This window comes from Chelonia mydas, chromosome 14 (assembly GCF_015237465.2).
Source record: "Chelonia mydas isolate rCheMyd1 chromosome 14, rCheMyd1.pri.v2, whole genome shotgun sequence".
NCBI lineage: Eukaryota > Metazoa > Chordata > Testudines > Cheloniidae > Chelonia > Chelonia mydas.
Window position 1 is genome coordinate 10,621,984 of NC_051254.2, and position 67,356 is coordinate 10,689,339.

Here is a 67,356-nt window from a genome sequence, read left to right on the forward strand (position 1 = left end):
TAGGTAGTAAAGATGGGTTTGCATCTCCTTTCATCCCCTTTATGGGAAAAAAACATTGTACACATTCTATGCTCGAGTCAATTTCTGGCAAAGTGAACTCCTGTTTTTATTTCACTTCTTTATAGGTTTCAGAGTAGAGAATATTGTAAAACATAAGACATAGACAGTAAAGTGTGCAGGGGATTTTGAAAACCTACATATACAGACTCCAGAATGATAGAAGAGAGAGTGATAGAAGAAATGACAATCTCTCCACAAGAAGGTCAGAAAAGGGTTCCAACGGAAGATGGATCAAGTCTTGCCTATTAAAACCTACATAAGCACATCCTACAAAAGCAGAACTTCAAAACAGGGGTCACAGTTTAGAACCTCCAGTTTAGAACCTTCTTCTTCTTCCTTCATTTTAATAGCTGCATGGACTGGGAGGATGGGTTCTGTGACTGTGGTTTTTCTGTGCCCCATTTGCTGGAAAGTGTACAGGGTAATCCTAGTGAGAAAAATAACAAACAAAGGTTGTAAAGGCCGGCCCAATTCCACTTTCACAGGTACTGAACAGTTTGTGCTGAGCAAAGGACAATGTCTACGGAAGGGAAGATTAGATGAAAGAATGAAACAATATCACCTAGGGCTAGATTGTGCCCTTTACTTATTTGGCCAACCAGAAGAGGAACGCCTTTCTCTATCTCCATGTGCATCCAGCTCAGACCCACCTGAACAAGAGCTGGTTGGCAAATGTCAAATTGTTAATTTTTCTGTGAAAACAGGGATACGTGTTTTGTGAATTTTTATGGAAAGTATGTCCTTTCCCCCCGTCCCTCCCAAGCAAGTGTAATGTGAACCTTGCATCTGGCTCTGGTATGGAGCACAGCCCTTGCTCTGCAGATACTTCCTTCTGCGAGCAAGTGGGTGGGGACAAAGCTGAGCCCTAGTTCCTCCTCAGCTACTCTCTGGCCAGATAGAAGAGGATAAGCAAGCCGCACCTTCTCCAGGCCTCACTTACTCCCTCAGCAGGGCAAAAGGGGAGCAGGGAGGGAATTATATCTCAGGTGGGGTACCTCTTAGTCATAGTGCCTCCCCAGGTGCCTTCTAATATCATGCAATGCCTAACACCACCTTCCAGCCCCTTAAAGATTTTTGCTGCTCTCACTCAGTTTGGGTGCTTACCTGTCAGGTTAGCTATGCTATTACAGGCTACAGGATCTTCCACCTGCATGCTGGGATGGTCAGGAGGGCCCTATTTCCTAAACCCACACGCTTCGTTTCTCTAGCGCTGAAGTTCTGTGCTGCATCTGTGCCATGCTTACAGCCCCTTTCAGAATCCACTACGTCACCAGGAGAGTTAGTTGGCCGGTGGCATAATTTCTGAATTGCAGAATACACTCCCTCCTCAGCTGAGGGCCGGGAATGAACCCCCTACCCAGCATCTTGAACGTCTGCCAAGCTGGGGAGCAAGAAACAGGCTGGGCATTTTTAAAGTAGGTTTCTGTTGTCACAGCAGCTTTCCTGGTTTAGAAGTTCCTAAGCCCTGGCTAGCATCTCTGTATTCTTGGCATTAGGGATAACAACTCTTGCAGAGTACTACATCAATGAATTCTTCTCTTCAGAGATCAATGACTAAATCAACATGAAAACTTCAGGAGGCTCCCCGCTGTAGCTCTGTGCCTGCAGAATAACTTTCTATGCTCTGTTAAAGTTCTTTCAGGAAACAGTACTACATGCATTTAGGCAGTAGCATTTCAGAGTTATAGGAGTGCTTTAAAAAATCCAGACCGAGAAAACTACACGCATGTATTTGGGACAAGTCTAGACCAAAATCTGGGTTATGAATGACCCTGGATCTGTTATAAAATCAGAAGATAAATGCAAGGTATTTGGATAATTGACACTCTGAATCCAAATTTGTGACTTAGCCATACTACAGAAATTTGTATGTTGAAATCTAATATGCAAACCTAAAAAGTGAAGCCTGGAGTCAGAGCACACTATTGATGATGGATCCAGAACCATGTACTCTAACAGTGTCAATAACATATGAATTCAAGCTAGCATCAATCAGTATTCTTTTGTCTGGTGTCTTATGTGTCCACTGTATTCAGATGTTGCTGTGGATGCAGCAGAAAGGAAATTAAGTGCTCCGAGAGAGGGTATGGGCTCTGGCTGGCCCTGTGAATCTGCTGTGAATTCAATGCCAAATGGAATAACTCATGTGGTGTTTATTGAGTGATACAGATGGAAAGAAGAATGAACGGGGCGGGGGGGGGGGGACCTCACGTATGAACTCTACTAACTCATCCCCTTAGAATGACAAAACAACCGAATACCATCTCAACTGCCTCTCAACCTTCCAAATAGAATTCTGTATTCAAAGAAAGAGCCAGGCAAGCTTATTACACAGAAAAGGCTCATAACAGCTGGCCATCAAGCAAACATCATAATAATAAAAAGACTGGCAAGAAGCAAGCCATCTCCTCCCACAACTCCCCTGCACCTATTATAAAACCAGAAGATACATGCAAGGAATTAGAAATTTACTACATGCAGTCATCAGAAGCAGATAAACAAGAAGACTATATCTGCCACTCCCTTGATGACCTACATTATTGTTTTTCTTTCCATTTCAGTGATGTGGAAATCTGGGTGGTGCACAGTGTCTGTCGGGGCTCAGCTACAGCCCTTTGGGTTCACCACACGGCATGTTCTTTACGATCAGCAGTAATTAGGAATTGGCTATTGTTTCAAAAAGAATTTGGGACAAACGCTAACAGGTCCTGCCAGCTGTGTAAAACAAGTCAGTGCTAGTACCAAAAAATTCAGCGGGGAATAATTATATTTAAAATAAGGGAAAGGAACTTTTCAAAATATATCATTTAATAAAAATGATGTTATGTGCATATATATTAATTGTTATTAAATTACAAGAACACAGAGGCAAAATTAACCCAGGTCAGTGTGGTGAGAGACAAATTCAGAAGTCATACAGGATCTGGTGTTATTAGACCCTGCTCACACTAACTTAGGCCTCCTTTCCCTAACACACAGACTCTTTTGTATCTGCTTCTCCAGTTGAAGTCAATAGGACCTGTTCTCATTGTTTTGACATCTTCCATCAACCTAGCACTGTCTACAGTGGGACTTAGGTTGGTTTAACTTTGTTTCTCAATGGTGTGAATTTTTCACACACCTGAGCAACGTAACTAGGTCAATCTAAATTTTAGGTGTAGACCAGACCTAAGATGGTTTATCCCAAATGAGGCCCGATCCAATGCATGTTGAAATCAGTGGAAATTTGCTCAGGACCCAACAGAAATAAGAAGATGAACCTTCAGTAACCCTCACCTTACTTGAACTTGTAATTTGTTCTGATTCTTTGGAGTGTAAGTTTAAACCAACTCAGGGCTGGTCTACACTGGGAACTTTATATCAGCATAGCTACATTGCTCAGGAGTGTGAAAAATCCACACCCCTGAGCAACGTAGTTAAGCTGACCAAACCCCTGGTGTAGATAGAGCTATATTAATGGAAGAATTCTTCTGTAGACTGACCTACCACCTCTCAGGGAGGTGGATTACCTATACCCACTGGAGAACCCTTCCTATTGGAGTAGGTAATGTTTACACAGAAGTTCTATAGCAATGCTGCTGTAGCATTTCAAGTGTAGACAAGCCCCCACTTAAAGACATATGTGTAGAGCAGATGTAAGGAGGTTAAGGAGAGTCTGCATGAGTATGCACGATTCTAAGTTACACCACCTTATACCTCACTTAGGTTTGCAGTCCAGAATGGCCAATTCCTTCAAAACAGATGAATGGCTATCTTTGAAGGAGTATTCACTAGTTACTGTGATAGGGTCAGGCCAGATGGCTACAGGAGAGTGATAGAAGGAAGATATATTAGCCCCAGGTTAAGTAGGTCCCCCTTTCCCTGGGTAAGGTAACAGGGAAGGTTTCAGAACAATCAGGAACTTTCTGGAAACAAATAAGGCAGACAGGTTGATTAGAACACCTGCAGCCAATCAAGAAGCTGCCAGAATCAATGAAGACAGGCTAATTAGGGCTAATACATCAGAATTTGTTATTGGTTTGGACTTTATGTAAATAATGGCCTTCTGTAGCAGTATCTGTGTACTTTATCTTGCATATATATTGATTCAAATGCAAAACACAAAGCTTGGGAAAGAGCTGGGTTTGCAAAAGGCTGTCATTGCAAACTTTTGCCTTCTTGTGTTCATGTTAGGTGGGTGATAATGAAAACTGATGTGTTACTGTGAATCTCTAGGAAAGGCCGTTTATTCTGTTTTAGAAGTGACAAGTATGTGCACAAGACATACATTCCATACGTCTATTACCAGAGTTTATCTGCACAAATAGATGAAGTTAAAAAAAAGAGGGAGTCGCTCTGAATATGGAATAAAAACAGAGCTTCAAGAGAGAACCTTTTCTTCACTGCTTCTCTAATTCATTTACCCATTGCTGACAATGGAGGTTACTGAACCCAATTTAGCTGCAAATGGAGCCAAAGAGAAACAATGTCCATCAGCATTTCAGAGACCACTGCTAAAACCTGCATAGAGCAGCTGTTAGAGGGTTCCCAGGGTGGAGAGATTTCTTTCCAGGCCTGCACTGTACTATGTCCCAGAACATGGGTGACACAGAAGCCACAACAGAGTCTCTGCCTCACTCATAGATTCCCCTACCCGGAGCAGAATTCTCCACTAGGTTTGTTAAACAGCTTTAGGGCCACTTGTTTACACTCCTCAGATCAGAAAATCTAGTCCATCACGTTTATCCTTTGCCTCCTGGCCTACATCCCCCCCCCACCCCCCCAAAAAGAGACTGTGATTTCCCCCTGTCCACGTTACAGAACCACGATAGACTTTGACATACCTGACAGTGGGTGCGGGAACGGGGGAGTTTCAGACAGCTTGGGGCTGAAGGTGAATTGGCAGAACCTTGTCACGGAAGCATGCATAGTGGCTGCCTGCATTCCCATGTGCTTGGCTCAAGTCTCGCTGTAAGTCCCCCATTGCCATGCCTGTTGACATTCACACACATGTACAGCAGCAGCAGATTCACTACACCGTTCGTATAGGCAGCACAGCGAGCCTAGAGCGGACATAGAGCCAACTCCTTCACCAGCTCCTGTTGCAGCAGCCTTGGCATAAGGATTGGCATTAAGGTGGGGGAAGCTTACTGGGGGCATGGCTGTACGGCACCAAACTCCCTTGGGCCCTGTTATCAGATGTATAGTTTAGAGCACTACCCAGGCTGCTCTAACCTATGCCAGAGCTAAGATTAGGGTAGGGTTGGGTAGAAAGAAAGATATATGTAACTATCTCCCTGCTGCTCTCCCAACTCCAGTCCCCGCACCCCAGCCCCATCTGCATCCTAAGCCCCAGTTGCATTGGTTGGATCTTGGCTGCAGTAGAGAATCTGTCCCATTTTTAAAAAAAATAGAGTAAAAAGCATATTTCAGCGGTACACCTGGGGCAGATCCTCAGCTGGTGTAAATTGTCACAGCTCCATTGAAGTCAGCAGTGTCCGTTTATACCAGCTGCCTCACTAAGTTAAGGTAAATGAGTTTTCTCTCTTTCCTGCTGGATTTGGTTCGATAGTGCAAGTACCTTTTAACGGGGCATATTTAATGGGAACCTACTCGCATGCAGCAAAGTTTAACAGGCACTAAACCTTTTTGGCAACCTTTCATTGTAGATTGGAGAGGAGGTTTTATGGGAACTGGATACATACACATTGTTGTATAAATATTTGCACTCTGCTCCTTAGCAGCAAAGGGATGAGTATGATCAAGAGCTCCATTTAAGGTTCCACTCACTAGTTACAAAAGCTCATCAATTCAAGCCAATTTTGCTTTCATTACAGACCTCCTGTTTTGCTTTCTGCAGGAACAAGGATTATGTAATACTTTAAAAGCAGTGACTCAGAAACCAATGCCAGTCACAGTTCTTTCGCTAGAGTTCTATAACAGTCATATCTGAACAATGGAAACTATACCCTTAGCTGTGCAAAGCACGAGCTTTTTCTTTCTTCTTATTCAAATATTTTCGCTAACCAGTTTTAGCAAGATCTTTCCTTCTATGTAAAGTGCAGTTGTTCTCCAGCCAGTGACTGTAAAGAATCATAGAAATATAGGGCACAAAGGGACCTTGAGAGGTTACCTAGTCTAGCCCCCTGCACTGAGGCAGGACCAAGTAAACCTAGACTGTCCCTGATAGGTTTTTGCCTAACCTGTTCTTGAAAACTTCCAATGAAGGGGATTCCACAAACTCCCTTGGAAGCCTGTTCCAGAGTTTAACTACCCCTAGAGTTAGATCATTTTTTCCTAATATCTAACCTAAATCTCCATTGCTGCAGATTAAGCTGATTACTACTTGTCCTATCTTTAGTGGACCTGGTGAACAACTGCTCACCATCCTCTTTAGAGCAGCCCTTAACCTATTTGAAGACTATCAGGTCCCCCCTCACTGGTCTTTTCTCCAGACTAAATGTGCCCAGTTGTTTTAACCTTTCCGCATAGGTCAGGTTTTCCAAATCTGAATGGCACCATTGAGGATTCATGGCCTCCAACCCTGCAGTCAAATCTGCATGGGTATATGCTGGAGCCTAAGAGCAGACCCCCGGGGACAAAGTCCATCTGCAGGATTTAGGGCCCTTGATTTGTTATTCCCCAGTGATTCTATATACGCTTCACTTTGCTTACAAGGCTTCACTGGGGCTCTGAGCACCAGCCTGCAGTAGAGTAGGTTTGAGTCTGACTAGCCACGCCTTTGAAAGAGAGCAGCATGTGCTCCTCCCCATAACAATCCACCTCTGCTGGTCAGTGCAGGTGGGAGAATGGGCTGTGACTTGATTAGGATTTTGTGCACAAGCACTGCATTGGAATGGGACCTTTAAGGCCTTCTAGTTGGTCACTTCAAAAATGGACATAGCATCAAAGGAGAGAGAATGTAGTCCAGTGCATTGGCTGCTGGATTGAGCATTGTGAGACCTGAATTCTGTTCCCAGCTCTGCTGCGTGACCTGGACCCTGTTTCTCTTCCTCTCACATTATCTTGTTTAAATGGTAAGCTCTTTGGAGCAGGGACTGTCTCTTAATACGTGGAAGGTATGTAGTGAATGAGCAGGGGACTGCAGGAATAGAAAGCATTAAGTGGTTAAGGCAGTTGAATGTCACCCTGGAAAACGGGATTCTATCACTCCCACAGAGCTCCTATGTGATGCTGAGCAAGTCACTTAAATCAAACTCTGTGTTCCTCATTTTCTGGATGCCCAACTTGATACCCTGGGGTCTGACTTGCAGAAGTGCTGTGCACTCTCACTGGCAACTGAAGTCCATGGGAGCTGTGCTTTGAACATATAAAGTGCTACATAACGCTAAATACTCTGAAAAATCAGGTCTGAGTGGTTTCCGATTGGACACCCAAAATTAGCGGAAACTTTTGACTTTAATCTCTGTGCTTCAGGTCCCCACCTGTAATATGTGGATAATGACACCCCCTCACCTCATATTTGCAAAGCACTCAGATGCTCTAGCAATGAGCATCATAGAAAAGCCCAGGCGGAAATGAATAACTCCATCTTTAGAGGTGAGTTTGAATAGTGTGTGGAAAATAAATCCGAGGGCCACCCATTGAACCATGACGAGAAAACACAGTACTGAGTAGTTGCTAATAAGCTCATGCTCAAATAAATTGGTTAGTCTCTAAGGTGCCACAAGTACTCCTTTTCTTTTTGCGAATACAGACTAACACAGCTGTTACTCTGAAACCTGCTAATTAAGTGAGCACCATCCATCCTGGGCACTGAATAAGGCAGGGGTTGTGTAGAAAAGATAGAATGTGGTTATGTATTAAAAACTGTATCATGATGTATATGCACAAGGAGGCTGAACTAAGGTTCCTTGGGCAACCATAATCCTGGCATTTCCTAACTTTTGAGTGCTGGACATTTTGCAACATTAACCATGTTCTTTTACTGTCATTTTTTGTGTGTGATTATATCTATTGTATGACCTGAGCAAAATGAGGCCCTGATCTTGGTTGGGGGCTTAATGAGCTACTGTAATACAAATAATAACAATATACTTGAGTGACGCCCTTGATGGTTATCTAGTCATGTGTGAGGTAAAAGCACACCCTGAGCTAGGATTTTAGCCTTATTTTCCATTTCTGGCTACATATCAGACCAGTATCTTTAATGTAGTTTAATATTAACTTTGAGTCTTAAGTACAAGAAGATTTCTGAGATCCCAAGTAAAGTTACCTAATTATTTTTAATAACTTCCTCATTACTGTCTATTTAGCTGGAGACAGAAGGTTCAAGAGGATATTTAATTGTGGAGGCATCTGCATTGTAGCATGAAATCTCAAACAGAGGCAAGTTATGCTTATAGCATGTATAATCTGGAGCTTTAAGAGGATCAGTCACCCTTAAATAGCAGTGATGATTCATGACAAAGAGCAGCACAAATTGTACATCAGTGCCCAGTGTTCCTGGGACTTTTTACTTTAGCTTTCTATTTTTCAAGAATGGGAATGAAGTTATGAGACCTGGTATACTATTGCCCTGCACTTTGGGTAGTGATTTGCACTAATGCAATGTGAATAGGAAATTTACACTAATGCAAAGTAATTAGGAGGTAGGAGTAAACTATCAAATCACTTTGCACTAGTGTAAATGATTACAAAAAGTGTGGTTCAGTAATGAAGCAGACCCCTAGAGTCTAATACTCCTCTGTCTGACACCAGGAAATGTCTTCTTGCTGTGTGGATGGAGAGATACCTGGAGATTTCCAAAACTCTGATCAATAGGACTGCTTGGAAATTTTCCATCAAAACTGTTTTTCAGTAGAAAATTGGAGTTCTGACTCAAAAGTTTTCACAAAAAATGTCTGCTTTCCACAGACAAGTTAGTTTTTTGTTAAAAAATCAAATATCTGAAAAGTTTTTAGTTTTGGGCCAAAACCAGAAAATGTTTGGTCAAAAACTTCAGTTTGGAAATGGCACCAAAGGAGTCAGTTCCCCAGGCTCCAATTCTCCTCTATAAGCCAGACTCTTCAGCTGGAATATCTCCCATGATGCACCACAGCCCTATGACTTCCATGGTGGCTCACCACGCGGAGAGCTCATGATGCATCATGGGAGATGTAGTCCAACCAGGGATCCCAGTCTATAGAGGAGGAGGGGAGCCTGAAGCACCTAAACTACAAGTCCCATTAGGCACCATGGTGGCATATCTGAACTGAAATTTTGGGGTTTTAGACAAAAAAAATGGTTTTTCAGCCAATATTTTGGACTAGCCATTCCGGTCCAAAAAGGGCAACACTACAATATATTTCCTACAATATGTTTTCTCCTGTTTGTCAGTTCGTGTCTTCAATATGTAAAATGATGGGGCTTTTTTATGACTTCCGTGTGAAGAACGGTCCATAGCCCCTTAACTGAAAGACAATTTCTAAGTATTCTTTCTTTAAGGGGAAAAATAGTGTGGGACAGTCACAAAGAACACTCCAGTGCAAGTCTAAACCCACTTTAAGGAAAGGGTCTCCTTTTATTCTCCTATTATTCTCCTATACTCTCCTATTATTCCTTGAGACTGCTCTGATACTGAATTGAAGACCTACTAAGTAGGGGTATAAATTTAAGTGCTGTGGTTAGTCTGGCTTCTCCTTAGTCAATTGACTCTGACAGATTATGAACAGCCTGATGGGTTTAATGTATCCATTTGTTCCAAGCCACATCAATAATTTCTTTGTCTTAGTTTCAATTTCAGGAGCTTCTACAAAGAGTTGTGTTAGACAAAGCTCAGTTCTAATTAGCTGCCTGTGTCCATCTGAGATCTTCTTTACCAGTAGGCTAGTTACTCGCTGGCTAGTGTAAAGGAGGATTCATAGGCCCTCAGCTGACGTAAATGGGGGAAGCTCCATTGATATCAATCAACTTAACAGATTTTAAGGCCAGAAGGGATCACCAGATCATTTTGTTTGACCTTCTGCACATCACAGACTACTATTTCCCTTTAATGAGACCAAAAGCCTGGATTAGACTAAAGTATTACAGTCATCTAAACTGTGCGTACCATGGGCTACTGAACCTCACCCAGCATCTAACCCATAACTTCTTTTTGAGCAATAGCATCTCTTTTAGAAAGATATTCAATATCATGTGAGTGAGGATCCACCATGTGACTAGGTAAATTCTTCCAATTTACAACAACTCAAGATTAGGCCCATAATATCTTCATACCTAAACCACTAAGGGTATGTCTACACTGCAATGTAAACCGAGGGTGCAAACTTGGGCTCATGCCTAACCCCCTTCCCATCTACACACACATTGCACTAACCCAGGGTTCACACACAGTGTCCCCAGACTCCACGCGGGTGCAGGGTCCGAACCAGAGTCACTGATTTGCAGGGTAGACGTAGACCCACTGGACTCGTGTTATAGGGGTATGTCTATACTGCAATAAAATACCTGTGGCTAGCCAGCCTGGGTCAGCTGACTTTGGCTTGTGGGGCTCATGCTGCATGGCTATAAAATAGCAGCATAGACATTTGGGATCAGGCTAGAGCCCAAGCTCTGGGAACCTCCCCATTCCTGGGCTCCCAGAACCTGGGCTCCAGCTGGAGCCTGAATGTCTACACTGCAGTTTTATAGTCCCCAGCCTGAGCCCTGCAAGCCGGGGTCAGCTCACACATTTTTATTGCAGTGTAGACATACTCTGCCAGTCTGCCACTAATATCCCACGATCCCACAGGCTGACTTTCTTTGTTCTCTGGACAGTCAAGTTTGGTGAACTGTCAAGTTTTCCCATCTGTACCACAAACAAAAGGCTACGGCAGCCACATTTTGGGAGGGTGCCCAGAAGTCTGGGATGTGGGTGCTTCGACTCAAGCCTGCATAATGCAGTGTAGACACTGGAGCCCCACATTGGGACCCAGGATTCAACTATTCCTAACCTGGGGTTACAAATAAATGTACATGCTCTAGCCCTAACAAATCCAGGAGCTGCTGATTTGACTTCTACTTACCCTGGGCTTACATTGCAGTGTAAACATACCCTGAGATTTCCAGAAATAAATTATTCACAGTAACAGTATCCCATCACGTTGGTGCTTTGGATTATCATGAAACTGATTTAGAGTACATTCAACAAACACAGTATTGCCAATCCAAAGAATTCAGAACTCGTGAAACAGAACCCAAAATCATGAGGCTGTCTTTAAAAATCATGAGATTTTAAAATAATTCATTTGGAGTCTTTTTTTATTTGCCATCTAGCTTTTGTACCACTAGGGTTCAAATTTTCGAGCATTTATCCAAAACCAAGACGGCTAGAATCTTAGTGTTGGGTTTTGTTTTGTAATGAAAACTGAGAGTTTAAGAAAAATACCAAATATCACAAGACTCACTCTAACATTGCAAGAGTTGGCAATACTGCAGAGACCAGCATTAAATGTAAGGGTGATTGAAATATTTATGCTATATACTGTAGATAAAATTATATTTTATTAGAGAGATCGTGCTAAAACAAACAGAAGAAAGAGAAAGGTGTGGCCTAAACCCCGGAGGTGTGGTTAAAATCAGAGGCAGGAATTCTTGAAGTCTGATCTAGCTCCAGTACTGATTATCTCTGGGCTGTGAGAAAGTCACTGAGAAGCACATTTTCAAAGAGTGGGCTCAGTTCTGAGGCTGCAAGTGCGCTCCTCAAAATGTAGCTGCATCTTTTGCATCCACAAGTCACCGAATGCAAGGAAACTAATTCCCAATTCACTGGGGACCAGGTAACTCCTTATCAGCTTCTCTATGCCCTTCCTCAGGCAACCAGAGGAAAGTGCTGTAGAAGTAAGAGAGAAAGTGTCAATGGCTTTGCTCAATCCACAATCAGGTATTATACAACTGGCCTGAACCTTCCTCTAGGGAATTTGTCTGTCAGTTTATTTTCTGTTTATGTTGAATGATTTTATCTTGTTGTAAGCACCTCTCCCTAACCTCAAGATTCAGTCCTGAGAAAGAGACTTTGCAGTGTAAAGCCCCAATCCTCCCAATAAGAACCGTGTGGATGGAACTGTTATTCCTGGAATTTATACCAATGCAGTCCAACTGAAGTCAACAGAACCACACTGATTTAAACCAGCTGAGGATCTGGCCCCTGGATCCAGTTGTGGGTACAAATCAGGCAGTCAGTGAGGCACAGGCATTCAGATTTCTGCTTTGGTTTATTCCCCAGGTGTGAGCTAAATCCACATAAAGGGAAGCCAGGCCTCAGTCTTTCTGAAAACTTACCCCTTACCCTCTTTTCCCCCCAGTTTCTTCATCTATAAAAGATGACGGTTAGGTAATACTGCCCTGGCAAGGCTGTTGTGAGACTTAACTAGATGGCAAAGATAAGAAGTGCTGGTAAGTGTCATTATTAATAGTAGTAGCATCTGTCTGGGAGTCACTCAGTGTTTGTCTACTAATTAGAACAGTGAGACAGGCAATTGGTCTCCTGATATCTCTTTGCCACTGACTGTGTGACCTTTGGCAAGTCACGTAACCTCTCAAATGATTCAGTTTGCTCTTCAGTAAATTGCATGTAACAATGCTTTGCTACCTTGCTGAGGGGATGTTGCGAGGATCAATTAATTCAGAGGACAAGCACTATAAAAGCATCAAGTATGATTATTATTTTGTCCCAGTGCCCAGGTTCCCGCTGAGTGCCACAAATTGTTCCTGTAGGCTGAGTGGAGAGAGCTACCTCATCAGTAATGACATTAGATGATTACATCATGACTGTTCTTTTGCCTGGCCATTCCCTTCCTCCCCACTTCCAATGTTGGTAATATTTTATTTTAAAGTTAAATGATACTTAGATTGTATGCAGGAACTTCCTGTTCGTTCTGAGTTTGTACAGTGCCCTGTACAATAGGATCCCGGTCCATGACTGAGACTCCACAGTGCTACCACAATACAGATAATTAATACAAATCTAGTGAAAACAGTTGAGAGGGACCAATTGGAAAAAGAAATGCCATGTTCCTAAAGCCATGAAACTGCCTTTTTCAAAATGAAACATATCTATGGAGCCAGTCCTGGAAGGCGATGTGCACCTTCAAATCTCTCTGACTTCATTCTATATATCAATAAGCAATTTGGGATAGGGACTGTCTCTTATTAAGTGTTTCTACAGAGCCTCGCACAGTGGGGCCCTGATCTCATTTGGGACCTCTAGGTGCTACTATAATACAAATAATAAGATGGCTCATCCATAGATTCACATGTTCTAAAATATTTCCCTATCAGGAGTTCTTGTTTCCAACACACATGATAAAAACAGTAACTGGTGAGTTCTCTCTACTTTGGATTTGTATTTATATATGATAGCTTCACTTCACTTCTCAGTGACTTTTGCCATTAACACAGGGCTGGAGGAGCCCTTGATTCTTAAGCTGTACTTTACTAAAATCTATTAGTCAAAAGTAAAAGAACTCAGATGTTTATTTCAAGTTTGAAAGTGTGCATCTCAGTCTATATTTGGGTTCTCCAATTCCAAATTTATTATTCAAACAACCTAACGAAAAGCATTTTAACAAATAACTAGCATAATGCTGTCAGAGTGGTCTGTGATTTTAAATGAATGACTCCTCAGCTCTAAGCAAATCCTGGGTCTGGTCCCAGTACTAAACAAGAGATAACTTGTCATGTAAACACACTTATACCATTTTGATTCCATAAACTCCAATGGAATTCCTCTTGATTTACATCACTAGACGTGAGAGAAGAATCTGGCCTGACATTTTTATTTATCTATTTTCTGTTTATTTCTCTTTATAAAGAAAGTATAACAAAAGGGCTTTAGATATCTTTGTATTTTTAAAATACAATCATATAAAAATTACAAATTCCTAAAACTGGACAATACCCACTTGGAATAAAACCTCTGCCATGCTTAATCATATATTGGGAAACTACAATTTTTTTCCTTCAGTTAGGAAACAATGTGTATTAAAATCTGTAAATATGAAGGGCCAGATTCTGTGACCTTTATTTACTGCAGGCCTGATCCACAGCCCATTGGATTCAATGGGGGTAGCCTTTCCATTCTCTTCTCTACAATAGATCATGGCTTTAGATCAGACCCATTTACCTTACTCCACTAAGTAGTCCCATTCATTGCAATGTCAAAGGAAGGTATTCCTTATTATGAATAAGGATGGCAGAATCTGGCTTATCATCGATGTGTTTTTCAAAGGGAAAAAATCTGAGATTTGGGAGGAAGTGAGAGAGAAGTCTTTACATGTAGGTGTCTGCTTTACCAATCCAGACTAGTTCTGTTTTGTTACTGAAGAGGGACTTGCAGGTGTATTAATTATATAATGGATGCTGGCACAAATGTGAAAATCCCATACTTGTTTTTTGACGATATAGAAGGTAAAATATTGCTCAAATATCAGTGCCAAGGAGAATGAGATGTTCTGAGTGAATGTCACATTGCCAAGAAAAGCTACAGAATCTTGTGAAAAGCCTACACTTAATGGGCTGAAGAATTAAGGACTCGTCATATTAACAACTGAAGTTATCAGCTTTCTCATGCATTACATCAGCTACTTTCTTCTCTGCATGGTCATTCTCCCATGCTGGAGTATCAGGACCATCAACCCTGGCTTGGAAGGACCTTTCTGCTCTGCAGAGGAGAGAACCGATTGGTATCTTGGGCCAGACTGTGATATCTTTATTCACACTGAATAGCACTTTACACCATGTGTAAGTGGAGTAAGACACCACTCAGTGTAAGGGTATTATAACCTGCCCCTTTATCTGTATAATGTTGTACATTAGGGCAGATTATTGAGTTGTCCCAATTTATCTGGGAACCATCCAGCTCCAGAGATGCTACAGACTGTAGAGATAATCAGTGCCCTGATGACCATCCAGACAACTAACAAGCTGAGCATCTGATCTGTGAAATACTGTATTTTTAAGTAGAAAGTGGCATGGCTTTCAAATGTCATGTTATTTAAACTATAGTATATGAGTGTACAAGACGATAGAAGTCAGGAAAATTGTGGATTTTTTTAATAGGTCCTAATGACTAGTGGGAATAGAGGGTTCTGGTTCTTCTAATCTGTGTTATGGGCACAGGCCAGCAGACTACAGCCCATGTTCGGGAGAGCATAAAACCCACCTTTGCACCCCCTTGATGTGCTGAGCATTCCACGGCCACAGCTGAGGTTCTGACTCCACATCCTCCCACAAACTCTATTTCTTGCTCATTCAAGAATCCAACACCTCAAATCAACTAATGGTGACTATTTTTCTGTCAACAGTCTCCTTTTGGGGGAGGTGTTAATAGCGAATGTCTCCTTCATAGCAGGATAAGACTGAAAGCAATCAGCAAGAGAGGAGGAGAGGGCAGTAGACTCAGACTCACGAAGAGTCTGTTGAGCTAATTATAGTATGTATTGTTATAAACCCAAGAAGTGATGGTTCTTTATCCACTAATGGAGACTTCCTTGAGGCAGAATACAACCTAAAACATCATGCAGTATGAATTGTACTTACTACATTTGGTAAATGCATCCCAGTACAGAGGGTTTGGCCCTCTAAGTCACTGTATTACCTGAGGTTTTCTGAACCCCAAACCATGGTAACTAGTCTCTTGTTTTCCAGGTGGTGACAGGAAATAAACCAGTGGGGAACACAACACCTCCATCTGATAAACAATTGGTACACACAAGAGTGCTTTGACCCCAAAATCCTTGTTTTTATTAAGTACAAAGCACACATCTAAAATAGCAATAGTCTCATCTAGAGCACCCCAGATATAGTTACCCAAAGCCTGAGATGTATCGAGTAGTCAGTAGCAGGGTTCCAGTGGCCAGCCTTTCTCCTACCCACTGGGGAGTTTGGTGTCAGCCCTTTAGCTCATTGAAATCCACTCCAAAACTTCTCCAAAGTGCACACTCTAATAAATCTCTTTTACAGATAGCTCAAAACAAAGCACATAACCCCTAATGGGTCAACAATTTCCCTAGCAACAGCAAAGAACTCATAATTTCTTCTTATCAGCAAAGCAGCTTCCAACAAGAAATTCACAGAAACCCAGAGCCAAGGTCAACTATCCACCCTCCTTCCCATTCTCATGAATCCTTCACTTTATCTCTTCTTGTTAGCAGCACAGTTTCAGTGTTGCTGGTTTGTCTGCCTAAGCAACAGGCCAAATTATTCCCTCCTACCAGAGCAGTCATCTAGCTCCTCCTCTACTGGAAGGCTGGATTCTATTGGCATGCCAATGGTCCTTTTTCTCATCCTGACTTACCCCACCCCTCCTGATAAGTCCAACTCACCAATACCTGGAGAGCAAAGGAGTTACACCAGTCAAAATTGTCTCTTCTTGCCTCATAAAAAGACCTAAGCTATTCTCTGCTATGTTAAAATGGATGATGGCTCCCAGAGTCATAGAAGGAAACTGGCCACCTTAGCTGTGTACCTGTGACCACTGAAGACTCAGACAAGTATCCATGAATGTAAATCAGTCAGTAAGGAAAACATTAGCTATCATTGTGTAAGAGTTTGGTGACTACCAAAACACACTCCAGAAACAATTGCAGTTCCTTATTCTAAATGTTTGTTATTCTCTTGATCTGTTTGACAAATGACAAGACTGGGTACATCGTGTATGTCTGACATACATACTAATGACAATAATTCCTATGTTGTCAAAGTGACAAGAAGAGATTCAGCTTCTATCTGAGAGATTTAATTTTGTTAGTAGGACATCTACACAGACTTCTTGTGGGACCCTACAGTTTAGGCTTGGCTGTGGTGTGTGTTTTGCCTATGCCAATCATCATATGTAGGTTCTGCATGTGCTGTGAGGTAGAGTGAAAATGGCAGCTTGTCATAAAGATTCCATCTTTCTGTCACTGTTAGTATAATCTCACCATGGTGCTTGATGTCTGTGCCAAAAAGAAGAAATTATATATCTGTGTGAACTTAGGTCATGAAAAATGATTAATGAACAGCCGGGGAGAATGAAGTTCTCTATCCACAGAGCAGTGGCGGTGCAAGCTTTGCATGTCCCCCAGCTCCTCCCATGTGTCAAACCTGAAATAGCAATGAAAGAAGAGGTCACTCCATGTGGCCCATCCACTCTTTGTTCTCTGTGATGAGCCTGCCACTAAGCATGGCAATTAGCAGCAGGTTTGCTGTGTGGACACGTGCCTATTAGGAACTAGACTGAAACTATCAAGTTCATTTCACATCCCCCATCTAACAAATTTCCATTATTGTTGAGCAGAGGTGTATTCAATCCGCCAAACTAGCGGTGAAAGCTTCTGTATCTTATTAGCAGTCCCCTGGGCCATCCATCATCAGCATGCAGCCATTTTGTTTCTAGGAGGACAAAGACATTGTAGCAGCTAGGGTTTCATTCCTTAAGAAACCATTGGCAATTTTGTTTAAGCAAACCCGACACATCGAAAAATGCACTCCTAGCTAAAGCAAGGCAAGCAACATGTTTCTAGTACTTTGTAATAAAGCAATGAAATAGCATCTTAGGTTTTTTTAATTTGTAAAGTATAAGAATGTAATAAAAATAGTGGCGTTTGGAAGACTTGGGGGATTTGGTTTCTGCAGTTTTGTGCTTGATGCCAGTTTTTTAAATTAATTTGTAGGTCCTGCAACCATAATAAGGTCTGAGCCCTTCTGATATTTACAAAATACAATAATATGTCTGAGTCATTAAAACATGAAATGCAATTAGATATGTGTTTTCCGTGGGAGTGGCAAGTGCTAAGTATGGTATTGTTCAGGATCAGGCTCTTAAATGTGAATGCTGAATAACTTACTTTCATTTCAAAAAGAAATATACATATTTGACTCAACATCAGCATCACAAAATCTTACGATTTTTATCACAAGTCGTGTGATATTTTTTTCCCTTTTCTTAATGCCCCAGATGCTGCAATCAGGTTATTCTCTGAGCATGTCAGCTTTTCATTAAAACACAGAAGTAAGTTTCTAATCCTCATGATTCGAAAGAAAAACTTGAAAATGTGAATCCCCAGTGCTCATGCAGCAGAAGGCAAATAAAAGGAACCCAAAATTTTATTTTTAAAAATCTCATTATTTTAAGCCATTCTTGTGATTTTTGAGAGCCTGATTCATGATTTTTTTTATTTATTAGTTTGTTTTGACTGTTCAGGGTGGGCAATATTGAAATATTGTATTATAATAGCTACATTCTACAAATACTCCCTGAGGGTCTTGTGTTAAAATTTGTCCGAATTAAATGTATGTGGTATCATGGAAATCTGCTACACTACATGATTTTTAATGGTAAGTGTACTATTCACTGTGAAATAGCTAGAATGTACTGAATGAAGACAAATGTGCATGCATAAATCCTGCAAAGACTTATGTACATTACTTACTTTTTGTGCACTGTTAGCTTTACTTAATTCAATGGCTCTATACATGTAACATACAATTAAGCACAAGAGTAAATCTTTGCAGGATGGACGTTTCTCCCATAAAGAGATTATCAATGAAAGTAATGAATTGGTATAAAATTATACAAAAACTCCAGTGCATCTGCAATACACAAATCAAGCAATCAAAGGTTGAAGTGCATGGGGATAGTTAGCACTTTGGCAATTTTTTAACTACAAATAGATAACATACACTTAAAATGTTTATATTTGGTGGTTTACCTCTCCCTAGGCCACTGTTCTCCAACCTTCACAAGTCATTGGTCTCCTTAAACTGTATGCTCTTCAAGGTCTGTGTTTGCTCAATGTTTAGCACCCAGAGGATTGGGCTGTGGTTGTGCTACAGTAAATAATAAGGCCAACATGGAATAAGGAGGTTGTGGGTGCTACAACACTTTGTGGGAGAAATCAGTTTTGAGAAACTTGAAGAAAGACAGGAAGTCTGTGTGCCACATGGGGAGTGTAGAAGGCTAGTTCAAATATAAGGAGGCAGCAGGGAAAGAGATGAAGCAGAGACTATAAGAGGAGATGATAAAAGAAGCAGCAGCTAAGAATAAAGAGGATGTGGGCAGACTAGTATGACTGATGTACCAAGAGGGATTTGAGGGTCTGACTGGATACATTTTATACCGTTCACACATGCTTTCTGCTTTACCCTCCTTGGGCTCCACACGGTGTGCTCTGCTCACAGCCACAGTCTGATGATGCAGCAGTGTCGTGACAGTTTTCTGTACTTTCTTCATACTTCCCATAGCAAGTTTGCATATTGAAGCAACAGAGGAAAAACAACCACAGACAGTAGTGTTTTGTGCGGGATGGCAGTGCTGCTACTCTCTCCCCCGCTCTCCTGCTGGTATTAGCTCATCTTAAGTGATCACTCTCCTTACAGTGTGTATGGGAACACCCACTGTTTCATGTTCTCTATGTATATAAATCTCCCCACTATATTTTCCACTGAATGCATCCGATGAAGTGAGCTGTAGCTCACGAAAGCTTATGCTCAAATAAATTTGTTAGTCTCTAAGGTGCCACAAGTACTCCTTTTCTTTTTACTCTTAGACTGTGCAGGTATTCAAAATATGTCTTGCTACGCTCCTTCGCCTTTGCTCCTTTTTGATTAGTAGAAAGAGAAGTTGGGAGGGAAAACAGAGGTACAGAAAAGTGAAGCAACTTGCCCAGTGTCACACATGTTAACTGGGCAGATTTTCATACCTCGAACCTCGATCTCCTTTCTGATGTGCTTTGATTTGCAGTGAAATAGTTAATTCATGTCAAAATTAAATGTCAAAATTGTTAAAACCAGAGATTAATAGGGGCCATTCACATATCTTGAAATCATTTTAGGCTCTCTGTAAACACAGGAAAATGTATCTGCAGTGGCTAAACCCACTCGGCAATTTGAAGGTTTTATTTTCAACTATGAGAGATAAACTTGACATTCCTCTCCCTTCCCCTTTTTTTAATGAAAGCTTAGGTGTTGTCCATCCACACTGGGGATTTGTGTACCTGCCCTGATGAAAACCCTCGCTGTAAATGAGAAAGGTGTGATCTGCACCACTGCAGCTCACTCCAGCCTGAAAGTAGGGTAAAGTGCATCAACACAAATCATAGCCTAGTTGTCCAGTGGTTGCCTTGATCACTTTCCATGCAATCCCAAGCCTAAACAAGGCCTTAGATTCTTTAATGGAAGATGGGAGCTTCTGAGAGGTGGTACATCATCCCACTTCAAGCTCTGGTATTTGGCACACCATAAATGGAGTATTGTGTTTTCTATTACAGCATTGCCTACTATCTCCAACATACAAAGTAGTGTACAAACATATTTAGAGGCAGTTCCTGCTTGGAAAAGGCTGTCGTCACAATAGACAAGACAAATAGTGGGAGGGAAAACAGAGGTACAGCGAAGTGAAGCAACCTGACCTGTAGCAGAGCTGGGAACAGAAGCCAAGCTGCTCTGGGCACAGCATCCAGTGCACCATGCCCAAGGCCATGCTCTCTCTCCATTGTTTCTGTTATGGTATCTCACCTTTTTATAGACAAGTACATTGTTCTTAAGAGTCAAGAAGATTCAGCATTTTAAGCTCACTGCTTCCTGGGGCAACTACATTAAAACAAAGGGACTGAAACCACCGTCCTTTCTGATTCAGCCTTGGCCTCTTTTTCAGCTGCCTGTTCTAGCTCTCCTTTTTCACTGTCCCCTACAATTCTTTCATCCACCCTCACAACTATTCTCTTTAGGCTCTTCCTCCAGCACCCCTGTATCTGAAAGCCTCCTATCTTACATTTCCCCCTCCTTTTACTTTGCCCCTTCTCCAACGTGGCACTAAAACCAATTGTATAGCAGGGGTGCAGAGAGCCATTGAACAAAACTAAATCCTCTACATGATGGAAAACACTTTAAGCGAGGGGGTGCGGCAGTATCCCTAGTTCCAGCATCCCTGCTTCTCTCCTCACCTAAGAAACAATTGTGCTCAGTTCCAGCCTGGCTTTCTTTTGAACATCGTGTGTGTGTGTGTGTGTGTGTACGAAGGGAATCCACGTGTCAGCCAGGACAAGGGTTTTCATCTTCTTCTTCTTTCATTCTTAAAAAGGAAATCTCTAGCTTGCTACCAGGATGTGCTCGTTCGTGTTACAAAGCAGCGTCCCGCTGGAATAAAATGGGGTCTGATTTTCCACATCGGCCAGGGGACTCTCGCTGGCTGCAGCGTGGGGTTTCCATTGTACCACGGAAGGCGCCCCAGGCTCTGCGGGGAGCCCTTTATGAACCCCCCCGGCCCAGAGCTTGTGTCGGGCACGAAGGGCGAGCGAGGGCCGCCGCTGCACCTGGCCGCAGCCCCCGCGGAGCCCGGGCGATCCGGCCCCCCGGACAGGCGCTGGACCCAGGCCAGGGTCCCCCCGCCGGGGCAGAGTCTCCGCCTCCGCCTCCGCTCCCGCCCTGGCCCGGCGCCGACAGGGGCGGGCCGGCGCCGGCGCTATGGGCGGGGATGGGGCGGAGGGAAGCCCGGGCCGAGGGGCCGGATAAAGCGGCCGCCCCGAGCGCCCGCCCCCCTACCCGGTGCCGCCGGCTCGGTCTCTCCTGCACACGCCGCTGCCGCCGCTCCGGGCCGCGGGGCTCGCAAGCCAATGAGGGCCCGGACCCCGGCCCTCGCCGCTGCAGGAGCCGCCCGCAGCCCCCCGGCCCGACCCCCCGCCCGCCCGGCGCCCAGGACCCATGCGGCTGCTCCAGGAGAGACTGCGGAGGTGAGCCCGGGGCCGAGCGCCCATCCCCGGGGGGGAGACCCCCCCTGGCGGGGCCCGGGGCTCCCCCCGCCCCGCCTCCCCCAGCCCACCCTCCCCGAGTCTGGGCGCCCCCTCCTGGGGGTCTGGCACCTGCCTCCCCCACCCCCAAATACTGGAGCCTGGGTGGGGCGGGGGGCCCATTGCTGAAGTCTTGGGGGGGGGTTAAATTTCGGGGCTAGGAAACCCCCCCCAGCTGCATGCAAAGCCCCGCCGTCCTCCCCCAGCCTCCCCAGGGGCTGCGTCTGTCACTGGGGAGCCAGTCCGGTCCCTCCTGGGGAAGGGCCCTGGGCTGTGCCGGCTGGGAGGAGAGATGAGGAGCCAGCGTGTTTCCAGAGAGGCAATAGATCGCAGGCAGGGATGAGATTTTTTTTTTTTTCTCATTCCTTTTAAGTGGGTGAAGGGTCACGCATCCGGTGGGATGATTTGCCACAGGTTCATCTTCGGTTGGACGCCGCCAGCTCTCCCTGCCTGTGCAAGCGCTGGCAGGGGAATTTCCAACCTATAAATGAGCTGTTCTCGTGAATGGCTGGCCATGGGGGCTGTAGAGGATAGGGCGCTTCGGGATTATGGTGTCTGGCAGTTTGTTTTGGCCGCTTTATGATGGAGAGCGGTTGGTGGGAGGAGAAAGGTTGGCAAGGGACAAGCAAAGAGTGCTGTCTTTTGTGTTCTGATGTGGTTGAGGAGCCTTAAATATATGGGGATATTTTCAATCCATGCAGGCTTCTTTAGAGGTCTCTTAGAGAAACAGGGAGGGTGAGGTAATATCTTTTACTGGATCCACATCTGTTGGTGAGAGAGACAAGTTGTTGAGCCACCACTAGTCGCTCATACCTGAAGAAGATATAGGGTGGCTCAAAATCTTGTGTCTCTCACCGACAGACAGACGTTGGTCCAAGAAAAGAAATGGCCTCATCCTCATTGTGTCTCTAATATCCTGGGACCAGCACAGGTACAACGACACTGCATACAACAATTAGATGTCCCTTAGCAGACAGAATTAGAATGCTGGCCTCATTCCTTGTTCTTGTCCCCTCCCTTCCAAAAATGGGTCAGTTCAAGGAACAATAGAACCCGGGTACTTACATAAGTATTTGGGCTTTCAGGTGCTTCATTATTCTAACATCAGGTACAGTGGAGATGAAGTTTTGAATGACCATGATCCTCCCAAGTGAGTAGGACCTCTGGTGTATTTTCCACCCAAGGAGGTACACCGTCTCAGTCTCTTGCAGAATTACAATAGCTTTTTACTTTTGAGTAAGAAAACCAAAAGGCAAAGATTGAAAGATCAAACAAATAAAACCTAACGTACACATGAGGGGAAAGATTCATTTGAGCTTGTCTACATTGCCCAATGCCTGTTTTGATATACTTGTTTTGTTCCGCCCCCCAGCTCAGATGTGTGCTGCAGCATTACATGAGGGTCGTCTGTTCTTTCCCGGCTGCTCCACGTTGTTTTCTTCTCATTTTGAGCTCTGCCACCTTAACATGCCTTTACTTCGCAATTTCCAGAAATCTAGGGATACAGAAGCGCATGTCGTAATGAATTTTAGATTAGGCTATAGGGAACTATAAAACAGCAGGCCTCTATTTTTATAATGGAGATTATGAGCATAGTGTGGGCTTGGGTTAACTTTCAGCATTTGCATATTTCAAGAAGACTCTACGGCCATGTTCTGTTGGCTTCGGAGTTCATACTACTTGTGAACGGTGTTATTTCTTTAATCTAATGTTGAATGTGACAAATGAAAGCAATCTAATTCTGTGCTGACACATGATTTGAAGCATTCTGAATTCTATTGCCTCTAAAATAATTCTGTGTAGTAGTCGATAACATCTCAAGCAGTTATCAATGCTGATTAATTATGCTTTAAAACAGTGTGGTGGTTTTATTTTGTGAAGGGTTTTCATTTATTCTCTTTATTCTGGGAAAGGATGGAGAGAAGTAGACATACCTGCCGGGTAGACTATGAACATCGAGCTTGATGCAGAACTGATTTTTTTTTTTTTTAATGTAAAAATTGTATTTAATACCTTTTTATTTAGAAAAAAATAAAACCATGAATGGAACAATGGAAGTTACTTTTCCTTTTCCCTCTTGGGTTGTCTAGTGTCTCTTTGGTTCCTTATACCTATTACCTTCATATCTAAATGTGGAATTCCATTTAATCCATTCCTCTGCTAATGCTGGATTTTTCCTGCCAGTGTATTTTCCTCATACTCTGTCAATCATGGATTTATTTTCTTTTATAAAAGGCCATTCAGACCTCCTACTTGGGTTTTCCAGTTATACAAGAACAGAAGGGCACCAAGTAAAACAAAAAGGCAACACATTTAAAATGGGTGAAAGGAAATACGTGACGCTTAAAGTAACTTAGTCTATGAAACTAAATACTGCAAAATATTGACCATTGTGTGAATAACGGCATACACAGTTAATTCACTAAGATGAGAACTACAAGGGCTATCTCTTCATGTTTCAAAGCTTACATTCTTCACTAGATGAAGTCAAGAATATATTGCAAAATGGGCAGGTTTCTTGTGGATGTTTTTCTTACTACAGTTTTGGATGTAACCCAGTGTTCAACACAATATTGAGTGTACAATTAGATGGGCCATTGGTCTGTTTACAGAAAAAATAAAATTGAATCGTGAAGTAGTGTCTTAGCTACAGCAGTGCTCATACTGTCTTCCAAACTCATTGTGGTTCATGGTACAGTTAAAAAAAATAATTAAATAAAATAAAAAAATCTTTCCCTTAACATAGGACTATTTAATTCTATATAATTCACCTACCATCACAATGTACATGGCAGTCTTATGGGAAACGAACAAGAATTTACATTAAAAACTTTACATGAGTTCTGTCCTTTTACTAATCTAATAGGTTACTCTGTTTTTTATTTAAAAGACTGTCAGATACTTTAGGCCCAAAGTTCAAGTGATTTAAACATGCACGTGTGTGTATGAAAACCTTAAGATGAAGACGTTAGTATGAATTGCACAAGCCACTTGCCCCCAGTTCATTACTTTCCCTGTCTGTAAAATGAAGATGCTTGCCCTCATGTAGGATTCTGCATTGAAGATGTAAAGGACTTGGTTTGCCTTTGGTCCAAGGCCATTTTAGTTTGATGAATACTTCATTTTAAAGCCTGGTTGCATTCAAACATAGTTTATACATATTGTAATGTTTTCATATTGCCTTGATTGATACAGTTGACTGGTAACATATCTAAGGGAGTCTCATGTCAAAATTGATTTCCTTCAGCCGCACTAACTGGGGGAAGCTTCCCTAGCCCAATCTGCACAGTGTCTGTTTCTAATTAGCATTAGTAGTCCATTACTTTCATAAACAGTAAGGTCTAGTACACCAAAAAATCAAGAAAACCAGGAACCCTATGTGTCTTTTTCCTAACTGGGCTGTAAAATCCCTACAACAGCAGTTAGCGTTGATCATATAAACTTGGTACAAATTCTCTCCTGCAACTCCTTTTCAAGTCCATGTGTTTACCTGATGGACTTGAATGACTTGGGCTTGGTCTACGCTACAAAGTTAAGTCAATGTAAGCTGCCTAGTTGCATGTGTCTACATTTGAATTTTGTCTCTAGCCAATGTAAACACCCTGTTACACTGTCTTCTCGAACAGCGCTGAGCTATGATCAATGTACTGAGATCTGTGCAGTGTCAGTGTAGATGCTGTGTGACTTATGTCGACCATGACAGTCCGCCAGCAGCTGCCCTACGATGCCTGACACTGACCGCTCTGGTCACAATTGTGAACTCCGCTTCCCAAGGGTCCGCAGAGAGCAGAAGCCACGCGCCCCCTCCCACCCACCCCCCCGCCTTAAAAACCCTTCAGCATTTTGAAATACCTTTTCCTGATTGCCCGGCTCAGTGAGCCCAGCTAGCAGCTTGGGTGCAACTGACCACACTGTCTACACACTCTAGATATGCTGTTGCCTGGCGTAGATGGGAGATAATGGATTTCCTGGGCTCATTGGGAAAAGAGGCCCTGCAGGCACAGTTATGCAGCAGTCATAGAAATATCATCATCTGTGAGCAGATTGCATAGGGGATGTGGGTGAAGGGGAACAACAGAGCCGTGTGATGGTGAAGGAACAACAGCAGGCATACTGGGAGGCCGACAACCAATCCAGTGCTGAGCCACAGACATACCGCTTTTTAAATGACCTGCATGCCATACTTTCTGCGGATGCCCTACCAGCACCCCACAGAGCACCGTGGGTACCTTCAAGGAGCTTGACACACACACCTCTGGATGAACAGCCAGGAGGAGGAGTAGCAGCAGGAGGAGGAGAATAGGTAGCATGTGACCGAGGAGTCCAGCCGTGCTGAAAGCCAGGACCTGTTTGAGACTTCTCCACAGTCCAGGCAGTCATAGAATCATAGAATATCAGGGTTGGAAGGGACCTCAGAAGGTCATCTAGTCCAACCCCCTGCTCAAAGCAGGACCAATCCCCAACTAAATCATCCCAGCCAGGGCTTTGTCAAGCCTGACCTTAAAAACTTTTAAGGAAGGAGATTCCACTACCTCCCTAGGTAATGCATTCCAGTGTTTCACCACCCTCCTAGTGAAAAAGTTTTTCCTAATATCCAGCCTAAACCTCCCCCACTGCAACTTGAGACTATTATTCCTTGTTCTGTTATCTGCTACCACTGAGAACAGTCTAGATCCATCCTCGTTGGAACCCCCTTTCAGGTAGTTAAAAGCAGCTATTAAATCCCCCCTCGTTCTTCTCTTCTGCAGACTAAACAATCCCAGTTCCCTCAGCCTCTCCTCATAAGTCATGTGTTCCAGCACCCTAATCATTTTTGTTGCCCTCCGCTGGACGTTTCCCAATTTTTTCACATCCTTCTTAGTGTGGGGCCCAAAACTGGACACAGTACTCCAGATGAGGCCTCACCAATGTCGAATAGAGGGGAATGATCACGTCCCTCGATCTGCTGGCAATGCCCCTACTTATACATCCTAAAATGCCACTGGCCTTCTTGGCAACAAGGGCACACTGTTGACTCATATCCAGCTTCTCGTCCACTGTAACCCCTAGGTCCTTTTCTGCAGAACTGCTGCCGAGCCATTCGGTCCCTAGTCTGTAGCAGTGCATGGGATTCTTCTGTCCTAAGTGCAGGACTCTGCACTTGTCCTTGTTGAACCTCATCAGATTTCTTTTGGCCCAGTCCTCTAATTTGTCTAGGCCCCTCTGTATCCTATCCCTACCCTCCAGCGTATCTACCTTTCCTCCCAGTTTAGTGTCATCTGCAAACTTGCTGAGGGTGCAATCCACACCATCCTCCAGATCATTAATGAAGATATTGAACAAAACTGGCCAGAGGACCGACCCTTGGGGCACTCCACTTGATACCGGCTGCCAACTAGACATGGAGCCATTGATCACTACCCGTTGAGCCCGACAATCTAGCCAGCTTTCTATCCACCTTATTGTCCATTCATCCAGCCCATACTTCTTTAACTTGCTGGCAAGAATACTGTGGAGACCGTGTCAAAAGCTTTGCTAAAGTCAAGGAACAACACGTCCACTGCTTTCCCCTCATGCACAGAACCAGTTATCTTGTCATAGAAGGCAATTAGATTAGTCAGGCATGACTTGCCCTTGGTGAATCCATGCTGACTGTTCCTGATCACTTTCCTCTCCTCTAAGTGCTTCAGAATTGATTCCTTGAGGACCTGCTCCATGATTTTTCCAGGGACTGAGGTGAGGCTGTCTAGCCTGTAGTTCCCAGGATCATCCTCCTTCCTTTTTCTAAAGATGGGCACTACATTAGCCTTTTTCCAGTCGTCCGGGACCTCCCCTGATTGCCATGAGTTTTCAAAGATAATGGCCAATGGCTCTGCAATCACATCCGCCAACTCCTTTAGCACTTTCAAATGCAGAGCATCCGGCCCCATGGACTTGTGCTTGTCCAGCTTTTCTAAATAGTCCCGAACCACTCCTTTCTCCACAGAGGGCTGGTCACCTCCTCCCCATGCTGTGTTGCCCAGTGCAGCAGTCTGGGAGCTGACCTTGTTCGTGAAGACAGAGGCAAAAAAAGCATTGAGTACATTAGCTTTTTCCACATCCTCTGTCACTAGGTTGCCTCCCTCATTCAGTAAGGGGCCCGCACTTTCCAGTCAAGCACAGGGGAGCCTGCTGCAGGGTAAGTGTGTGAATGCATTTCCCAGTACAGTGGAGTCGCATCTTACACTGGGGTTAGGTTCTAAAGTCAGCGTGTAAGGTGAAAATCGCCTATAGTCAAAATTACCCTTGAAAATCCCTTAAATCGCCCATAAAGTACAGTGTACACTCCATCACGTTAAGATTGGGATCAGCCTCCATAGTGCTACATATCCGTGAGAACATAAGCCTTGTGTATGTGGCCTTGAAACAGCGAATCACGCCTTGGTTGAGAGGATGGAGGTGGTATTGGTGGGGGGGAGCAAGACGACTTCAACGTCATCCTGCGCAAACTGGAGTGCCGCAGGGTGGCCAGGACCATTGTCTATGACCAGCAACACTTCAAAGTCCAGTCCTTTCTCTCCGAGGTACCACTTGGCCTCCGGAATGAAACACATGGGGAGCCAATCCAGAAATAATGCTGCTGTCACCCAAGCCTTTTTATTTGGTTGCCAGAACACAGGCAGGAGATTTTTTGTTCTTGCCTTTTAGGGAACGGGGATTTGCAGCCCTGTCAAGCAAGCCCGGCTTCATTAAATGCTGAGCCGCATTGCCACAAAACAACACAGTCACATGGTCTTTAGCTGCTTTGAAGCCAGGGGCTTGTCTTTCTGATTTTGAAGTGTAAGTGCGGTTGGGCATTTTTTTCCAGACAAGCCCAGTCTCGTCAACATTAAAAACTTGTTCTGCAAGATAGCCCTTTTCTTCTGTGATTTTCTTTAATTGTTTGGGGTAGGCTTTTGCTGGCTCTTCGCTGGCAGATGCAGCTTCACCAGTAGTCTGCACGTTTTTGAGGTTGAAGCGGTTCCTAAAACTGTTAAGCCAACCTTGGCTGGCTTGAATTCCTTCTCCTCAGAAGGCTCTCCCTCTTCGGCGGGAGGTTTGAACAGCACGTAGAGGCTAGGAGCCTTTTCTCTCAATTTGTTGCCATCGACAGGCACACTTTTACGGTTCATGTCTTCCAGCCATAAGTTTAAAGCCTTTTCAATCTTCACTAAAATCTTATCATGCACCTGGCTCGTCACCTTAGCAGTTATTGGAGCACTTGATGCCACGGCTTGACGAATTTCTCTCTCTCGAATCTTGATGGCATGGATGCTAGATTCATTGCGGCCATATTTACATGCCACATTGGAGACTGACATGCCATCTCTCAATAAGTCCAACACAGCCAGTTTTTCCTCCAGCATTGGAACAGATCGCTGTTTCTTCGGTTGAGCACCAGATGAGGTAGTTGGCTTGTGTTTAGGGGCCATGTTGTACGAAAAATACATACAGTATCTTTAAACTCTAGAATCACACTCAGCGTGGCAAGATGCTCACGCTATGAGGGGCACGCGGGAACCGAGACTGACTGAGGGAACAGCAGATTCACGTCTCCCATCTCACGCTCACTCTGGGGCATAGGCTTATTGAGTGGAATAGTGGGCGGAATCGCCCACACTATTTACAGCTATCTTGTTCTCTGTCTTTCTTTCTTTCTTTCTTTCTTTTTTTCCGAGCACATATAGTTGAATTCGCGTAAGTGAAATAAGTGTATGATGCGACTCACCTGTACAATTTTTAAATGTACTGATGGTGCCTGACCCCAATGTAGCAGGACCAATCTATTGACTTATTAATTTACTCATGCTAGGAGAGGTAGTGGTACAACAAAAAGAGGTAGTGATCTGCTTTTCATTCCCCGCTAGAGATAGGCAGAGGGTAGGGGACCTGTGGAGCAGTTTGTTTAGGTACAAACAGATGTCCTTTGAATCGTCCTGAGAGACCTTGATGGAACATTCATGGAGGCATTCTGCAAACCTCTTCTGCAGGTTTCTAGGTTTCTATTTCTTCCTCTGTGGTAGGACACATTCCCACTCCACTCTGCGATCACTTTAGCAGGCATCGTTGGACAGCTAGCAGCATATAGGCCCTGGTGGTTTTGGGTCACCATCCGCAGCTGTGCTCTGTGCCTGTTGTTATCCTCGGGAGAGAGTTCAGCTAAAGTCACCACTGCCTGTGGAAAACAGTGGCCGTATTTACTGCCATTGTCCTATACTTTGTATTGTTTCATGCAACCAAACAATTCCCTCCTCATTTCTCTTCCCCCTGCCTCTGGCAGGCCACACTCACGCTGGCTGGAATTGGAGGGTGGGGCTGTGCCCAAGCATGCTGAAGTGTCAATAAGTGTGTCTTGTTTAAAACATTAGGGCAGCAATGGAAGGGAGTTCTGAAACTAAACGTAAACTTTCCGTTTTGACTATACTTACAATGATACCTCTGTGTGTGTTAGCTGTAGCTGCTGCCATTGTGGCCTTCAGGGGTCCCCCTCCCGACCTGTGAAGTGCTTGAGCTAGATAAGGAAGAGAAAGAAGAGACTCTATGGAGAAGGAAAGAGTGGACAGGAGAAAGGCCCATCAGGAAAAGGAGAGGCAGATGCACCAGGGCATAGTGAGGCTTCTTCAGCACAAAACACAGATGCTGCAAACTCTGGTGGACCTGCAGGATCAACCAGCCTGGACTTGCCTCTCTTTTCAGTGAAGGGGAGGTGCTAAAATGGAGTTCTCGTACACCCCCCTGCTCTCCAGTGTTCCACATGGCATTAAGGCTGCATCCCTACCCCTGCCACTCCACACTGGGAGACAGTAAGGACAACCACAGCTTCACATCCTGACCTGTGGGAGTCATGATTATTGTCTGTGTAGCTGAAATGGAGATGAACGTTCTTTATCTGTGTTTAATTTTTTGTTCCTTTTAATTTATTTTAAAAAAAATGTTTGTGGGTTTTTTTAATTGCATATAATTTCTATGCACTGGCTTTGGTACCCAATAAAATCTATTTTTGAGAACATAGTGTATCTTTTATTAATTCGCAACATAATGCTTAGCATAACGGAAAGCACCCACTATTTGTTATTGTACAGGGCAACAGAACTCATGGGATCAGTGACAAACACTGTCATTACAAATGTATAACAAGCACCACAAAATGGAACACTTGAATAACATCAGCCGCCACGGTGAATTTTCCAACTCCAAAATGATTTCCCATGTATCAGCAGCAATCCAACATTGCAGGCTTCTCCAGTGTGATTGCCATTCACTTCTCAGCTGTCCGTGCCCCTCTTATTCTGGTGTCCCTGTGCTGGAGGGCCGGGGTAAGCTCAGCGCACAGATCCAGGAATGTGGCCGTTCGACAACTTGAAAGTTCTGCGGCCACTGCTTGTCAGCCCAAACCTGCATTATGATTCAATTCTACCAGTGAAGACTTGTTTCTCAGGTCCAGAAGCCACACTCAGTCATCTGTAGCTGTTTCAGGAACACCACCAGCAACCTTGAATTGGTTTTTGCTAAGTCCCACAGCAGGCTGTCCTCCATGAAATTATCACGTTGCTCGCAGCTATGGTTCTTTTTGTGGCTCTGCAAACACTAGAGGATAGTGCATTCTGTGTTTGCAACACTCATGACAGTCGTGCAGAGCTGTGCAGACTCCCTGCTTCTGTCAGAGATGGTGGACTGTGACTGGTACTGCATGGGTTTGTGGGATTTTTACAAAAGGCACAAATGTTATGGGATAGAAATGGCATAATGGGATGGAGAAAGTTGCATGATCAGAACTTGACCCTTCACTCCCAGACCCCCTTACGTGACTCATTTCTGCCCCACCATGCAGTGCCTGAATTTCCCAAAAGAGGCTGCACAATAGTTTGTAGCACACTGGGGATATCTGCCCATGGTGCACAACATTGTGTATCAACACAAGCGCTCCTGGTGAGTATGTGCAGTGCCGGTGCAAGGAACTCAGTAGGGACGTGCACAAGCCATATCTTAACTGCGGTGGCTTTACATTGGCATAACTTGCGTGAACCAAAGTTTTGTAGCATAGACATGTCCTCGGTGTATATGACTTCTGTGCTCTGCAGTAACTAGGCCCCCTGGGGTCTAGTTAACAAAACAACCTTAACACTAATGATACCCCTTTATGTGTGTGTGTCTAGGCAGAGCCCCAGTGCCCTATACTGGAAACTGTTTGTTTTACAGTCTTATCTATATTGGCTCTAATAATGAAAGAACTAATATAAGAACCATATATCTTTACTGTTCAAGAGTCTTACACTGGAAAACATTTACTGGATTGTCTCTTGGTGTAACAGATAACTAAAACTAACTGGGTTTTCTTGTAAGCTATTACTGTGCATTCCTTGGTGATTTTCATCTGCCTGGCATAGTCGTTATTTTTATTTTGAGGTTTTTATTTATATTTTGAAGTCTAATCGTTCAGCTTAAGGCTATGCCTACACTGCACTTTTGTCAGTAAAATGTTCGTGGCTCATTGGTGTGAAAAAAACCACACCCCGGACCAACAAAAGTTTTTCTGACGAAAAGCACCAGTGTGGAGAGCGCTATGTCGACGGGGGATGCTCTCCTGCCGACAAAGCTACCGCCCCTCGTTTGGGGGATGGGGGAGGAGTTATTTTGTTGGTAGCAGAGCTCTTTCTCCTGCCAACAAAGAGCGGTTACGCTGCGTACCTTATAGCGGCACTGCTGTAGCAGTAAGGTGCACAGTGTAGACGTAGCCTAAGAAAGTTTCTCCTAAGTATAAATTTGTAGATTCAAATCTCCCGACCCTGACTTTTTAACATACAACTTAGTCTGAATAAATGGCCCATTATCTCTAATATTGGGTTAGCAGGAAAACCAGTATCATTATCATCTTTGCAACATTCATGATTTTAGGTAACAAAAAGCAGCAGCATTCCCACAGGAGAAGCAGAGCAGTCTTGTGCATGAGGTTCCCAGCCCCAACTGGCTTAAGGAACAGGCATCTCAAGGTCACCTTGAACATGGCATATTGGGTCAGGAAATCAGTTCTTCTATCTGTCTCAGTGCTACAGTATAGGTTTAACTTTTACGTACAGGAATAGTTGTCTGAGCTTGTCTTTCACAGTAGATGTCAAAACCACATATTCGTTTTTGAGGAGTATCAGAGTAACAGCCGTGTTAGTCTGTATTCGCAAAAAGAAAAGGAGTACTTGTGGCACCTTAGAGACTAACCAATTTATTTGAGCATAAGCTTTCGTGAGCTACAGCTCACTTCATCGGATGCATTTCCACAGTATGCATCCGATGAAGTGAGCTGTAGCTCACGAAAGCTTATGCTCAAATAAATTGGTAGTCTCTAAGGTGCCACAAGTACTCCTTTTCTTTTTGAGGAGTATGTAATCTTTAAAAGTAATCTTTTCTCTCTTTAGCCCAGTTTCTTCCTACACTGAACCAGAATAAATAGCCGAACTTTCTCAACACATAATGAAACTTGTGACAAGGCAATAAACTCACAGTTCAAGGTTGGATAATTATGAGCACTTCCCGGGGGCGCAAAAAAAAAAAAAAGAAAGCCATATGTATCACAGTAAAATTGCTGCAGAGCAAGACCTGTCTTGCATGACCACTTAAGGGACCAACAAACTAGTTGTTTAAGAAATGCAGTTATCAATGTGGAGCATATCTGTACTTTGTACAGTTGTAAATGCTTGTGGATACAAGACAGATGGTTGCCCAATAAGTAAGTGACCACATGTCACTGCACTTTGATGGGAGTTGGAGGATATTCTTGTCATGAAGGGAAGTGGCTGACCTGCATATGTTATAAAAACATTAGATCTAGATACTAGATAAAAAAAACGAGACTTTCCCATTAATTCCTTCTTAATTATACAAAATTATTATTATTATTATTAAACAAAATTATACTAGCTGCTGTACTTGCCTAGTGCTCCTTATTTCACCATTTTCTTCAAATTAGCTTTACACTAACATTTGGTTTGTGTGTTTCTTGGAGTATTTTTTATTATGTTTGATAAGTGTAAAGAAACACTTGTAAATGTTGGTCTTCTGGGAAATCTAGAATGGGAGTCAGCGTGACCTAGTAATTATTGTGGTGTCACTGAGGTATGATCCTTTTTTCACAAGGGAGGTATGAGGATGTGTGACACCTAAAAGATGATAGGTGATGATACAGTGCTTTGAAATCCTCCCATTAAAGGCACAATAGAAGTGCAAATTTTTAGAACCTTTCCCAGATCCAAAGGGGAGCTCTCATGTTTATTATCCTCAAACACCTTTGTTTCCCTTGATGTTTAAACAAAGCGTTTGTAGACAAACTAGGATCTCTGTCACTATATGGATGAACCCCTCCCTAAAAACACAATCCTGTGGGACAATCATCCGTGGTAGAAAAAGGGCAGGGCTCAGTTCACATTTAGTAGCTCAGTAATGCTGCTCTTCCAATAAGATTCTTGCTAACGTGCACTGAAATTCTCTACTGTGCTGTCAGTGTGTTAACCAAGTAGAAACCTTCAAACGAGCTTCTAGAATCTTGTCTAAAGAAACAGACTCAATTTTTGTGAAGATTTCCAAACTTGGAGGCCAGTTCTACAATAGGGCTTTTAGCCAGTGTAATTATGTTCGTTAAGGGTGTGATTCTTTACAACACATTCATACCAGCAGAAAGCATTAGTATAGATGCAGTTTATACCAGCAAAAAAGTTGTTTGCTGGTATAGCTGATTGCATTTGGGAAACTAGTTTAAGCTATACTGGCAAATGAACTCTTTTGCTGCTATAAGGTGTCTCCCCACTGGTATAAGCAATACCAGGCTAGTCTCCACTGGTGTATGATATACCAGCCAACTCTCTTGGAGAGTGGGGCCTTAGTGAAAGTCTGTATCTAACCCAGTTCTGTTAAAGTCATTTAAGTTCATCCAGTCCTTAGAGGATCTGGCAATGCAGTCTCCTGTGCAGATGATGATCTTTCTTTTCATTTAGATATAAAACTATAATTTAATTTAAACTTGTGCTGCAATAGGGTATCCCATTAACTATCTTAAACTTTCTCTTGTAAATCATGAATAGTTTGGTTGTTTTGAAGTAGTTAACATTCCAAATCTTGAAATACACAAAGCTTTAAAGTTTACTCTCAAGATATAATTATCCCTTTTATTTCTACGTATAATAAGGCCTCAAAGGTACCAGTGTGGTCCATGGAGAAATATTGTAAAATCATCCCAGATGTAATCAATGGGAAGATGTCTCCTGTGGTTTTGAATCCACTTAACTGTGCAGGAGTAATCTAATCGTGAACACTAGAATAACCTAACAGGTGCTTTATTTTTAACGATTTTCCCAACTTGGAAAGAAAACTGAGTGAACTGTTGGGCTACCTCTAGACGACTTTCAGATAATATTTAACCGTGGTTGACTAAATAAAGATAGGCACCTAGCATTAATTCCATTTTCCAAATGTCCTGGAAATCTGTTTACCTCTGATTACAGTCCTCCTGTTGTCTTAGAGACTAAGAACAGGTGTAAGTCTGCTAAATTCCTCATTGTTTTAGGATTTAGTGTGGTTGTGCAAATGGTAAACGTTCACTGCAATTAGGCATAAATATTCAGTATTCACTGGTGTGTGAATAATCATTACACTTTTGTCATGCCTCTGCTTTTTCTGAGTTCCCTGTAATTTAATGTAGAGATTGTATTTGTTAGTGGAACAGTTTAGAAGGGGAGTTTTATTTTGGTATCCTGCTCAATTTATCAGTCTTTGCAGGATTCCTTATTTATCAGTTTAGTTTACATGAATAAAAAACATTGGCACCCACAGTATCAATGTTAACTTGCTCTGATTGTCAGTTAGGAACGGATCAAAATATTTGTCACTATTTTCTGTTTCACAAATAGGACTCTATATTTGGTCAAAAGAATTCGCTTCCAAATGCCACAACTTCAGCTGCTTAAGATTGGCCTGGTCTGACGTCACAGGACACTAAGTGGATGGTATTAAAATAGGACTCTTTGTTTTTCTTGTTAGGTTTCTTAAAAGTTCTTGCAGTATAAACAGGACTTATGTTATAAAGCAGTTCTGAGCTCTGAACACACAAGCCCCTGTTGGGATGGGGGGCGGGGGGCCTGTGAATTCATGATTCTGTTCCCTAGTGGGTACCAGTGAAAATCTATGAGAAACCCATTTGGGTGTTGCTGGTTACTGGTACGAAATGATCTACTTGGAATAATTACTACTAACTATTATTATAATTTATTATTTGTATTACTGTAGTGCCTAGGGGACCTATACCAGAACCCCACTGTGCTAGGCATTGAACAAAAAGATGATCCCTGTCCCAAGGGACTTACAGTGTAAGTATAAGACAAGAGACGGATATAGACAGACAGGAGAGTAAGTTAGTATGACTTTCCTTCTTGGGCATTAAATTTCCCTATTTGTGTATAGCTTTAAAAAAAGGTTTTAAAATGATACAGGGAATATTTGCATATTGGTTCTGGTCTTGTTGTCCATGTCTGCAGTTTTATGTGACACAGGGCTTTCTAGGTTTGAGTAGCAGCCGTGTTAGCCTGTATTCACAAAAAGAAAAGGAGTACTAGTGGCACCTTAGAGACTAGCTGTTCTCAGAAGAATATAGCTTATGTTGGCAAGTTTTTCTAACATTCTCCTAAGTTTTCTCATTTGATTCTATTCACGAGCCTTTTGTGATTGACTCTTGGTTCAAGCAGAATTAAAATGCATTATTTATTTTAGATTTATACTCCCATCCACTTCAAAAGGACTACCTATTCTTGCTCTATGCAATCCTTGGGAATTCCTAAATATACAATAGAATATTTGCCACAACTTGTTGAAATGGTATCTAGATGTATGTTTGCATTCAGATCACAATGGTTTCAATGTCAGTCTTAAGCAGACAGAAGTTGATGTATAGTCTTAAAGGAAAAGTCTTTAGAAATGGGTTCATTGGCCTTATTAGGATGCCTATATAGAGATCTAGCTCTACAAAAATACAACTCATTCTTGGTATTCAAAACGCTGTGTACATTGTAATATAGATACAATTTTTGACTTTTAAAATAATGCCTATCGCTGTAGAGCTAGCAAAATATTATTTTAATTGCTTGGTGCTGAAACGTAGTGCAGCAAGGAAGGACAAGTTGAACATCTCCATTATCTAGACTGTCTAAAAAATGGTATAAATTGCCATGTTTTAGACACCAGTTGGGAATGATTTATTTTAGTGTCCTAATGACACATTTTGCTTAGAAGTTAGACTGGAAAAAATAAGGTGAAAAATTTTCATCAGAACTAGATGAACAGTAGTTCATGAACAGTGTGAACTTTGACATCCCCTTTGGCTCTCACTTTTCTGAAGCTACTTCTCAAGTAACATGCTTTTTGGGAAAAGTTGAGAGAGTTCAGCCCTGCTCCTCCTCCTCCTAATCTAATCTTAATTTGGAATAAACCCAATTTTCCTCCAGGATCTTCTGAATACTGTGGGTCCATATGGCCTGGGGAAGAGATTGTGGTGAAACCGTCATTCAAAAAAGAAAAAAAGTCTTAGCCCTGGTCTACACAGGGGGCGGGGGTGGTCGATCTAAGTGAGTAACGTAGCTGAAGTCGACGTACTTAGATCGATTTTACCGTGGTGTCTCCACCACGGCGAGTCGACTGTTGCTGCTTCCCTTTCCACTCTGCCCGCATCTCTTGTGGCGCTGGAGTACAGGAGTCGACAGGAGAGCGCTCGGGGGTCAATTTATCACGTCTAGACTAGACGAAATAAATCGATCCCTGCTGGATATATCGTTGCCCGCCGATCAGGCGGGTAGTGAAGACATACACTTAGACTTGGATGGCAGACCCAAAGTTTTGACCTTAGCTAAAACACTAGGTTAAAAGACTAGGCACACTCGAGGCAAATGCTGAGGCCCCTTACAGGAACAGAAACACCAGTATCTCAGCTGTCCTAATCCAAAGGGTTAGTCTCCTGTATCTACATAGAATTAGAGAAAACTGTTACAACTTTAGATAAAAGAAATCTTGGTTACAGGATTACTCCTATTTTAACATGTATTCCCTTGAGTCGTGGCCATTCCTCAGAGCCGCCACATCATGTGTATGTTTAAAGAAAACAGAAAAGAAACAGTAAATTTTTCCCATGGCTTGTTTAAATAAAAAGGTCTGATCTTGCATGCAACTACTACTAAATTAAGTGTTCCCCATGTGTAGGGGATTGGTCTTCTATAGACTGAGACACAGAAAAAAATTATTTAATGAGTTTCTTCATTAGGTCAGCTTTCAATTGTATATTCTACCTTCAAGATTGTTTTTCTTACAGATATTTTAAACATCACTTTGCTCATATTTTTAACATGTTAACAGATTTAAGTTAGGTGCTACTGTGTGTGGTAGTGTGTTAACTTTTCTAAAAGTATTCCATGATTATCTGAACAGGTTCATGAACCACCCAGCTCCAGCAAACAGCCGCTACAAACCCACTTGCTATGAACATGCTGCTAACTGTTATACACATGCAGTAAGTAAATTCATTATTTTACCAGTTCTTTCAGTGAAACCCTTTATGGTATTGGAACCCTAAGTTTATTTTTAGCTTTGAATTCCTCGATATATTATGTTTGCAACTTCTAAAATCAATCTTATGGTATACTACTACTAGAAAGTAGTAGTAAATACAAGTAGTGTTCATAAACATATGTTCTGGGAGCGCAGAAGGATCCAAGGAGTCATATTTTGGAAAAGTCCTGCAGGTTAAAGGTTTTGACCCATCTATTTTCATTCTGCCCAATCAAAGGATGACTAAAGCATCATGAAAATGGATCTCTAATAGCCTGATGATTGCTATAATCCTTTTAGATGGATTATTTTTCAGTACAGGAAGAACAAGGAAGATGTAACTGTTTAAAAACTTTTGAGCCTTTAAATACAAGGCTGTGTTTAGGATAGAAATAAAACTGAACAGCTTTGCGATGATAAATCTTCTCTTTTTCTAAATTGCTTAGAGAGTCTAGACATTTTTAGAGACACTAATAATTAAGGTGAGTGTAAACTCTAAACAATCATATATAAATATCCACATCTTACCCTGGACACAATACTTTGAGTGACTAGTTTATCCACCAAAAAATGCAATCTCGGGTCAACTAAAACTATTTATGAATTTGATACTAATTTGGCAAATAGTTTTGGCCCAAAAAAAAAAAAAAAGTTCAGGCAGGATTTACAAGGGAACTTCATTGCTGTTCAACCTGCAGGTGGTGGTGGAGCCCCCTTTAATCCTCTAGCCCAGTAGTTAGTACACTCACCTGGGATGTGGGAGGCCCAGGTTCAAATCCACACACTTTTTGATTTGGAGCAGGGACTTGAACTTGGATCTGCCACTTCCACAGGTGCGTGCACTAACTGTGAGATGCAGGGAGGGCAGCTAGTGGATGAATGTAGCAACACTCAGCACTGCTCTTTATGTAGCTGCAGGAATGGGAAAGAAACAGTGCAGATGAGTGAAGCTGGGAGACATTTACAGTTAAATTGCTATAAAGTAAACTCCATTTCATATGGGGTTGGAGGGGTCAGTCTGAAACTACCCAAAATACAAGGTTTTTTTATATCTGTGTAGAGAGCATGTGCTGTACTATAGTAAAGTAAAACTAACAAAGTGTAAACAACTTGTCTTTGCAACAATTTAAAAAGTCTCTTCCCACTTGCTTTCATATAAGGGGCTCTCTTCTTTCTGTATTTCAAAATATGAGTCATGGTCTATATGCCCCAATGCCGCATCATGCAGCAGGGAGCAAAGGACTGCAAGTATTCCCAGAAGGGAGCAGTGGAGAGCTTGCCAGCTCCTTGGAGGATGAGAGGGAGGATCCTCAAAGGTGTAGACTGTGAAAGAGCTAAAGGAGAGAGGGCCCTGTTTCCCTCTGTACTCCCTAACATTGGCTGGAGAGAAACAATGTACGGTGGGTGTGTAGACAATGTGGCATGGTCATTGATCATGCTGCGCTGCCAGTGGAGAAGTCATCTCTGAAAGCCATGTACAGGGGCAGGCAATCAAATCAAATGCCTCAAGATCTTCATTGTTGAAGCCGGGACTGCTGCATGCTTCCCTGTGAATACTTGGGTTCCACATGGTTCTACCTGCTTTACATAGTCTTTCCACTTGTCTCCATACACAGAGCAAGCATTGGGGTTTTGCACACTTTTGCCTCTCCCATGGAAACCTTATGCAAGAGAATAACTTTACAATATGTTGCCCTGGCCTGTGCAACAAAAAGGGTAGTAACTTAACACACAACTTGGCTTAACTTTGTGCATAAGCCAAAGTGATCTAACATAGCTACTGTATAAAGAGCAAAACGGTGCTACGTAAACAGTGTGAAATGTGGAAAGAGTTGAGGCAAAGTAGTGTCTATATACCACCCTAGTAAACTGAGAAAATTGACGGGAAGTTTACACTGTTCTGCTGTAGTTTGACAGCAGACAGAACGTTGATGTTGCAATACATAAGATTTCAGTGGTTGCCTTACGTATAAGTTGTGTGGGTTTCATTTTGTGCTGCAAGAAGCTTATTAGAATTGTGTGGAGGATGCAGTTATGTTTCACGAAGGATTTCAAGATTTTTTTTATTTGTTTGTTTTTAAATTTGGCTTCCTTCTAAATTTAAACAACAACTGAAAAATTTGAAGCTGTGAGAAAGAAACTTCTAAAAAAAAAATTGTTTCAGGTTAATCAAAATGTTTTGTTTCAACAACGTTTCGTTTTGATTGTGACGCTCTTATTTTGCATTCTAATATGAGATGGTACAAAATTTTAAAACTTGCAAATGGAAAGTTGGTTTCAGAACAAAAAAATCAAAATGTTTTATTCTGAAAATGTCCAGACAGAATGCTCTGACACTGTTAAACATTTTCTTCTGGTTTTCTTCCAAAAGGAAATTCCAGGGACATGACTGGATTTCACAGAGCGCCAAGATTTCAACAGCTCTGCATGTTCCAATGGCATATGATTCCATCAAAACTTCTCCAGTCAGCTTTAGGGATTATTATTTCTGCATCATTCATTCTGCTATGGGCCTTAATTAAAGTTGCTGTTATGTGTAGTAATAGCGAAGTGCTATTAACTTTCCCCAGTGTATTTGCCACCTTTCAGTTCCTTCCACAGGTATTCCTACCAGCAGTGACTGTGACTGTCTCATAACTGAATGAATGGGATTTTTCCAAGGGTCTAACAGAGGGTTAGGTACCTAAATCCCAGCCAGTTTCAATGGACATTCAGCTCCTCATTCAACAGGCTCATTTGAAAATCCCAGCCCATAAAAATAAGCTGCATAAGCTGTTAATGCATCTTAACTCCTTCCTGTCCTTTCCTTAACAGAGAGTCATTTTCTTTACTTTCTATCAGACCAGGTTCTTAAATTTATTCTAAAATATCTCAGTAAAATTGAAAGAACAAGGCAGCAATTCTGCTATATCTCCTCTAAAATACTCTGTCACTTCCCCGACCCCACCTTGCCTCTCCAAAGCTCACTGCTCACTTCCTCTAATTTAGCAAGTATGCTTTGGCTAAGGTGCTCAAAGTAATTGCTGATCTTGAACTAAGAAATGGAATACTTTCTAAATTGATTTACTTCAGTGCTGGATTTTATTTCAGTTGGGCTATTTATAAAGTGGTGGATTTGGCACACGGAATTAGCACCCTGGTACAGTCTCTCCTGTTTATATAGTTTTGCTTACACAACGAACGAAGTGTAAATTTCAGCAAATTTGAATACCAAGAATAGGACATTGTCTGGCAGTTTAGCACTGTTCCATTAGAATGTGATGACTCAGCATTTCTATGATTCTGTCAAAGTAGATCCATTCCCTGGGTCTGTTAGTAAATATCAACCCTAAAGGTACTGTCAGGGCTTTCCCCTTTTGAGAACTGATTCTGTGTGAAACAGATGTATCTGTTCTTGTTGCGTAATTTTTGAAGTTTTAAATTTCTAAAAGATCTGCTCCAGGAATTATTTGGGGGAAGTTGTATGGCCTGTATTATAGATGGTCCCCTCTGGCCTGGAAATCTTCATATCTATGAAAAGTTTGAGTGGAAAACTTGTATTGCTTATCACTGCTCTAAGACTAAAGCTATATCTTGCTGTTTAAAAGATGGATGAGAAGTCCATTTTTATATACATACCTCTTATTTTTATTAGAACCTATACTGTGTCAAGTGTAATTAGTGTAGTAGAAAATTTTGTTTCCCAGTAGGTAAGCAGACAGCAGAATTTCACTTCTGGTCTGACATAAACACCCTGGAAGTAATAAAACACCTTTTGTTTAGTTAATTGTTCTCAATTAACTTAATGGCATACAGGTAAGGCATGCTATTTTGCAAATGGACCACTTAGAAGAAAAGAGAAATGTAGACTGTGTAGTTCTTCCATAGCAGGAGTGGAATTTTTTATTTGGAGCTCAGAATAAAAGCCAGGAAAAAGGCAGAAATAAAATTACATTTGATAGCTTGCAGCTCTGCATTGATTTGTATCTGTATTCCTCCTTTAAAGGCATGAAGGAAGAGATGGTAAAACAAACTGATTTGCTTCATCCTGCTATAACTTGAAGTACGGTGGTCATTATAAAAGTTAAACACCACCTTGTCAAAAATATCTGGTATCTTAAATGCACTGCACTTAAATAATTACTCGTATAAAAGTTTACTTTTTAATGGTGACCACCAGTGCTTAAGGTGTTTTATGAGTAGTATACCTCTAGGCTCAAGTATTCTTTGGGTTTATGTGGATTCCATTAAATCTGAGGATGGAGGGAAAGGAGAAGACTAAGTTGCATTCAGTGTGAACTTCAAATTAAAAGGTAAACATGTCTCGTGCATTGCTCCATATGCTGTGGTACTAACTGTGTAGTACTCAACATATTTTTACAGCTATGCAGTTAGCTTACATATTCTAATCTTTGTAAAAGGGCCTTGAGGTCTGTGGATGGAAGGCAGAGGCATTATAGAAATGCAATTGTTGCATTCTTTGTGTGTTTTTAAGGATCCAGTACATGCATTTGTATTTTTGTCTCCTTTTTGAAACAGGCACCAGTTCTGTGCTTTTAAATTGGTTTGTGAACTCTGGTCTTCAAGTTACAAACTGTTTGTTTTTCAATCCACCGTGCAGACTTTTCTTGAATGATCTCTATTGTCTCCATGCTCAGAATTTCCATTTATGCTACAGGGAGTTTTGTATGTGGATAAAGTACAGTGTATCTACAGTATAGATCAAGGAAGAACTTTGCATCCTGTAATTCTGTTTTTCATGACAGAGTTTTTAAAAGGTGAATCATTGTCAAATTCCAGGATGCAGTGTTTATCATGAAAGACCTGTGTTTTCCCACTTCGGGCTGTACCCATGATTTCATTGGTTAAATTAATTTTTTTTCCCCCCAATAACACCTGAAAAATATATAGTCAGGACCAGTAGAATACTTCTTTTGGTTACAGGAATGGGTGGGTGATTCTACACAGTGGCTGGGGATAGAGAATAACATCAGTGTTCTTATTATTGTTTCCTTAGTTCCTCATTTTTCCAGCCATTGTGGGTAGTGCCCTCCTCCACCGGCTCTCTGATGATCGATGGGAAAAGATAACTGCATGGATGTATGGCATGGGCCTCTGTGCACTCTTCATTGTTTCAACAGTGTTTCACATAGTTTCCTGGAAAAAGAGTCACTTAAGGTATCCACAGAGCACTCACTTGCTGTAATGTTTTTCATGCTGCTTCTGAAGTGGTCAGATTCAATTACCCTGAGTAAGCAGACCAGGGAACACTTCCCCCTCTCCGCTCCCCCCCCCCCCACTTTTGCAGAGCATTGTGAGGGGTACCTTGTGTGCTGTGTAATAGATTCTCCAGGAAACCTTCATTCTGTCACTGCAGACCCTTTGTTTGCAAGGTTGGGTCACTAAAGTAACAGTATACTCTTCATTGGGAAGAATTACTCCATAGAAAACCAGATGCATTATTTAAATACACAGAATACTGCAGAAAGTGTTGCTTTTTGTCACATTTCTGTGTGCCTGCATTGCATATTCAAATATGAGTTGACTTCTATGAAGACAAAACTCAGTGTTTAATAGGACACTGAACCAAAAATAAATTGGTCTTCTGCTAATCTTACACCTACCATTATTTCTGATCACTTTCTATAGTCAGAACATAATGAATCACTCGATGTTCCTGATTATGTCTTTATTAAAATAATAGCATATACTGCCTTCCATCCCAAGACTCTGAATCACTTTAACTATATACGTACAGGACAGAGCAACACAACAAAACCACACAATTTATGCTGGCGTTAACTGTTGCAGTTAATGGATGTCATAAGCAACTCAACGTTATTCTGTAGAAGAAAATTGCTAGATTAAAAGTGAGGTGGATTTTATCTCAATAGAGAAATGTGATTGCTGGCTGGATGTTTCGCATTCTACATACATTGAGCTAGACACAGAACCTGCCAAGTGGCTTGCAATCTAATACACAGTTGACCAGATGAAGGTTCTATTTCAAAGTTAGTCTCTGATAGCCGAACTAGGGCTAGATTCTTGATCCTGCTATGATTCCTCTGAGGTCACAAAGCTGCCTTAAACAGCCTCTTTAAGGATTCCCCCTGCATAGTGCCTGTCCTTGGGTAGTGTAGCATGGTGCTGCTACACAAGCTCTATCTTGTCCGAGCATGGGGTCATGGCTGGGGAAAAGACAGGACAGGAGCACTGCTGTGCTCTATTGCCTGAGCCAACTGGCCCAACGCAGATCAGCCTGGAGGCTGCTGCAGGCTGAAGGCTTAGCCAGCCCTGAAATGAGGGAGCACAGAGCCAGACCTGAGCACTTGGTGCCTATTCTAGTGTCTCAAAGACCAAGAAGCTTTACTAGTGTACGTGAAAGCATTTAAAATTGGGAAACTTTCACGTTGAACACAAATCTTCTGCTTTTTCTTGACAGAGAGGAATCATGAAGTTTTTCCAAAACTTGTATTTTAGCAGCTTGTTTTTTCTTTGTTAGGACAATGGAGCATTGTTTTCACATGTGTGACAGAATGGTGATCTATGTCTTTATTGCAGCATCATATGCACCATGGTAAGAAATCAAATGTATATTTTCAAGGGATTAAAACTTCCTACACTGTATTATCAATATGATTCCCAAATAATTTTTTCAAAGGCTTTGGGAAGTAGTTGATTGACAACATTATTGAACTGGGAAATGAAATATGGCATAATCCCCCTGGGATTTAACTATGCTGCCTCCTCCCTCTTTTGTATTACAAGAAGAACAAACTGGTTTTGTCACTTTCTTTGTAATTTTGAATGAATTCTGAGCTACGTGACTAGAAATTATGGGCCATAACCTTCATTCCTGCTTATCCAAAATTCAAACTGACTTCAGTGTGACATCAGGTTATGTAAGGAATGTAACAGGGGCCCCTAATTTTTACCTTAAGTTTTAAAATTTGGACTGAAGAAGAAAGGGAGCTAGGTTACAGTGATACTCCTTTTGAATGAGCAATTGCTAAGTTATCCAAGTACTGCAGTTGTCTTTTTCACTATTCTACTGTCATAAGCCATATGCTATACTTCAACGTAGACTTGTTATTGAAAATACTCTTACCATCCCTTTTTAGTGATAATGTTAGAAAGGGATTTGGAAATAGAAAAAAGCGCGCTCTCTTCCTCACATCTGTCCCAACACACCTAGACACTACTTAGTTTAGGTTCTCAAATAAGTTTTCTTACCTCTCCAAGAAGTCCTAAGATTATTTCCCCTTCCTATGTTCTAAATAAAGTGTAGCCCATGTTTTAAAGTAAAGAAAAATCTTTATATGTCAGTAAGTTCCATTCAGTCATCACTTCTGTTGTCTATTGTAATCTTCACATTTTCAGGTTAAATCTTCGTGAGCTTGGACCTCTGGCATCTCATATGCGTTGGTTTATCTGGCTAATGGCAGCTGGAGGAACCATTTATGTATTTCTCTACCATGAAAAGTAAGAATTCTAATTTGCATTAAACTTTAAACTGCATTTGAACTTGCTGCTTTTTAAATACTCTTGTAATAAAATGTCAGCTTGTCTTGCATATTGACTTAAGAACTTCAAAATAGCAGAAATACATAAATAGAAGGATGCAAGCTTATGTCTTGTGAACCGATATTTGCACCCACTGTATCACATATAAATGTACAGTAACTTGTATAGCTCACATTTGGAACAAATTTATAAATGCTCTTATATGTCTTCTGTGGAAAACTAAGACACAGCCCAATAAGTACATAAATCTTGCTGGTGGAAAGTAGGCAAGGAGAGGACTAGTATCTTTATTGACTTCATTCAGTAGTTTGTCTTTACTGTCCTATTAAATCTGTTGATGGGAGTTTAGGGAAATGTCTGGATAATAAAGATGTCTTCATTGCTTCCATATTATACTATGCTAGTTAATTGATACAACATTCCTTATAGGATTACAGTGCAATATTAAGTTGCACATAGAGAGGTTACTAACCCAGGAAATTTCTACAGTGCCCCTGTTGACCTATTTGAAGAGGGCAGTCTATTTAGTTTACGCTACTGTTTTCTTGAGCCTGTGTGACAGCCTCTCATTGCATACCTCATTCCCAAGGAGCGAGCGACTAATCTTCGTAAGTCTTTCCCCACCTAGTAAGAAAGAAGGGCTGAAACCATATGCATTGACCCACTTGGTGGGAGACTCAGTGGTAGTTACAGGTACATCTCAAAAGTATGGAGAAAAATTGATATATTTAGCCATATATAGAAAATGTATCGGCAATGTTTCTAGCATAGTGTCATCCTCTTTCCCTTAATTAGAAAAATATCAGCCCTCTGTTAAGTAAATAAAACCTCAATGTGATCTATCTGTATACAAAGTCTTTAGGTGGTTGATGTGCATCTGTTAGTTTAAAAAGTCATACATTAGCTCAGGGGTGGCCAACCTGTGGCTCTTTAGAAGTTAATATGCGGCTCCTTGTATAGGCACCGACTCCAGAGCTGGAGCTACAGGTGCCAACTTTCCATTGTGTCGGGGGGGGGGGGGGGGGGGGGGGGGAACTCACTGCTCAATCCCTGGCTCTGCCACAGGCACTGTCCCCACTCCACCCTTTCCCGCCCCTCCCCCTCAGCCTGCCATGCCCTCTCTCCTCCCCAGAGCCTCCTGCACGCCATGAAACAGCTGATTGGGAGGTGCGGGGAGGGAAGGGGAGGTGCTGATTGGCGGGGCTGCTGGTGGGCAGGAGGCACTGGGAGCTGGGGTGGGGAACTGATGGGGGCTGCTGATGTATTACTGTGGCTCTTTGGCAATGTACATTGATAAATTCTGGCTCCTTCTCAGGCTCAGGTTGGCCACCCCTGCATTAGCTGTTTTGTCTTTTAAGGAAATATTAAATGTGCATTAAAAATTCATCTTGTACCTTTCCTTAAATTATTCCTTTAGGTATAAGATTGTTGAACTCCTTTTCTATTTAGCAATGGGATTTTCTCCTGCTCTGGTAGTGATATCCATGGTAAGGAATATGCTGTTAATGTAATAAATACCTTTCCTTTTATAAGTAATTTAAAAGGGAGTTCCAGTGAAGTTCCATTTTGTCTGTATAGCTGTTAATTTCAGTTCAACACACTGTTATAAATGCTAGTTGTAGAAGCACTGAAAGTGTTTAGCCATCTGTTTGGGTTTAATGGTCCTTAAGCTATAAGGCAATGAAATTCCATCCATTATGTAGATTCAGTTTCTTTTAAAAAAAAAAAAAAAAAAAAAAAAAAGCTTAAAAGAATCACGTAGGGATAGTACTTCTATTTCACTAGAGCCAGAAAGAATCAAATATTGCATTTCAGTTCCATACATCCAAACACCATGTATTTCAAAGCAAAGTGTTTGAATTGTAATATTTATGACTCCGTTTAATACTTGCTTCCTTGTCCCTTGGACGTTCAGAAGGAAGCTTTTAATTTAGAAATGTGGCATAAGACTTCCTGTAGTCCTGTTTGGCTTATTCACCGACTGTTTGTAAGGTTTTTTGAGTTGGTTTTCCCCCCACCCCGTTCTGGCCCAAAATCTACAAATAGGTTACTCCTTCCCTCTTTTAAAAAGGACTTGCCTTAGAAGAAGGCTGGAGAATAGTCTGACTCTTCCTATTAGAGGCATCTCCAGATTAATGGATATAATGTGTTTAAAAATTGAATCACAGGTGTCACTACTCAGAACCACCCCTAGTGAACTAATTAACTTCTCTACAAGAATTTATTATTTAGTGACCATTATACCATGCCATTGGGAAATGTATTTTTTTTAAAAAATCATTACATCCTCCTAGTCTGTTCAGTATAGTTAGAAAATGATCAAAATAGCCCATTCTCAGCTCAAATGTCTTGACAATAGCAATAGACACAATAGTCAAAGTATATTCAGAATTGCTTATCAACTTTTTGCAGCATGCATAACTATAATCACTGTTCCTGCAGCAAACCTCAATACAAGCCATAAAATATGCCTTCAAATTCTATCGTCTTGAATGTTGTCCGTAACTCATGGAGATAAGCTGTATACAATCATGTCTCTTTTGCCCGTTACATTCATCCTTATGTGTTTGTGATCTCCCATGTGCGTACTCCACTCTCAACTGGGTAGAGTGTCAGACCTGCTCAACTCTGAACATGTCACCTGATATTGCTTTGATAATAGTAACCTGTCAAACATATCACCACACACAAAATCAAGAATAGCCATTATATTGTAAATACATTTAAGTACATTACAGCTTGTTCAAACTGCTAGAACTGTGAAGTGATGAATCGGAAACAAAACTATAACAGCAGAAACAGTGACAGTCTAACTTTACACGTGTGGTGTAACATCTTACAACGGTCACAAGGCCAGGCCAGCGTTCAGACAAACTGAGGTTGAAACTCCAAGCTGAACCGTAAGCATTTAGGATTGGCTGCCCTGTTCGTTCTGTTCATATTAGCTGTCAACATGAAAAGGTTTAGAAACTCACCCACAATTAGGATCAATATACTATGTACTCCAAAGTGATGTCTCAGAAAAATATTGTCTGGCCTTTTAAATGTCATTAAATAAGTCATCCATCCCACCCCCTCTCCCCGCCCCAATAACAAGACCTAGAGACTTATTAACTCTCTGTTCCAGTTTTAATTTCTGAAGGCTAACTTTTTTTTTGTCTCCTTATTAATTAACAGAACAACACCGATGGACTTCAAGAAGTTGCCTGGGGAGGCTTAATTTATTGCATGGGAGTGGTGTTCTTCAAGAGTGATGGAATCATTCCATTTGCCCATGCCATCTGGCACATGTTTGTAGCTATTGCAGCTGCAGTTCATTACTATGCCATTTGGAAGTACCTTTACAGAAGCCCTGCAGACATTATCCGTCACTTATGATTTAAAAAAAATAATCTGCACTAGGCCTCCATAACAGTATTATTTGATGTAAGGAATTCTGGGGAATTGAAAAATTGCACAGGAAAAACTGCACTGAAGTCGATAGTTCTCTGAGTACATTTACTGTGAACTGATGTTAAATAATGTGTCCTGGAATTGCCCTTCATACAGTAAGCACTGTAAATAATCAAGGCACCATAGTACAGTACTGATAGTCCATTCCACATTAGTAGAACTGGGTTCCTGATGTTTACTAACCAGAATTTTTGTATTCTAGATTAATTTTACAGTTTTTACTATATGAATTTTTCTAAATTAGTGATTCAAATTGTGAAAGTCAGTGCAATAGCAAAGCTGTAACTTCTTTTGTTTTAAAATTGGTTTCTACCATTTTTCCACTAGCCATTTAATAAACGTAAATCATGGAGGGGTAGATCTAGTTTTACCACCCGTCATCTTGGCATAATAGGACTTTTATAGAAATTTTAAATTGTTTTTTGTAAATTTTAAAAGTACATTTATTGAAATGAAAACTCACAACTGTCATCTATGCAGTTATTCATATTGCAAACTCTTGCAAGAAAATGTTACATTCCATATACTGTACTGATAAGCAAACATTATACCTCTTCCAAAAGTTTTATTACAAGTGGGGTTGTAAGTACAAGTTTTTAAAAATTATGAATTTCAAAACGTTACTTAGGGCTTGTCTACGTAGTGGAGTAATTCAGATTGCAGGGTGCGATTTGTAAAGTGCACTAACACGTTAATTGGTCCATATAGACCCAGATGCTGCACATGAAAGGCTCCCTAATGCACTTCAACATAATACTGTTTTAAATAGCACTACATTAAAGTGCATAAGGGAGCCTTTAGTGCACACCAGCAGGGTCTATACCAACCAATTAATGTTCAGCATACCCCCATAGTCCACTTTACCATCCGGCTTATCAATGAAAGAAACAAAGTGTTTCAGACAAGTAATTAATACCAGTCAAACATTTTAAGACACCTCCACACATGCCATCTATAGAGACAGTTGAATTGATTAGAGCAGACTTTTCAAAACTTGGCAGTATCAATGCAGGTGACCAGCTATTAAATATCCCAGTATTCAAATTACAATGAGGAAGCATCAGTAATTGTCCAGAAGAGTTAACATATATTGGTGCTGAAACATTAAGGCTGGGATATCAAAAAGATCTCCGTGGAGTTGGGTACCAGTGACCCCTGGCTTTGAGCGGGTGTTGTATGTCTAACTCCCTTAGGCCCCTTCAGAATCCCAGTCGAAACTGGTACCTTGCAATTGCTGGTAACTTAGAGTATTTTATAGTTACTGGTCTTCACACACTTGGCCTTTTAGTGAAGAAAGCCTGAAGAACTTGATACAATATCTCTCATCAATTTGGGACCTTAAAAAGAGCAAAACTGGGCATAGCATATTGCTATTTTCTGTACAGGAAAACAAAATGTAGCAAAACATGATTGTAGAACACATGCATTAAATATCTAGATGTAGAAGCCTCACTGTAATGCTGTTTGTCCGGTTATAGTATCTGTCCCGCTACATTATCAATGTCTTATATTAAGATTGACTCGATCCTTTTTTCTAATTTACTCAGTTTTTCATGTCAGTGTTTTAAAAACTAAAAAAACCAAACATGTTGCCTTTTTCAGATTTTGTTCTGGGTATTGCCTGTCTTCAAACAATAGACTAGCACAATAGGGATGTTTTTCAAGGTACTATTTAATATTTCATCTGAACTTGCCAGTGGGTTGTTCGCATATGATCAAATCTGTACATTTCTATAAAATTTCCAGGAAGGGACACTTTAAAAAAAAAAAAAAAATCAAGGCATGGAAATGAGTTGCCATACAGTGTTAGCTGATGACTGGAAAACGGCACCACTAAAGCACCCTAGTCAAATCTCTAAAAAGCATAAAAATGGAACATCTGGGCAGACATTCCCTTGTATGAGAGACTTAAACATGTGGATGCCTGCGTTTGTTTTTTTTTAATGTCTGTTTCCATGTTTTTCAATTCTGTGGGTTCATCTATTCTGTTCAAATGCTGCACTGTTAAACCACTAAAATCTAGGTAAGAGTTTGCTTTTTGTCAAAAATGGAAATTTTAGCTTGGATTTGTTCCATTATCTTAAGTTAATTTTCATGGCCAGTTGTTTGGAGTGTTTAATAGTGAAAATGGTTTTTAAATATTTGAACTCGCCAAAAATATTTTGAATTACTGTATTCTAGTCTACATGAATTTGAATGTACTAGACTGTAAAATAAATAAATATTTTGTGAATTTGGAAACTTCATGGTGTGGGGTTTTTTTTGTTTGTTTGGTTTTTTTGTACCCAAATGGAGTGCCAAAGCAAGTGCAGATATGCCAACTTGTGCCGCAATCCTATCTCTGGTTGTAGTGTAGACATACCCTAAAACACTAGTCCAAAATGTACAAAGACCGTCCCTGCCCCAAGGAGCTTACAATGTAAGACAAGACACAACAGATGGATAATCCTGCTACATGGATCTACTTTGGACTGTCTTCTGTATTCAGAATTTTGATTCATTAACCAAATTGCTTTTTGTAGCCAATAATTTGAATGCTGAAAGCTGGTACTTGAATTATAATACACATTTGTTTTAGAAGTTTTTTGACCATAGTAATCAGTGACTGAATTAAATGAAATTACTGGGGATATTTGCACAATTTTGGTTTAAAATTAATGTTTAATATTTTTGTCAGGCACCGCAGCATACAGGAGTCTTACTTTACCTCTGTATGGAACATTTTTCAATGAGTCACCTCCAGGATTCTTTATTTAGGTCCAGGTTATTTTAGCCTCCAGAGGAATCCGGTGACTGTGGCCGTCATGTTGACATCATGTGCTTGACTACGTCTTTTCTCACGGCTTTGCTATTTTTAAAGGAATACAGGATGCTAGTCTATGCTAGATAATTGCTTTTAGTAGTGAGAGGTGCAGTAAGATTAAAGCTAAAAATAGTTAGAATTTCCTGTTACCAGAAGAATGCCCAGGATGAATGCCTTCCTACTTGATATAGGAGCCTTTTTATTAAATCCCTGTTTCAGTCTCATTTAGGGTGGAGCAGGTCACTTAACCTGCAACTGTTCCAGCTTTAGCTCTATTAAGAACCTCTCTCCTCATGCAGTAAAATCTTAGATGAGTTCGTAACTCATTCGTAGTTGTTTAATGTGCTAGTAAATGTACATTATATACTGCATAAATATGAATCACTTGTAACGCATGCCATACAATTACTTGAAATACATTCAGGCCTATGGTACCACCCTCATCTCCCCAGCAACCACTTCACGATGTATTTCTCTTTCCCACAGCTGGAATCATCCACTCCTTTTGTTTAGGAGGGGAAGTTAAGTGGTCATATAAGCCCCAGAGCTGCAAGGTGATGAGCACTCAACTCCACTGGGGTTTAGGACACATCTCCTCACAAGATTGGAACCTTAGTCAGCTAATCCAAACTTTAGGTCTTGTGGGCCTAGCCTCAGGGAAGGGGCTCAGACTGGAAAGTAGTGGTTTCTTTAAAAGTTTTCTGAGTTTCTATTGAGATGCTATTCTCTAGTAGGCAGGCACAAAGTTGATATTCCCATTAGTCACCTGAATGTAGTATTTGCCAAGATAATTGGCACAGAAACTAGCTTTCTCTCTGAGCGATGTATCTCTGTCATCAGCTTATTTTGAATACAAAAGAGTATTGCTGCATATTTCTTTTGTGAAATGAGGACACTTATTACGATGACTAAGGATAAACTAGAGGAAACCAGAGTCCTCTTACAAAATTTAGGGGTAAAATCCAGGCCCCAGTGAAGCCGTGGAAGATTTGCCATTGACTTTACCCTAGAGCTGTATGCGCTTACGGGAATACTTTTCACATGTGCCTCAATGAATTAGGAGACAGCTTAAAAGGATTTGTGCTCTTAAATTGTGTGGGAGAGATTTGCAAATCTCCCCCTTAGTTTTTTTTTATATAAACAAAAAGTCATTGATTCTAGTCCACTAAATTACTGAGGCTTTAGTTCCTGGAAAAAGAGTTCTTGCTTTCTTATGCATCCTGTTCAATTTTAAGAACAATGACGCACAGGTTTGGGTGGCAGGGTATAAAGCTCTTGATCTGCCAGAATGTTATAACAGACGCTGACCTTCTTGCAGCTTCCCTGACGTGAGCAGTGTTACCAATGTCAACTGACAGCCAAGCCTCCTATCAGACAGGAAGTTCAAACCAGATCACAGGAAGCTTGGCTGGAGAAAGGTTTGTGCTTATTCAACACGATGTTAAAATGACACTAGAATCAAACCCACAAAAGCAAGAACATTTAGTATGGTGCTTATTCCAACAATCATGCACTGCTTCTTGCTTTTAAATAGTGTGATGATCTTAGAATGTATCGTATACTACATGGGCACAGTGAGTAATACAGTGCAAGCTTAAATCACTGAAATTTCTTGCTCTGAGAGTTTAAAAGGTCATTCCAATAAAAATCACAAACTTACAAAAACTAAATTCTTTACATATTACTAATACAGATATGTATTAAAATTAGATAATATTTTTCACTATGATCCTTTCTGGGGTTTTTTGGGGGGGATGGGGGAGCACTTCACTCAGCCTGAGAAATGAAAATAACATAGTCAACATTAATTGGGTCAGTTTCAGTTTTGGATTCCCTTGCAGTGGCTAAGGGCTAGTGTTATCAAACTTCCAGGGAAATGTTACAAATTCAGGGACATGGTTTTCACTGAATATTTCAGTGGTTTGAGCATTGGCCTACTAAACCCAGGGTTGTGAGTTCAATCCTTAAGGGGGCCATTTAGGGATCTGGGGCAAAAATTGGGGATTGGTCCTGCTTTGAGCAGGGGGTTGGACTAGATGACCTCCTGAGGTCCCTTCTAACCCTGATATTCTATGACTCTAAAACCTTCATATAAAGTAAGATTAGCTTTTGTAAAAAAAAAAAAAAAAAAAGAAATAGTGCCCTTAAATGTGTGCCCCTTTCTGAAGTCAGCTGTTTCACTAATATTGCAAAATGGGCATTTTTGTTGTTGCTTGGCTGAGTTCTGGGTTTTTTTCATACATAAAATTACCTCATAAATAATCGCTGCTAATCAGAGCAAAAGTTCACTGTGTCTGTCTCTCTCCCCCGTCAACAGATGTGTTAGAAAGTTGTCCTCCTACTAAGTCAAGCTTAATAAAGACAATATGCATCTAAATACATGGTAATAGTACTTTGGTTAGCATGGTGTCTGTATGTAGAACTCAACACCACATAAGATTGTGTCATGCACTGTGGCTGGATTAAGATAAGGATAATCAAATTTCAGGTTTGATGGGGTACGTTAATATTTGCAGAGGTCAATAAGCAATTATAGTATTTCACCTTTCACTTGAGCATCAGCTGTTAGCAACCGTTGGACTGAACTTTACTGTGATCTCGCACAATTTTATGTTCCTATGCAGACAAAATGTAATTTTCAAAAATCCCTCATCGCTCTACTTCTTACCTCCTGATATTTACAGCAGCCTGCTTGGAAATTAATTTCGAACTATGGACTCCTAATGTGTTTTTAAATAAAATAATTATGCTTTGTGTTGATGTAAAAAGATTGGATGTGTTAACCCTATGAAGAGTGGCTGGGAATTTTGGAATATTACTCTGAGGAGCTTGGCATAGCTTATTTAATGAACCTAACTCTGACCTTTGCAGAAATCCAGTGCGGGGGTGGGTGTGTGTGTGTGTGAGAGAGAGAGAGAGGATAGGGTTTGGGGTCTCATCTTTTTCTCTGCTATCCATGAGTCTAGCTGAGGAAAACTTGGGTTAAAATATAGGCAGCTGGTGTTTACAGAATGTACAGTAGCTTTATAGCCATCTGCTGTAAGACTATTCAATCATCTTCATATCCTCTCTTCACAAATGTTAACATTGCTTCTCTTGAATCTAGAAACACTATCACTAACATTTTGGACCTGTTCTCAGATGAGTTATATCTCAGTCAAGGCCAAACTTGGTGGCCTGATTCTCTCACACACATTTTTGTGTGAAAACTGGTAGAGATTTCCTATTTGTGGGAGCAATCGGGTAGTGAGCTGCTTCAATGCTACTATCTGTGGCCACATTTAATTAAAGCTGCAAAATTAGAGGCTAGATTAAGGCCCCTTCTTAAAATGTATCCTTTGCATTTGGAGTTGAAAGTTATAAATGTTTCCATGACGTGAGAGGGAAGGAAGTGGAGGGGCAAGATGTAAAGAAATACATGATTGATATGGAAGCCAGCTGCAGCCAAAATCCAATCCCAATATCCATTTCAAGATGGATTTAAACTGGGACTCATCTCCTATTAGTCTAAGATAATTTCTTCCATTTAAAAATAAGGTCAGTTTTCCTCAGCACAAGAGCATCTGCAGGCTCCTGGGATCTCTGTCCTGGTGACTCAAAGAGGGAGAGATGTTGGCAGTTAATGTAGAGTGGTACAGAGAGGCACCGACTGACGCAGATACTTGCCATTCTGTGCCAGTTTGGGTCACATCCTGCTCCCAGAAAGTCAGTGGGAGCTTTGCCAGTCATTTCATGCAGCAGGGAGAGGGGATCTGGCTCTTAGCTTCAGATACAAGCAGTGCATTGTTTCTCTTTCTAAAGAGAGAAATTGGCAGCTGGCACTGAGTCACAGTTCAATAGTCACACTTACCGCATTGTATAGCCCGGTCAGTTCCAGAAATATTCATCTTTCTTTCCAGGGGCATGTATGCTGACAGTTTCCCATGGTTCCATCTGTCTGTGCACGAATTGCCTCTTTCTATCTTGTTGTCTCCAATAGGCTGCCTTGCAGTTATTATTAACTGTCATTGTCTTGGCTTTGGTACGCTTGTCAAACCACTCCTTTCTATTTAGATCAAAAGGTGAGTTGCCTTCTGGTGTGTTTGTAATAACCCATTTCACTGTCACATGTTTGTTTTATCCCCTTAATATTAGTTTATATTTGATTCTACCCTATGGTCCTGTTTTGTAATGCCTGGGAGGGATTCATTGACTCTCTCTGTAAACCATGAAATAGTATCTTTAATAAAATGCACCCTCAGGAGCCTAATCCAGCTCCTATTGAAGTCAGTGGAGAGATTCTAATGGGAGTTGGACTTTGACTCCTTAACTGTTTTTATTGATTAATCCTAGGTCTTTTATTAAGGGATTGATGTGCTTGGCTCCATCACTGCCTTTGCACACGCTCAAGGAGCCCTCAACCAAAGGGACTTATTTTCCAGGTGCAAATAAGAAGAATGTGCAAATTACCCTTTTTCCCCAGGGATCTTGAAACCTTTTACAAAGCTGTGTAAGTCCTATCAATGCCCTGGTTTACAGATGAGGAACCTGCAGCCAGAAAGTTAAATGACTTGCCCAAGGTGACACAGTAAGTCACTGGCAGAGTTAGCAACAAAACCCAGGTCTCAGGTCTCCCTGCTCTAACCACCACACCATCCTGTCTCTATAGACCCAATTTGGCTGGACCTCAGCCATAGATCTGAAATACCAGTGAGCACACACATGCCGATTTCTGCTCTGTAAATAAAAACTACTACCCCCTGGAGCATGATCCCTGATGTAGATCACCCATTTATGAGACCTTTCCTGAACACAGCAGAATCTATATTGCATTATCACCGTATACCATCTGACATCATGCCTCACACCCACCAGTTCAAAAACACCTATTGTGTAATTGGGAAACATGCAAAAGTCTATATTAATTACTGAATCTCGGGGCCATGTAACCAGCAACCATGGTCGGAGTCAAGGTGTCATGCTAATTGTTCAGGAGGAGGTTGGAGATATGTGGGTTGTGGACGGTGGAAGGGGAGGGAGCTGAGGTTGAGAAGGGTTGCTGGTGAGCGGGGTGTGGATGGGTTGGTGAGCAACTGCTTTTTCCCTTGCTTTTTATTATTTGCATGGGGAGGGGGCGGGGTATATGCAGTCAAGCAAACTGAACTCACAACGCATGAAGCTTTCTCATGTGGGAACATATAGTCTGGAGGCAGGAATCTATCAGGCTAACTTTCCAAATACACCGGTTTTAATTAATTCAACTGTAGCTCTCCCAGTACCACATAACCTTCTTGGGAGTGCCCAGCTTATACCCCTTGATCTGTTTTTAAGATACAGATTCATGGAACAAATGCAGATTTCTCTGAGCTTACCTATTTCCTGCAGATGGGTTCAGAGTGATTTGTTTTGATAGATTGTACCACTGTTGTTCTCAAGAGTAGGTGCTGTGTCAGGTTCCAGAATGCATCAGCCAGGTTCCATCAGCAATGGGGAGCGATGGAGTGCTCCATTATAATGCAATAAAAATACCTGGTTTGAGACTACCGTGGATTAAGGACAGTAAAGTAGCTGTTATATAGGGTTTGAATTACAGATAAAAGGGCAAATCCATCATTAGGGAAACTCTGCTGAAGTCAATGAAAATATCCAGGGCTAAATTTGGCTATTGCTTTGGCTATCACCTTCGTTAACAAGTCATACTAAAACTGTCTACTGATCGTTAGCCCCTCAAGGCCAAATATGTTCTTTGCTCCTGCATGGGCACTGAAGAATTTAAACACGGCAGATCCACGGTGATACCATAGCACAAGCCGGTAAGGTAGTTAGAAGGGAAATGGAAACCTTGATCTGTTCCAAAAGATCATATCACTCCTGGTCTTTACGTTGCTTGAACTGCTGTGCTGTCAACCCTGGCAAGCTTTGCAGAGTTATTAGTTAGGCGGGTGTTGTCTCCTCAGCCACCATACTGTGGTCTCAGTGCTTTCGAACACACATGTCCAACCACCTGTAGTAGTAACATGAACATCTGAGCTAAAACATCCTCTCTGCGTGTCTTCCTTCCTGCTGAAGCGTAATACGATAATAATTGGCGGGGGAGTGACAGGTTACATGTTCAACTGAAGGGTCAAGATGATACTTATTAATGTAGCTCTAGTGTGACCCCTTGTGTTTGAAAACGTTTGCTGCCAGGGTTAGATCACTGGAGATAATCTCACTAAATACATATATAATACTTTGATGTGAGGTGAGATATATACATGAAACTCTCATCTCTCTGTCAGTCCACCCATATATCTATACCCACAAAGAAGTTTACATATATGTCTATGTAGGTATACCAGTATTTATTTATGTATAGCTTCCTCTCTAGTTATCTAAATGGATTGTAGTATACCCACATTCACACACGTAAACGTCTAACTTTGTGTGTTCCCATATTATAGACAGACAGCGAGATGGATAAATCTCACATATTTCTCACACGCATCAGGCAGCATTTAAAGCATGAACTATACATATGAAATTTGGATGGGTACCCTGTGTTCCAGCCATAAAAGCAAGTCCTTTCTAACAAAAAGATGTTAGGCAAGTGCTATTTTAAGTACCATTTTGCAAAACACATGTCCTGCAGGTACTGTGTAAATTTACAATGTATAGATAAGAATAAGGTTCCAAAACACAGACATGAATAGGTGCTGTAGAAATCTTTTGCACGTGTTCAAACTGTGATACAGTTCTAATTAGCCTCTCTATATCAATACAAAAATACATAATATACATATATGCACAGATGATACTTATTAAAGTAGTTCTCACATTATCCCTTGTTTTAGAAGGTTGATGTATGAGATAGATACAAGTATCCATCTAGCTATGGTACAAACAATGAACCACATGTGTACAATACAAATGAGTGCAAAGAGTCATTAGTTACAATGTGCACTCAGATACTAGACTAATGAACCATATAAGAATCCAAAGAGAGAGTTAAACTTTTGACCCATGTTCGGTGTCTTTGACTAAAATTGCCCATCGAGAAAAAAGAAAGAAACACCAGCATCATTAATGTACTTACATTTTAAAAGACACAGACTTGGGCTGTACCTGGGTTTTTTGTTTGTTTCATTGTTCATGACCATGAGCCCTTCCAGCGTGCCAATCCATTTCGTTCTCTTTCATCGTCCTTCCTCACTCTTCAGCGCATAGCTATGTTATCGCATAGGATTTTCAGATGTTCCTAAGGGCCTGCAAGACTAACTGTCAGTCAGCCAGAGTATGCAAAGTATGTCCTTGGATTGAGGGGAATCTGTTGGTGCAATCAATAATGGCCATATCCTATACACATTCTGAGGGTATATCTCTTCTGCGCGGGGAGGAGTGTGACAGGGAATTTCTAGCACTATTTTTTGGAATTTCCAAGCTTCCTGGATATCAGATGTTTGGCTGGATCCTGTCCAGGTGATGGCGCTCATGGACTGGTACCAAAGCAGTTCACAACCGGAAAATGGCATGTGCCAAAATATGGCTCATATTCCAGTTATAAATCAAGTGGATGAATGAACTCCTCTACGCATGATTGTGTGGCTTGCTAAGAACAGGAGTTAAACTATAAATATAACCAGGTCCAAGATTGTAATAATGTGTGCTATCCTTTATTAAGGAAGAATAAGGCCACTATCAGCCTCTCCAGAGATTTACAGCTCTGTTCTCTTGCCTGAAGGATTTTTCCCGATGTTTCTTTCAGAGATGATGGATGCAATGCCAAAGTATTCATTTATTCCTTCGTTATATTTTGTGCATTTTCAGTCAATTTTGGACTCCTGCAAAATGCTTGACCGACAGCTCGAATCTGACAGCTTCTGTTAAGCATTTACAGGATTGAGGTCTATATAGATAAACACATGAACACTTGCAATTATTCCAATGTGAGTGCTTAATCCACACAATATGTACAGATTGGGCAGTGTCACTGCTACCTTACTCTCCCTATTGCATCAGTGTGTCCCCACCTTAATCCATACAGACCTCTTTAAGGCACATTCAGTCTCCATGCCTATTCAACCAGATAGTTTCTGAGATTTGAGAATTATTTTGTTTGCATAAAAATGGGATTTCTCCCCCCCCTTAAGAATTCATTACTTTGCCTCTGGGACATCAAAGGGCTGACACTGCAACATTCTTAGTACACTCAAAATTCTGATAAAGCCATACCGTTGGTGGCATAGATTTTTAAGGGAAGTTTAAGAAGCAAAGGATCCAAATACTAACATCCCCCAGTGTGCTCAGGCATCTACATCTGAAGTTATGGTTCCCAGTTCTAGTAAAAATTCAGCTCAGCAGTTCTGAAACGTAGCAAGAATCCTGTCCGGCACAGCAGGATTGTCAGTCACTGTAGAAAGAAAAAACGAAAGCCTAAAAGAATGAAAAAGGGCTGTGGGAAGTTATATTGCAGATGGGAAGCCTAATGTTGTGCTTATTCAGAAATGTTCTGCAATCAGCTGCCAAGCTTTCAGAATAGCTGACAACATGCTCGAGGGGCACTGGTGGACTTGCCCTTTGAGGTAATGGAGTTCTTCAGCCAGATGACAGACAAAGCTTTTCCCTCGAGGACAGTACCATAACCCTCAAGTCCTAAGCGATTTAGACATCAGCCCTCTAAGAAAATCACACAAGTATCAGCCCAAGGAGAGAACACTGTCCTACTCCCCAGGCTCACAACAAGAGTACTCTCAAAGAAAGAAGCCCAGGTTCTCCAAGGGATGCCCATCATTCACATCTTTGGGTATGCCAGAGGCAGCTGATTTGATGGAGCCTCAAGAGTCACACAGGAGCCCATCTGGAGTCTGCTCGCGCCTTTGGGAACCATCTGGCTCCTTTCCACTGGGCCCTAGCAACCACTACAGTTAACAAATGGGCATTAGACATCATCCCCTTCAGCTACCCTAGCCCTCTCCGCTTCCTAAACATGCTTCTGATTCAGCAGCAACATGGGCCTGTTTCTCAGTGTGTGGGATTTCTTCCAGTAACTGCGTCTATCACAGAACTCTAAACAAGTGTCCGTAACCTTCACTGGCAGTGAAAGAACAGCTCCAACTGTATCTGCGCTCATTTGACTTTTCTCTTCACCGCAAAGGCTGATCAGCACCCTGAACATGCCTTCCAATGGACTGTTTGTTCCTAGGTCCCCAGGTACTCCTGGCGTCCCAATTGCTGTAGTTTCTGAGCACCCCACAATCTCCAGTGCATTTAAATCCTACTACACCTCTGTAAGATATTGTTATCCTCATTTTACCGATGGTGGACAGAGACACAGAGTGACTTGACTAGGGTCACACACGGAACCTCACAGTGGAGCAGGGAATTGAACCCACATCTCTAAGCTAGTACCCCAACTCTGAGGCAACGCTTCCTTCCTGACCATCTTGTATAGTGACACGTCTTGAATCAATATTTTGCAGGTACAAAAAACCCAGAACGGTTTGACTGATGAAATGAAAACCCAGTATACTCCAGGAGTCCCAGAAGAAGTTCTGGGCATGCTATATGAATAACTGGGCCTGCCCCAGTAAAACTGGGACGTATGGTCACTGTAGGAGAACTGTGGCCTCCCTGCTCATTTATCATCCCCCCTCCCGAGGGGTTGTGGGTTGGTCCAACAGCCTGTTCTGCTAGAGAAGTAGCATATAAAAGAACGGTCATGGGGAAATAGCCCCAAGGATAACCTCCTTCACCTTGATCCCCTTTAGCTTGAAGGAGAGCCCAGGCCAGACTGCTATTAGTGATATACATTATAATCACAGCAGAGCCACCATTTGCCACAAGAGGGCACCAACTACCAGGAATATTAGAAAACAAAAAGAGAAACTTCATGAGGCAAATGGCTTCATATAGGGGCCAAGCCCTTCGACTCCCACTCACTCTTCACTCATTCCAGACTAAGGTAAACTACTATTATCTGCAACAGACATGTGCGCACATGGGGACGACGACTCACTATTTGGCAAATGGTCAAAGAGTTAGAAGGGAATGGGGAGTGAGCCCTGTCTATTGTGGGCATGTGGCTAGGGAGTTCTGTGAGCAAGTAGCCAGAGTGGAGATATTTTCATAATGAGCATAGGGCTATTGTGACATCACCATACAGTCACTACACTGCACTCAGATTGGCTATGGGCCATTACTAGCTTGTTCAAGTGCAATCTACTGGCTGTCCATGTGTAACGCCTGGGGCCTGAAGCCCTTAAGTGGGGAGCTGACTCACTATTGACTCCTGCTGGTGAACAGGGACAAAAGCAGCCCAGAGCTGCTTGAGAACTTCAGATAGACAGGGTGGGTCCAGAGAGGAGGGAGCCCTCTGCTGGCACCACTTGGTGTGCAAAGGGAAATGAGTGAATGGGCCAGGCCTCATTTGCATTTCAGCTATGTGGCAGTTTGGGTTATTTCTGGTTAAAAGACAGGTACGTTTTGAGTTTGTGAACAATAAAGTGCTATTATGCCTGTTTGGAAATGATGGGACATGAAAACTATACCTAATGTGACTGGGATGAGGGGTCTCCCTGACTGAGACGGCAGTCCGGCACAGTGGCAAAGCTGGGTAAGGGGGCTCGGGCAAGGTTAATGCAGGAGAAACTTTTATCCTTTTTGGGGGAGGATGTGCCTTTCTGGTGATAAGGACTCTAAAAAAAGATCCTCTGCAATATTGATTCTTCTCCAAAGACTCAGCACAGAGACAGTGTTGAGAGAGCAGATAGAGCTCAGCTAAGAGGTGAAGCTGAGCTGATGTGGCATCTAGGGCAGCAGTGGATGGCACTGAAGTAACTAGGGCTGAAGCCACAGAGAATAATGACCTACCTGAGAGATTCCAGTGTGCTCCTCCCTCCTCAGTAAACAAAGCTGAAATAATTTCAGCTGGGTCAGGTGGTAAAGCCTCCAGAGCAGCACTTCCCTTAGGGGCTGGAAACTGAGTTGCCAGAAAGAATCCTTGGACTTCACCGACCCTGGACAACAAAGTGTGAGTGGGGATCCGGGAAAGAGGGAAGTGGCTAGAACACTCACAACTGCAAGACGAGGACTGAGGTCATCAGATAACCCTGGCAGTTGGCATCATACCGAATAGATAGTGAATGGATTAATTGATGGCTTTTCCAAGTTTATTTTGTTGTCTCTTTGTTCAAATCCTTGGACTCAGTGCTTGTGAGTAGAGAAGCCCATCCAGGGTGCCCAGGACAGTGTCTCTAGTTTCCCAGGTTTCTGGGTGCAGGCTCCAGCCAATGCTGTTTAAGATTTTTGGAAGGAATCCCTAGAAAACTGGACCCAGCCCTTTTTGCTCTCAACAGCATCAGGCAGAAGTGTTACAGATGTGCTGAGAAATAACCTTGCTATCATGAAGCAACTGTGTCGTGTCTTTCCTGCATGGCAACTGACAATAGGATTCAATTAAGTATCAGAATTTCTCCTGTGATTTCTGTAACCTGAAGGGGGTTGCACTAACACAGCCAAGTTAATGTCAGTGATTAATGGGAAGGAAGACAGGGAAAGGAGGCAAAGAAAGGGAATAGCAGTTGCCTTATCCTCCAAGGACCTGACCCTGCAGAGCTTGCGTGCACACTTAACCTGACTCATAAAACTAGCCCTGTTGAAGCTCACGTGAATAAAGAGAAGCATGTGGGTAAAGGTGGGATCTTCAAAACGCTTGGTGTTGGCCTAACTTCTGCTCCCACCGAAGTCCCTGTGTGCTGCTGTCCAATGAGAAGTCAAACCGGGAACAGGAGTGGAAGTTTTGCTGCTTTTGAAACATCCCCTTATATTTTGGTGTGATGGCTGTCATCTCGGCGGACACCCCAGGAATTGAACTGTGGCCTTGCAGAGATAAAAGCTTGAGCTACAGCTTCTTAGCTGGACCTGTAACCGACTCAAATCCTCTGTGGATCGGGCAGAGAGGGGACTGTACCACACTCTCACAAGTGGGTTACGTTGGGGAGATTGGGGCCTGAGCTAGCAGTGCCCCACCCACATTCCACTACGCAGCACATTGGTCCTACTGAGAGTCATCTGGTTAAAGTGCTTGTGTATCAGCCACAGTGTCAGTATTGTGCTCTAAGCAGTAGGGATCCCTGCCTTTCTCCGTGTCTCCATTCACCACCCCTTTCTCCTTTTGTGGTCTGCTTGTGTGGCTGACTTGCATCAGCTTCAGAGGACTAGCAGAAAGGAGTAGTTGAAAAGGTTTGGTGGGAGGTGCAATCTCTTTGAGATTGAAGATGCTAGTGGAGTCCAAAATGTTACTATTACTCGGCATAACTTGTGAGTCGGAGGAGTTGTGCTTTCTTCTCCTTTGGTATCATTGAAGGTGCATTTTAGTTCCTAAATCCCATTAATTCTGCAAATAATGAGCAATGCAGTAGGTAAGGTTGTTGCTTGCAGCATTACCTGATATCTTCTGTGGGTTCAAATCAATCAACAGAAATATAATTTGTGTTTCTCTGGATTTAGGTTAACCTAGATATTGCCAATCTGCACCCATTCAGCCCTTTCGTGATCTACAATAAAATCTCATTGCCTGATCCATAATCTGCTTTCTATATATTTCCCCAGGGGAAGGTGTTTGGATCCTTTCCTGTCTGTTATCTGTGTTGTCACTGTGTAAATAACATGACTGATTAGGGAGGAGTAGGGATTTAGATATTATTCAGACATGTAGATGTCTCTTCTCTGTCTTTTTGCACATAATAAAAGCCTGATGGATTGGTAGCTGTGGCTACACAGAGAGTGCCAAAGCTTGTACGAATGGACTCTCTATAAATCATTGTTTAAATTACAGGGGTGCCAAGAAGGCCCAGTGTGCTAGGCTCTGTACATACATATAGTAAAAGGCAAACCCTTCCCCCAAAGAGCTTACAGCTGTTAAGACAGGGAAAGGAAGGGTTATTTTTGTATTATACTGATGTGGAACTGAAGAATAGAAAGATGAGTGACTGGGCCAAACTCTCATATGGAGTCTGGGGCAGAACCACAGTCCAATGCCTTACCCACAAGCTCAGCCTTTCTCTCTGCCAGTGTCTCTCCCATCCTCATTCCCTTTTCTTCCTGTGTACAATTCTGGTCTATCAGATCTTTGTAATTTATAGTTTTAGGGGACTGGTTCTGCTGCTGTTGGGTTTCTTGTGGTAAAGTTTAGGCCACGATTATACGGCGCCCCCTAGAGTATTGATGAGTATGGGCCACCAGGACAAACATACTGGGGCCCTAGCACAGTTGGAAGTGGTGAAACTGTTCCCCCGGTCAAAACCACAGTGCTGCCCCGGAGCTCTGCATGGAGGGGACTTCGCTGGGGTGTGAGAACAGTGGCACAGTCCCCAGATGGCTGTGTGGAGGTAGGTGAGACAGCTCGAAGCAGTTTCATCTCCCTTTCAGTCCTCTCCAGCCCAGGTGTACCAGAGTAACCCAGCCCAGGTGTACCAGAGCAGAGGGAAAACTCTGGGGAACAGAACAGACACTGTTCAATACTGACTCTGAGCAAAGACTGCTCCCTACTGAACCACCAGTGCCACTACCCTGCAGGCCCCCAGACAAGTCTTGACTTGGACAAGGACCTGTGTAGCTTCTAAAAGCTGACGAGGGTCCAGCTTGCTGTGCTAATGGCTGCATTCTCCAAACAGCAGCCTGTAGCCCTAGCTATTGGGAGGTTTATGCATGAAATCACACGTCACCTTTAATACGCTCAGAAGGGGCTCATCTCTTCCTTACAAGATCACAGGTTTGGTTCCCTAGATTGTAAAAAGTTTGTCTTCACATCCTGGGCCAAGTTCTGCTTTCAGTTATACTGATGTAAATCTGGAATCATTCCATCGATGCCAGTGGAGTTAGGCCAGACTTACACTAGCAAGATTTGGAGCAGAATTTGGCCTTCTGCTTGTAATTGGGGGACTTTTATTGTTCACTGTCTAAATGCCTTGGAGGATCAGAAACCAGTTTGCGGCTATTTTCCTTTACAAACCAAACCCATTACAAACTTTGGCTCAAATCTCCTGTGAGTTCTCACTCAATCGGCGGCCTCCGCATGCAAGTGAAATCAATAAAATATAATTGAAGAGCTGCCACTTTTCTACTTAAAACTCAACCCAAAAGGGCTTTGTCACAGAGGTGTTTCAAACACCTGTGGCAAAAACGCATCCATTAAAACAAAATCCACCTTTCCATCTCTCCTCCATGCCCTGAAATAGATAAATAAAATAAGAGGCAGCAGATGATAATAAAACTCACAAGTATTTTGGGACTGCCACTGCTTTGCATATTTATTAAGTAACATGCTGATTTGAAAGATCTAGGTTTACAGAAGAAGAAACGGAGTGTGAAGAACTATTGACCAACTTAAAAAATAAACCAGAAAAGGTTTGCTAGAAGCCAGCATCAACAGGAAGCCTGAGGTGTGTTGACAGGCCTGGAGCCCGCTGCTGATTTCCAGGAAGGCAGCTGCATCACGGGTTGGCATTGGTAAACAAGTCAACTTGGAGCTGCTGCCTAAGGTGGATTAGTGGTATTTATATAGAAAATAAGTTTTCGACTAGTAGATACAAGAGCAAAGGGCAGAGGGAAAAGCTGTAGGCAGAGTTACTGGGCTTTTCCAAATTACTACTATGGGCTGGTGCAAAACAGTGCAAATCACAGCTCTTCCAAAGCCAGCAGGTCTGATGCATCTATTGTAGGTACCCTCCGTTATATTTTTACATCTCACAGTCTTGAATGTATCCATCCTCTCAGCACCCCTGTGAGGTGGGGCAGTGCTAATATTCTCATTTTACAGATGGAGGACAGAGTCACAGAGAGACTACGGACCAGATCCTGAACTGTATTTAGGTGACTAATTCCCATTGGCTCACCCACTCTCCAGACCATTCCCTCCGGCACTGCAGTAGGGCGAAATGTAGGACTTAAGCTGCAAAGGTGCAGCCATGATTTACACTGCAGCGGTGTGATCGGAGCCGGTGCAGCTTGCCCTTGTTTGAAACGAAGGCTAACTACGCTGGTGAAGACTACACTTGTATAAATCGTGCCTGGACTTGGGGTTTGCATTAGTGCACGGACAACAGTGCACACCAGTGACTGAAATCCCAGTGTAGACATAGCTACTGAAAGCAGCTACGCTGGCACATTTCATTGAAGATTCAATTAAGTCACAAAGATTTCTAATAGTGTCTCTTATTGCACCATCAAAGTTCAAATGGGACTCGAGTGATGCATAGATCTGCTGTAGACCAATTTCCCCCA

At 42.0% G+C, this 67,356-nt stretch overlaps 1 protein-coding gene across 3 annotated transcripts; it reads left to right on the forward strand.

Annotated features, from left to right (window-relative positions):
- The first annotated feature begins 21,506 nt into the window (after positions 1–21,506).
- On the forward strand, positions 21,507–60,629 carry MMD (monocyte to macrophage differentiation associated). 3 transcript variants are annotated; one of them, XR_006285655.1, is made up of 8 exons: positions 21,529–21,728; positions 38,238–38,319; positions 43,354–43,514; positions 44,839–44,913; positions 45,717–45,818; positions 47,278–47,347; positions 49,038–49,946; positions 60,594–60,629. XR_006285655.1 is itself a non-coding variant. In XM_037914110.2 (7 exons), the coding sequence occupies exons 1-7, from the start codon at positions 21,700–21,702 to the stop codon at positions 49,236–49,238; spliced, it is 720 nt and encodes a 239-aa protein (XP_037770038.1). In that variant the 5' UTR covers positions 21,507–21,699; the 3' UTR covers positions 49,239–51,554. The 3 variants fall into 3 exon arrangements, 2 of the variants coding, with proteins under 2 accessions (XP_037770038.1, XP_007055184.3); XM_037914110.2 differs by lacking the exon at positions 60,594–60,629 and having other exon boundaries at positions 21,507–21,728; positions 49,038–51,554; XM_007055122.4 differs by lacking the exons at positions 21,529–21,728; positions 60,594–60,629 and adding an exon at positions 36,097–36,133 and having other exon boundaries at positions 49,038–51,554.
- Positions 60,630–67,356: the final 6,727 nt, after the last annotated feature.

Excerpts from the sequence above, each read along its gene's own strand:
- MMD (XM_037914110.2), top strand. The coding sequence starts at position 21,700 with ATGCGGCTGCTCCAGGAGAGACTGCGGAG. Across the intron at positions 38,320-43,353 it reads CTAACTGTTATACACATGCA|TTCCTCATTTTTCCAGCCAT; the intron begins GTAAGTAAATTC and ends TTGTTTCCTTAG. Across the intron at positions 44,914-45,716 it reads GCAGCATCATATGCACCATG|GTTAAATCTTCGTGAGCTTG; the intron begins GTAAGAAATCAA and ends TCACATTTTCAG.